The sequence below is a fragment of the Lactuca virosa genome, chromosome 1 (assembly GCF_052849685.1).
Source record: "Lactuca virosa cultivar CGN04683 chromosome 1, Lactuca_virosa_CGN04683_v6, whole genome shotgun sequence".
Classification (NCBI taxonomy): domain Eukaryota; kingdom Viridiplantae; phylum Streptophyta; class Magnoliopsida; order Asterales; family Asteraceae; genus Lactuca; species Lactuca virosa.
The window spans coordinates 48,393,923-48,466,011 of record NC_136426.1 but is presented as its reverse complement, the minus strand read 5'-3'; the positions used below and the strand labels follow the sequence as shown (position 1 = coordinate 48,466,011).

Genomic DNA, 72,089 nt, shown 5'->3' with positions numbered 1-72,089 from the left:
CTTCGGGTGGTTATGATACTATTTGGGTAATCGTCGACAGATTAACCAAATTCGCACACTTCTTGCCAATAAAAGAAACCGACAAGATGGAGAAACTAACCAGAACTTACCTCAGGGATATTGTTAGACTGCATGGTGTACCAATATCTATTATTTCGGACCGAGATAGTAGATTCACCTCTCGTTTCTGGCAGTCTTTACAAAACTCTTTGGGAACTAGGCTGGACATGAGTACAGCCTACCATCCACAAACCGACGGACAAAGTGAGAGGACGATTCAAACATTAGAAGACATGTTGCGAGCTTGCGTGATAGACTTTGGAAAGGCATGGGATATTCATTTACCCCTTGTTGAATTCTCTTATAACAATAGTTATCACACTAGCATAAAGGCTGCTCCATTCAAAGCCCTCTATGGCCGCAAGTGCAGATCCCCTCTGTGCTGGGCTGAAGTGGGTGACACGAAGCTAGCTAGGGGTCAAACTCCTAACAGTGCTCTCACTGGTTCGGAAATTATTCGAGACCCAACCGAGAAAATCATACAAATTCGGGAGCGGCTTAAAGCTTCCAGAGATAGACAGAAAAGCTACGCTGACAAAAGGAAAACCCTTGGAATTCTAGGTTGGTGACCGCGTCTTGTTAAAGGTCTCACCCTGGAAGGGCATGATACGCTTTGGAAAGCGTGACAAATTGAATCCAAGGTACATAGGACCCTTTGAAATTCGTGCTAGAATTGGTCCTGTAGCTTACAAACTTCGACTACCCCAAGAACTAAATAACATTCATCCTACCTTCCACGTTTCGAACTTGAAAAAGTGTCTATCCGACGAGACTCTTGTAATCCCACTCGAGGAAATCGAGTTAAACGAGAGCCTCAACTTTGTGGAAGAACCTGTAGAGATTCTAGACAGGGAAGTTAAGAAAACTAAACAAAGCCGTATCCTGATAGTGAAGGTTCGCTAGAATGCAAAACGGGGACCTGAATTCACTTGGGAACGGGAGGATCAAATGCAACATAAATATCCACATCTTTTTCCCTAGTCTATCTGAAATGCTAATTTCGGGACGAAATTCTCTCTAACGGAGGGATAATGTGACAAACCGTTATTTCAAACCTATGTAATAATGTAGGTCAATTAGTATTTCTTTTTAAAATAATAAAGAGAAATTTTAGCATACCATGTATATTTACATAATTGACCCTCAAAAATAAATTATTAAACAATCTCGATTGGGATGAACCAAGTGATAGAGATTGTAACAAGGTTTCCAAAAACATAAAGAACACTAAAATCCGAGTTATAACGAAGAAGTTATGACCAATCGAAGATCCGCGACAAAACCGGCAAAACACTGTTAAGTGTAAAAACTGAATTTTCAATAAAAAGATTTTTAGCCTTAACAATCTAAATGAAAGTTGTAGTTTATGTTAAACCGAGAACTTTCATAAAAAGAACGGCAAAATCTGACTTTGTATGAGGAAGTGACGATTTTTCTAAGTTTTAGTATAGAAGTGTACATCTAAAAACTCGAAATAAAGATCGAGTGGTTTTTAGCCGACACAACCTAAACGAGAATTGAAGGTCTCGTCAATAGTAGTACAACGGTAAAAAGACAGACAAAAACGGACGTCGGATGAAGAAGTTATGAATTTTTAACGGATTTTCCTAAGTTTATATGCTTTTTATGAGGAAGTTACGATTTTTCTAAGTTTATATGCTTTTTATGAGACATTCAATTCAGGTTGTTTACTTCATTTTAGACAACCAAGGTAAAGTCCTGACATTATAACCAGAATCTCCAGCCCGGGGATCGAAACAAGTTGTGTGTAGATCTATATCGGGATTGACAACCCCGCACTCGGACTGCTAGCTACAGTCAGGCATACACGCCAATGAGTGGCAATTGTTATCAACAATTTAAACGCCCACAAAGCGTTTGTTTCAGGCCATCCGTCATAGTATGATTATAATAACTCATTAAAAAGATATTAACAATACGTTAATGTATAAACAACTAAACGAAAGTACACCTTCAAAGTACCAGTTTACAGAATACAAACTACAATGGTTCAATACAGTTTCAATAACAGCTGGTGGATCCAGGCACACTCTCAGTTACAAGTTTTCATAAAGGAATACAAATACAAAACGTTGATACAAAGAGAACGGTTTTATGGGAATAAAACTACTTTTCATATACAACAGAAAATATAGGATTTTCTGGAACAGTTTACATATACAAGATACAGAGATACTCTTTCAAACATAAACACTTATGTACTCACTCAACTTTATGTTGATACTCTCTTTTCAAATTACTTGTATTCTCAGGGAAATAATACACAGGTACTCCCCGAGCTTTTTGAGAAGATGGAGCTATGTTGAGTCATATCTTCTTTTGTATAACTATTTTGGTTCAATATACAATCATTGAACACATGTAAATACTTATACTTTTTAAATACAATGGTTGTTTGTACTTTGATTACTATGATGCATGTGTTGTGATACTATAATTGAAGTCCTCCACCCCCGGACGTTTCCGCCGTCTGGTTTGGGGGTGTAACATGACACGTCAAGCAACTTCCTCACTACCATTTTCTTCCACCCACCACCATCTTATTTCACACCATTAATTGTGTACTTGCAATGAGAAGTAAAGAGAGGAAGCGAGGAAGAGAGAGGATCTAAGAAAAATGAGGAAATATAGAGGGAAAAAAATTGATTGCTTTCATGGTGTAGTGGCGAGTTGAAAAATGAGGAAACATAGAGGGAAAAAAAATTGATTGTTTTCATGGTACAGTGGCGAGTTTAGAACGTATAACCATATAATTCACTATTTAAATCAACCTGATATAAAATGATATATATATATATATATATATATATATATATATATATATATATATATATATATAATTAAAGAATAAATTAAAATGTATGTTTTATTTTATATTTTTTTGGAATTGAAGGTTCAAATATCGATTTGAACATAAATACAATTAAAGAATAAATTAAAATGTATGTTTTATATATTAAAAAATGTCATGAAAACTCATGAAACCCGAGTTTTTGACCAAAAATAGGGTTATTGAAGAAACATACTTATCAATATAGTATATTGAAAAATATTTACAAAGTAGTGTTTTTCTCATTTTTCTTAAACTTTTCAGTTTTATTATTTTTATTTTTTATTTTTAATTTGACAAAAAGACTCGCATCTCTTCTCTCTTCCTTTATCATCTCTCGTCACGCCATATTTCATTGCTTCTCATTTTTCCATGGAGGTATGAAACCATCATCGTCAATTTTTTTTTTCTTTTTTTGTGTTGTACACAAAAAGAACTCTTCACAACATCAACAATTTAAATTTTAAAACCCATCATCTTTTAACAGGTCTTTGAGTCATTATGGATGGTTGAAAATATCACATGAAATACAAATCCAAAAAAAACTGTAGTAACCTCTTTAGTACGCACATGAGGTCGTAACTGCAACAAATTTCTGAATAAAATTTATATTGGATTGTTGAAACACTTACATATTGTTAGGCATTGATGAGAATAAAACAATAACAGAAAAAGAAGACGATAGATCTAATTAACAAGGAAGGATGCAAGATCTTGGTGGTGGTTGTGGTTGTGGAAGTAAGATTATCGTTGATTTAATTCATAAGGTTTGGTGAGGAAGAAATTCTTACGGTACCCCCTATTATGTTTGGCGGTTTGATAATAACATGTGCCCTATTTACACTCATTCTAAGGCTGAAGGGTATGTATATCACGACAATGGTCGTGGTTTCCTTCCACAACCTCCATCTCCTTCCATGTAACATCCCAAAATTCAAGACCAAAAATTTCATTTTTATTAGGTTATTATAAAACCAACAGTATAAGAAAACATCCATAATAACATCTCATGTCAAAACCAAAGTGTCAGTAATCAAAACATGTTATCATAAAGTAATATCAGAGTGTAATCCCAAAGATCTCATGTGCGGAAAACATAGTGTGATGCGCTGCGATCGAGCCGACTCCTTTCCTTCGAAAATGAAGTACCTGAAACCAAAACTGAAAACCGTAAGCACGAAGCGTAGTGAGTTCCCCCATCATACCACATACCATACAATCATATAACATACATACTGCCAGGCATATCTGGGTGACCGACCTACCCCTTCGGTCCTCTCGACCGGTGATCTTGCCTAACATATCTGGGTGCTGGCCTACCCCTTCGGTCCTCTCGACCAGTGACTGCCTAGCATATCTGGGTGCTGGCCTACCCCTTCGGTATCTTTCAACCGGTAACCGGGAGCTGGCCTCCCCTTCGGTATCTTTCAACCGGTAACCGGGGACTATTTCACCCCTACCACTACCACATAAAACCCTAGCATATAAACATAAATCACATACTGCCTAGCATATCTAGGTGCTGCCTACCACATAATATCATATCACATATATCATAATCTGGCTAGCATGGCTGGGTAAACTACCCCTTCCGTCCTATCAACCGGTAACCGGGGACTATTTCACCCCTACTACCACTATCACATAACATCATAACATGCTAGAACATAAAAAATATCAGGTAGCAGCAAACCTAGATGAATATCACAAAGACAATCATCTAACATACAACTCCTACTAGTAGGCCGACATTACGGCCGTAGACCCACCGCTACTGGAAGGTAACTCACCTCACACTGCTGAAGTCCCGTAGACACAATCCTAGCTGCTGGTTGACAGATTCCCGAACTGTCAATATCAAAACATCACCCAATTAATAATTGGGTTCCAACACATAACCATAAATACATACTTTGGGGTAAATACTACTTTACCCCTAACTTAGCTTTATTCAAGCCCAAGGCCCAATCCAAAGGCCCAAAAGTCAACTATGAGTCAAAGCCCAACATATAGCCCAATTTTCCAAATTGGGCCCAAACCTTTATATTGTCTTATCCTGAGGCCCAACCAATTAGTCCAGTCCAAACACTTGACAATTCTACTGGCCCAATATCATATATTCATTAAGGCCCAAAACTATGACCCATCTATGGCCCAATTTTCCAAATTGGGCCCAACTCCTCATATGGGCCTTACCCTAAAGCCCAACAACATATTCTAGTCCATATGATTATTCTTGGATGGCCCTTTAATAATCCCATCACCAAAGCCCAATGGAAAGGCCCAACTCAAGGCCCAAGTGAAATTAGGGTTTCACATAAAATGATGATTAGGGTTAGGTTTTCCTACTTAACCCATTAAGGACTTAATCCATTAAGTCCCACATGGCCTTAGGTTAATTTGCAATGATTATTAATTAATATTTTAAGTTCATTATATAATTCCGATGCGGTCTTGATAAGTCCCAAATTAGGGTTTCAGGGTATTAGGGTTTTCCAACCCTAATTAGGGTTTCCAACCCATCTCAGCCCAATAGGCCCAATAGCTAGGTCCTTTGACCAATTAGTGTTCATTAGGCCCATTAGGGTTTCAAGCATCCCAAAACGAATCGAACACGACAAGGCAAAGCACACCGTCACCCGACATGGAGGCCGGTGGCGGCAGCCACCACCCTAAGGTGGATGGTTAGGGTTTCTTTCTCATTATTCCATTTCCAATTACATTTTACAAGGCTAAATCTCAAGTAAACACACACCCACTCACTAAAATACACACACACAGCCACCAAATGGTGGCCGACGGTGGCGCATGGCGGCAGCCACCATGGCTGGCGGCCATGGTGGTTCTCTTCTCCATTTTCCGGCCAACAAAACACCCAACACAAGAACTGCTAGTGAAGATACAATCACACACCTAATCTGTTACAAAACGACCCCAGCCACCCACCTGTGGTGACCGGAGCAGCAATGCATTGCATAGGCGGCGGCAGCAAACGAAATGAAAGGGGGTGGGGAGTCGTGACCCCGACTGGTGAAAGGCAATGGCAACAATCACGCCCCACGAACTGCCCACAGCCCCGACGACCAAGGGCAGCCTTCGACAGTCACGGAATGGATGCAGTGGCGGCGTTTCTGGTGGTGCTACGGTCCCAACACGAGGACATCTTCCCCCATCCGGTGCCCAATCGCCTGTCACAGTGGTTCTTTCCCAGCTACGTGCGACTGTCGGCGACAGGAACGATGGCGGCGAGAGGAAGAGATGGAGAAGAACGGAGGAGGTCCGGTGGTCCTTGGCGGCGTACCAGCAGCGAACGACAGCCGTGAAGTTCAGCTCCTCCGGCTTCAGTGGACCTCCCGGATGCTTGCTACTTCCCCGGCAGTGGTGTTGCTACGATGGCTAAATAACAGCGACGGATGCGGGCTTCCATGGTGGCGACGACCGGAGGTGATGGGAGGCATAAGGAGGGTGGCGGCTGGTGATATCTCATTTAGGGTTAGGGTTAGCATGGGTTGAGTAAGGTGACGGGTATAATACCTGATCACACAAATTTGTGATCAAATAACACCTTTGGTCCCTCCAATCTGATTTCCTTTCAAGATTAGGCCATATTTTACAAAGCAGCCCCCCCCCCCCAGCATCCAAGAGTCTTTCACAATAAGTCCATAAGTTACCATTAAGTCCCTGACTTCGAAATCCCTTTCATATTATGTCACAACTAGCAAATTGGCTAGGAAGTTCTATCTTTATGTAAGCATTATCAATAATTGTAACCATGACTTGAAAACATGATGTTTATTCATGAACAACAAAACTCCATCAAACACTCTATACAACACTTCAAATAGTCAACAAAAGATTGGAAACCCTAAAAATCCCGGTTTAAGTCCAATAAGGACTAGGATTTTCTTATTGGGCCTAATGGACCAATAAGTCTCCAATTTGACTAGTTTGGGCTTAGAACTCGTAATTGGGCTCTAATTCAACCCACTTTCATGAAACTTCACTTTTTAGGCCATAATGGGCCTAAAATGGATTGGTTTACCTTAATGGGCCTTATTGGGCCATAACAAATCCAATAAGCCCTAATGGGCCATAAAACTCATTCTTTTATGCAATTTGGGCCGTAAACTACCCTAAGGGTCCAATGAGCCGAAAACTATCAAAATGGGCTTCATATTATCGGACTCAAGCACTAAAGGCCCAAAATTCTTTCTCTTTTTTCTCCCTCTCGGCCCAACTACATATAAAAAAAAGAAATAGGAAGAGTTGACTTGGAGATGCCACCTCCATTTTATACACCATGTATCCATGCAAGATCCTTCATGTATCCATGTTAGTCATTTCACCACCTCTCTCTTCCCTCTCTTCTTCTACTCGGCCGAGAGCCCCAAACACACACACACACATTACACCAAACTCTCTCCAAACATCTCTAAATCATCCTCATTCTTCCTCCAAAAATTCTCAAGGTTTTTGCTTGTGCCTCAAGAGGATTTTTACAAGATATTCATCACTTTTGGTAAGTCTTTACACATCCAAGCTTCATAACTTCACTCTCTTGTCAGATCATTCTTTTAAACAAAGTTTTTGGTGTTTATACTCCTAGAAATCTTCCTAAACTCGAGATATACATCAAAGGTGTGCTAAGACCAAAAATCCTTCCACTTCTTCTTTAAAACTGAAACAACAAAGCAAAGGTGAGTTCATACCCCTTTGTTTTTGGTTTTTACATGATTTGTGGGGGAGAATACAAGTAAAATGTGTAGATCCATGTGTTTTTGGTATGATATGTGTGATTTCTTGAATTTATTTGATGATTATGTGTTAGAAACTTGATCTATTCGAGATTCTTAACCTTGTTAAGGAAATATGTGACCTAAGATATCTTATACATATTATTATCAAGGCAAAAGTATTATACAAGTTCAAACTAAGTAAAACAAAACACAAATTCTATTTATGAACCATTTTTGACAAATAAGCAAAAGATGGACGAAATGATGTCATTTACGGTTTTTATAAGGGTCAAATCACTTAAAATATGAGTTATTATGAAGGTCACGGTTTTTAAAGGACTAAAAGTGTAAATTTTAGCCTAATGGGCTAAAGTTTGGGCTTTTCGGCTTTTAGGCCCAATTTGCGAAAAATATGAAACTTAAGGGACTGAAATTGCAAGTTTATCAAAATATGAGTTAAAAACATAAATAAACAAATTTCAGGGGCTGAAAATGTCTTTCTTACCAAATAGGACTAAAAATGCAAAGTTTTTGGATTTTGGGCTAAAATTGTAAAAATTGCGAAAATTTGGACTACAAGTGTAAATCTTTTTAATTAAAGGGCTGAAACTGTCCAAAACCTTATTTTGGGCTGAAATCATGATTTAAATGAGTGTTTGGGCCGAAAATGTCAAGAAACATAATCTAAGGACCTAAAATGTCATTTTTCATAAAAAGGGGTAAAATTTTGTCATTTTTACTAGAAAAGGGGCTGAATTGGTCAAACAATTATTTCTGGGTCAATTATGTTAATATTAAAATAACTGGGTCAAAAATACATAATTTTTAACAACTTATGGATTTAAATAGAAATATATATATATATATATATATCATTATAAAACAATTTGGCGAATGTGGTAACTTTTCGATTAAACAATTCGTGTGAAACAAACCTTACGACATTAATATTATACAAAACAAGTAAACATTATATCGGTTGGGCTTTAATACTTCTAATCATGCTTATTGGGCCTTCGTGACCCATTAACATGACTATTGGGCCCAACATAAATAATACATGTTTATTGGGCCTCAGGTGACCCAATTACATGCCTCATGGACCCTCAATGCTTTTACATGCTATTGGGCTGTAGTGGCTCATTTGCATTGCTAGTAATGTCCAAATCAATCATATGTGTGATGGGCTAACGTGTCCGTCGCATACTCGACAGCCTATAATAACATGCGTGATTAGTGGGCCCCCGTAGTCCTCTTCTCTTCGTTTGTTAGGCTTACCTTTTATTCAAGTAAACATAAATCAAGTTGTTAAACAAGGTTATTCAATTTCATTGGATTTAGTGAGTAATAACGGGCGACACCAATAAGTGTCGGTCGTAGTCTGTAGTTATAATCAAAGTCTCCTGGAGGGAGAGCGAGAGTTTGTGTATAGATCTATACGGGGGTGACTCCTCCACACCTAAGTTGTTCGCTACAGCTAGACTCGGCCAGTCTAGGGTGACAAAATCTTAAATTCAATACCGGCTTTCACTAGAATGTCAAGACAGACGAAATAGTCATTATTATGCATGGTTATAACGACTCACATAGAGATCCAAATACCATCTAAGTAATCATAGGAAATCATATTTATTCGTTGTGACGATACAATAATACAAAACGATCATATTATTTATATCGGAAAACATCGGGTTTTCCGGGGGAACAACATTATTCACTTCCACTTTCGATAACTATAATGCAAGAATTCATACTACTTTTACACGTTTGAAATCATTCACGCATATACTTATGGATCATCACACCTATTTCGTAAACAATTGTCTTTTCATAAAATATCGAATTTTCTGGGTTTTACAAACTACACAAAACATTTTCATATCAAACCTGCTTATAAACTCACCAACATTATATATGTTGACCATTTTCAAAATAACTTGTATTCTCATGTAACAGATAAGCTGAAGAAAATTGTCAAGTGTGTTAGCATGTTATGTTTTGTGACTCTCAAACAATTTATGCTATGGATTATGTAATGTAAACAATGTACTGGATGTGAACAATGACGGTTGTAATGTATTAATGCATGGGGATGTTTATGTTATGTTTCATGTATATTCATTGTGATGATATTTCAATTTAAGTCACACGAGCCCTCAGACGTTTCCGCCGTCTGGTTCGGGGGTGTGACATATTACGTCCTAATAATTACCAAACGTACCCCCGCTTCTAATAACTTTCTCAAATCAACTCCGTAATTTACTAAACGGACCTCAACCTTCAAACTTCTATACAATTTAACCGAAAATTACATTTTAACCCCCAACTACTATAATTGTGACTTTTAACTCCTCGAAACCAACGCCTTGCTCAATTATTATTGATTTTAGGGCTTCTATATATTTATTTATATATTTAATAAACGGGGTCTTACATTCCACCTCACCACCATCTCTTTTCATAATGGTGTTGTTGTACCTGCAACGAGAAAATGAGAGAGAAAGACGAAGGAACAAAGAAGAAAGAGGAAGACCGATAAAAAAAATTATTGGCTGTGATCTCTCGCGGTATATACCTCATGAGGCCACGATCATGGCTTTAGGTCAACACTATCAGATTTTTAGGATGGTGTGCACTATGGTTCCTCTCCTTCTATTCATCACTACAAGATCTTCGTGTCATATATACCCAATGGCCTAAACGATTAAATAAAAATAATAATAAGTTGATATTATCGATTATGATTAAAATATTGGTTTGAGTTAATAACCCATGTCCCACTTATATTAAACCAAACAAATAAATGTGTTTATGAGTTGATATTATTGACTTTCATAAAAATATTGATTTAATCGAATTAAAACACTTCTTTCTAAATCAGAATGTTGATTTGTATTTAAGAGTTGATATTATTAATTATGACCGATGTAATTTAGTAATATTTTATATAGCGATAAATTATTAAAAAATTATATTTGTAAGTTGTGATTTTGGTCTAACAGATTTCATCTTTTAAAATTATAAAATTAAATTATTGATATTTTATAGGTTGAGATTTTGATGACCTGCTATATTTTATAGTTACATTTTTTTGTTTATATAATTTTTTTTTATGTTTTCACTTTTACTAATACTAGTTATTTAAATGTTATAAACTTTCAAGTTGTTTGAACCAAAACTTTAATTTGATACTTTTATGATCCACTTGATGTGTTATAGTTGTTACCATAATATATGTTTTTGGTCTCTTACTTAAACTAATATTTTAATCACATATCATGTCATCAATGTTGTTATAACACCAAGTGAGAAAATTGACACCATGTTATAACATTAATTATTTTCTATTTCATAATTTTTTTTTTATTTTTTTTTCGAGTTTATTTTTTTATTAGAATAAATATATTATAAATAAAACATAATGTTTGAAAAATGAACATAACATAGCATTTAAATTACACATAACATCCAGATTAATATATATATATATATATATATATATATATATATATATATATATATATATAGGGGATAGGGAATATATACATTACAACCTCACCTAAGCTTAGGTACTAAACCTCTAAAATATGTCGTTTTAACTTGCTAAATATACCCGGTTTGGTTTCACTTGATAAATATATCATCCTCCATAACATTTCTTTCTTTCATTATCGTTTTACCATCTCTGTTTTCTTTCCTCCATTATAGTTTATTACTTCACCCAAGTGAACATTACTAAACCCTAAACCCTAAACCTAAACCTAAACCCTAAACTCTAAAGCCTAAACCCTACATCCTAAACCTAAACCCTAAACCCTATTGTGTCGATCTTGAATTTACATCTTGAAGTATTAATCGTGAATCCATTAACCGTAATCTTTATATAATAAAACAATGTATTTTCAAGAGGTTAACTATTTCTATATATATATATATATATATATATATATATAGATTCATATATTAACCTTATTTATTAACCTTATTTATTGTGAGAATGTATGGCTAATTCTTGACCATTTTATAGGACGTTATAATAAAATAACGTAAATATCAATAAATCAGATTTTTCTATCCCGTAAATTAGCTATGATCACATTACCAATTTATGGTCTTCTCTTTCATCGTCATCTATTTTCTCCAATGTGTAAATCGATTTCGAGAAACATCATGATCGATCTTCTCTAATCTATATATCGTTTTCAAGAAACAGGTGCGATTTTTGTGTCATATGATATCATACCGGTTCAATTTTGGTTTCAGATAATCACACACCATGATTTCGTTCCAGGTAACATATGTTTCAACTCTTTCCTCATCTAAATCGATTTTGTGTTTTGGTGGACAAGGATTTTGTTTGTGATCTTCTCCAATTTGTAAATCGATTTCAAGGAAGCATCGACTTGTTTCTAATATTTGATTCAATTTTTCTGATTTGGGGACTAAGAGTTTTATATGTGATAATCTTCTATCCACAGATTCAGGGATTTTTTTTTCCATTAGGGTTAGTTGTTAAGAATCGTCTCATTGATTTAGTTCACTTTACTCATCTAAATCTTTTTCTATTTTGGTGAATAAGATTTTTGTTAGTACTCTAGCGAATTTATATATCGATTTTATGTTTCGGTGAATAAGATTTTTGGTTTTGATCTTCTCCAACTGGTAATGGGTTCACTGATTTATTATTCCTACATACATTCTTAAAGAATCTTTGAAATTTTATTCCAATTATGATATCAAGAAACATATTCTAAAATGGTTATAGAAATACTAAGAAGTTCTATAATCTTCGTTTATATCAAAAGAATTATAAGTTCATGGATTTTATTTCACCTTAAAGTTATTTCTTGATAATGGTTTCAATAATTTTGTATCCCTACAAACGTTCTTACATAATATTTTTAATGCACTTATTCGTTATCGTATTTGTATATTTTAAATATTAGTTTGGCGATCATCACGATTGAAGAGATTGTAGAATTCCAATTCAAATTTGAAATCAACTTGTTTTTATATAATCAAGAAATCAAAAAGTTTAAAAGCAAGGTATTTTTTTATATTTCCTGTTCGTTCTTTAGGAATTTTTGTGTGTCAACTATGCTTTTAAGAAACAACTTTCTAAAGAATGGATATGTATGTTTGCGTAACTGAGTTGTTGTATATTAATTTATGTGCTTTTATTATTAAACAATTTGTATATTGTATAAGTTAATGCATAACCATATTCATGATTGTTTTTTTTTATATATAGCAGGGTATTATACTATGCAGAAGTATGAAATTCAAAGGTGATGATGGTTGTTTAAAGTATTTTCATGGTCAAGACATATCAAACATATCTTGTGTGTGGTTTTGCCTTATATTACAATAAATGGAACAAAAAATCTTGGCATCTATTTTTTATGTGCAGTAGCATATTCATTATATACACAATACACCATCTTAATGTGACATTAAAATTAACGTAGTGGTTTTGCCTTGTTATTTTTAAACTTTTTTTTTTCGTATGACCTTGAAATTAACTTAGGTTTGTTTGTGTTCAAGTAGCCTAACATAGTTGAGGAGCGGCAATTAGCAAAGTATATGGACTCAATTAAGAAGGCAATCCCTTTTCCAAAGCATGTGTTCTTGAATTTTTTATACACACATGTGAAGGGAGAATTGTAGAGGAAAAGAAAGGAGGGTCATTTTTTTTTAAATCTTGAAGTGTTGTCTTCATTGACATGATTTTTTATAGATGTAGTAGTAATTTATATTTATTCTCTTTGTTTCTATAATATTCTTTCAGAATATACGTTAAAATAAACCTCATTCTTTCAGAATTTACATTCTTTCCACATGTATTTGTAATTTTGCAGAATGCATCAACCAATTATATTATCATTTGTATTAGTTTTTGTAAAAACTCCATTCTTTTAGAATGTATATTCTTTTAACATGTATTAGCAATTTTGCAGAATGCTTCAAGAAATTATATTAAGACTTGTATTAGTTTTTATACGATTCTTATTATTTAGAATACACACAATCTTATTCTTTAAGAATGTGTAATTCACATAGAGTATCTAAATAAACTCTTATTTTTTAAAAATATTTTTACTTATAAAAGAATGAATGCCCAATAATAAAAAAAACTAAACAAACGAATGAAAATATTCTTAAAGAATTTCTTGTCTTATTCTTTAAGAAAATGTTTTTTTAATGTTTGAAGAATATTGGTAATTTAATTGGAATTAATGTTTTATTCTTCTAGAATGTTAAACTATTTTTCAAGAATGTCAGTTATGATGTCTAATTAATGTCTTATTCTACAAGAATTCCTTACGAAAATGTCATTTATAACCTTATCGATTCTTAACGATTTTCATGATATATATAAAATGTTTTTTTTAAAGATGGATTCTTAATATTGTATCAACCCTGGAAATTGTAAAAATATTGTAATTTTTAAGCATAAGAATGATATAAAATAAGTCACAACAGTTAATTCTTAATTGCTCTTATGATCAAGAAAATAAATCAAATATTATAGGTGGTGAAAAAAGAAAACATAATTTTTAAACAATAAAGTATGTTTCAAGTTTTTTGAGTATCATGTCAAAAACGGTTACAATATCTAAATAAAAATTAATTTTAAATTTAAATTGATATCCCATCAAAATTCACCTTCCATATATAATTTTTAACCTTTATTACAATTAATTAATTGCAATTATATGCTAAATCCAACCACATGTTAATCGCATGTACCCTCATATCTCAACCTTTTATTTCTTTTAATCCAATGAATAAGAATGAGTCATACATTCATACAATATTTGAAGTTCGCATTTGATCCAAACTATATATATATATATATATATATATATATATATATATATATATATATATATATATATGGAAAATACCAAAAATGCCCTACGAATTTTTTAGGATTGATCATTTTAGTCCCTGAACAATTTTTGTGACCTTATGAGGGAACGAAGTCATTTTTGGCTGGTCAATTACATCCTTTTGGCCAAAGTGAGGGATCACCTGGTTACCTCTTTGCCACATTTATATTTGTTGACCAATTTTCCTATATTGACTTTGAATTTTCCCATACCCTTGGACCCACATCTCTCTCTCTCTCACACACGCACACACACACTCCTCCGGGCTCCAGCTATAAGTATATGAATATATCACTCTTCGGTACTATGCTCTATATATCTCTTTCTCTCTAAAGAAATTTCAACATGGAGCAATGCTCACAATACTTGATGTTGGTTAAGAGCAACAACAACAATATCCTTATGAATCCATTTTCCATCCATTCATGGGAAGAACAAGCATTTGTAGAAGATGGTCGAGACCCTTCTAGGGGTTCGTATGGCCTCTAAGGTCTTATTCTTGCAGCTTTTGTAAACAAGAGTTCATGTAAGCTCAAGCACTAGGTGGTCACATGAATGTCCATAGGAAAGAAAGAGCCAAGCTCATGCACACCGTAAATCTTACTAGTAGTGCTATTACCTGTACAACTAAAATGGCACCACAAAATCATAATAAGCAAAATCTTTGTAAAGAGTCTTTAGATCCTGGTTTCTTTCCGTTAGCCCTTTCACCGTCTAGGGCTTCTTCAATACCAGCATCGGGTGAAGAAAGTTTTTGAAACCAATTCAGACACAAAGAGTTATGTAACTAAATCCATTTCGATAGTGAAACCCGTTATCCCACTGATCCTCATGGGTCTCTTGTATTATTCCCGATCAATGATCCCATTGTTCTTAGGTCACCTCAATGAGCTTGCACTTACAGGTGGTTTGTTAGTTGTCGGAATCACTAACGTCACCCATCTCCACCCGATAAAAAGCTTTGCAACAAATTAAATTGATTTTGATATGATGCAAAATCGATCCATAGCTGAAACCAGTAAGAAAAATTGAACCCAGAAACCATATCTTTAAAACCCATAAAGCAAAATCGAGTCTAAGTGTATGTCTTTTAATTTTTTATTGTGTTTATTGAACCTAGATCAACTATGGGGAGCAGCAACAACTTCCGACTTTCCATTGCAATCCTCCTGCTCCGACACTCATTTTCTCGTTGAAACTCACCTCTGACGCCACTGTCTTTCCCGAAGAGATAACAATAAGCAACAAGTGGGTGGGATTTTCCGGAGAACAACCATGGGTCTTCGTTGTGTTACAGGTTTGTGGGAGGGACGAATAGAGAAGATGAAGAGTGTGATTGTGTTTTAGTGATGACATTCTCTACGAGAGAGAGATGGGTGAGCCCTAAATTTTGTGTATGTGCCACCTAAACCGGCTAAAACAAGTAAAAAAAACTAAAAAAACAGGTTTCCTACAACTTGGTTCCCTCATAAAGCCACGAAAAAACTTAAGTGACTAAACCCTAAAAAGTTCGTGGGCTATATGTGTCATTTTCCCATATATATATATATATATATATATATATATATATATATATATATATATATATATATATATATATATATATATATATATATATATATATATATTACAAGACAAAAAAAATACATACTTTATTTTTCCTAAACAACGTTATTCGACATCCTTACCGTCGAATATATAATTCGTCAAATCCACTCGAAGTTGTCTGTGTTTATTTGTGTCCTGAATGTCAACGACACTATGTAAATATTTTGTTGTTCCTAGTTGAAATTGAATGTGTCTGGGCTCCGTTGGAATATATTGCGCAATATTTTGTCATTTATCTTCTACTACCATGTTATGCATTATGATACACGCATACATGATATACCGTAGAGTTTTAAGTCCAATGGTTGTGTCACATGTTCAACTATGTGTCACTTCGACTTTAAAACTCCAAAAGCACGTTTCATATCCTTACGTCCTCCTTCCTGTCTTCTCTTAAATAATTTATCTCTTTCTTCAACCGGTGTCGGAATGCTTTCACAACTGTGGAATACTGAGGATATATTTCATTTATAAGGTAATACCCAAACTTGTATTCGTTTCAATTTACTGTGAAAGGAGCGTCCGGGGCCTTTCCATTCAAAATATCGTCGAATATTGGCAACTGATCAAGAATGTTGACGCCGTTGTTGGAACCCGCAACCCCGAAAAATGCATGTCAAATCCATAAATCTTAGGAAACAACAACCTCTAAAACCAACGAAGACGAACCATGATGACCACTTGCATACTGCATTTTCCATGCTACTGGACAATTTTTCCATTTTCAGTGCGTGTAATCAATGCTTCCAATAATTTCAGGAAACTCATGTCTTTCTTCATGTGCTGTATAAAGTTCTTGTGTATCATGCAACGAAGGTTTCCGCAGATATGTCTTTGAATGTTTCCACAACACCTTTTGACAATTTATACAAACTTTCACGTGCAGTTCTTTCGGACATTCTCATATAATCGTTCATGGTATCGGATGATTCCCCCATAGCCATCAAACGAATGGCCGCAACACATTTCTGTAACGTTGTGAATCCCCAGCTACCTCTAACATCATATCCTAACTGGAAAAATGTATACCTAAACATATATTAATTATGTTTTAAAAAATATAGTACATTAGTATTAAAAATGTAGTAAATTTGTATTTAGTTTGTATAAAAATATAGTAAATATGTATTAAAATTAAAGAAACGATACCGGCTTTCCAAGGGGTTGGCGGTCCGTAGGAACACATTCCTACTCAAACAAAATCTTCTTTTGAACTCTTTCGACCCGTATACATAATTATCCGCAAAGTAATCGCGATATAGACGTTCATGTCATTCCTCGTGATTTCTATTTAATATCGCATGTCTTGTTAGTAGAAGGATTATGTCTGTTTGTAGTAGCTCCTCGTGATTTCTATTTAATATCGCATGTCTTGTTAGTAGAAGGATTAGGTCTGTTTGTAGTAGCTCGTTGTTGTAATACTGATACATCATAGTGATGAATATATATCGTCACCGTCATCGTCGGACGAGTAGAAAGGATCCATAATTTTTTTTAAAGTTTTGAAATTGTAGAGAATATTGAGAAAGAGGGGAATTGTGTGAATTGAAAAACGTAGATGTTATGAATTTATAGGTAAAAAAAGTAATTAGTTTTTTTTATATTGCTTCAAACCCCAACGGGCAAAAAACGATTAGCCAATCAAATTCCTTGTATCAGCTCGTCGTCGTTATGACCGAATGCCCCATAACGAGAGCCGGGGCGGTGTTCTTCTCGTTAAGACGCCGTTGTTGCTCGTCCACATTGGCAGTAACGACGTTTTGAAGGCTCATACCTGATGCTCTAAAAGGTTTTCTAATTATCAAATATGTTTAAAATTGAAATAACACTGAAGAGTATAAAAGAATAATATGTTTCTTTTAAAAATTAAATATTACATTTAACTTGCTATTGAATATTTTTTTTTATTAAAACTCCTATCGTATATTGAAATCAAACTTATAATAAATATTTCATCTAACATGTTAGTTGATTAAGTTAATATTAGGGTGGACGGAATCCATGTTGTGCGTCCCTTCGATAGTTTAGTGATTTTCTGATTTATAAAAGTTTTTTTTTTTTTTTTTGGTAGGAAAACTAACAGAAATAGCAACCTATTTTTCTTTTTACTAATATCAATAGTTACTATATGTTTTACCTCTTAATGTATCATATTCTTAATCATCTATATTGGTAATGAGTAACCCAAAACTTGTAAAATGTGAATGTGGCATAGTTTTCATTTAATTTTTGTCATGTCATCCTCCTCGTTTATGTATTCAAAAGATTCATACAAATGGAAGTCATAAACATCCATCCGTTAATATCTATTGATCAACAAACATAGTCAAGATCAAACCACAAAAGTTCTAGAGTTGAACAATTTTATAGTTGAAGAGAAATGTAACAGGCAAACAAAGCCATTTTCAAGTCCTAAAACAAAGCTAGATATGTAGATTCAACTCACTTTTTGTCAGCATTGTTTTCAAGCTCTTTCTTGAGCTGGAGAGAGAAGTCATCGTTGACATCATCATCATCCCAATCATCTTCCCATTGTTGAGCAAGTTCTTTTCCTTCTTCCTTTCCATCCCACACTGCCCATCAACAACACCGTATGATTTAAAATTACATGTAACATCTAACAACTAACAACAATTGGTGTAAAATTAGATGATGAACAACAATTTGTATTGCCAAAAACAACCTCCTCGGAAGTGGAAAAGATGGTTTGATGAGTTTATGAATAAATTTAGTTTTCATGAAAGCAAGTATAATGAATGTGTTTATTCAAGATTCAACGATAATGACTTTGTTGTGTTATTGCTACTAATAACCAAACACTATGCAATAGCTAACAATTAGGCAAAAGCAAGAAACAATCAATCAGCAGCTACGCAAGATATATGAGCTTTTCATCATGAGATTTGATGTTGTTCCAGTTACGGATTACTTATATAGCAAAAGGAACAGAGAAATTGTACGGAGAATAGGAAAATTGTTGTCCAAGTTAGGGAAGATAAATTACCTCGATTGATATCAAACTCCTCAAATTCATCGTCATCTTCGAACAGATCAATCTTAGCTTCTTCAGTCACTACCTTAGGTTGTTCCGTCGTTGCCATTCTTACCTCACTTACAAACACCTGCTTGTAATTGAAAGAAGACGATCAGATTTCAACAAAAAAAACCCCAATCTTCCCAACCCTAAGTCATGTTTTGCAAAATAAAGCGTGCATTCCACAAAATTATCTAAAAATTAGATAAATTCGTAAGAAAGATCACTTACGAGTATTCACAAGAGATAAATCGGTTGAATCGGTGAAGACTCAATAAGAATGAGACTGTAAAGGTGAAGCCTCCATTTATATATACGATAACCACATTTAGGCCGGGTCAGGTTAGATAAAACGGGCTTAGGTCAACCCAACACCAAATCTCAAATTCTTAAATATTAATAGACCAAATTTGGATTCAAGTCGAAAACGATGTTATTATCTACTTTAATAAATTGAAGGTAGTATTGTCACATGTCAATTTCTAATGAGTTTTGACATTTATTATTTTGTGATATTTTTTAAATAAATAATATCTACATGTTAATTTATGGTTTTTTTTTCAATTTTTAAAATTAAAAAGCCACATAATACTTATATATGTAAACTATCAAATGTAATAAATATTATACTAAATTGCAATTAATCTGTTTCTTATTTCAAAATTTTATTTTAAAAAATACTTATTATTTACATTTTAATATTTTTTTGAATCAACTCATGTAATACACGGGTTAGTATATTATATATATTAAATAAAAATGGTTTAGATATAGTCAAGTAAAGTTTTTACGATTTTTACCATAAAACTTTTTAATATTGGCATATTAAGTTACTATTTTTTTTAATTTACAAAAAGGTCCTTTGGTGTTTTTTACAAAAAGAGTTTCCATGTTTAACATTTTTGTATGTTGGCAGATCTAACTGTTGTGTAGAAAAAAAAATTACAAAAAATATCCTTGTAAGTTACAGAAAACCTCCTTATGCAATTTTTTTGCAGAAACGGTCCATATGTATAAAAAATACAAAAATAGTTCGTACCTAATACAAAATTTGCAGTAGTTACGCAATTTCGGCCTCGGTTGTGTCCGCCGCGAAGCATGGACGGGACAAATTCTAGTTATTATTATTATAATTATTATTATTATTATTATTATTATTATTATTAGGAATTTATCACTAAATAAACAATAATTTTTTTAAGTGTTTATCATTTTTGTACGCAATATTTAAACAATAAGTTTCTGGCCTAGCATTATTGACGATTTTTTTTCAACAACAGAGTTAGAGTCCAACCCAAATGTTACTGCTCATATCCTTTACATAAGACATTGTTTAGCAAACTAACTTATAAACTAATTTTTAGCTTATCAATAAGTTATATCAAACTAGTTTATCAATAACCTAGTTTATAAACTATTTTATAAATTACAATAAATTAATTTTTTATGGCCTAAGTTAATCCATCTTAGATCATGATTCCCATCACACCCATATAATTTTCCTTTTAACAATTTTTATCCAAATCTATTTACTTTTATGAATTTTATCAAAAACTTTTTAACATTTTGTTAACTTGTTTATATATGTTTTCTAAAAAAAATAATAAATTGCTATGTAACTTTTTTTATAAAATTTCCCCACCACTACTCAATAAAGACAGAAGCATCGTCACTTTCATATTTTTCTTATGTTGAAGTTTTATTTGTAAAAAGCAGACACTATAATATATGTAGATATAATTGTCACAATCTACTTTCTCTTTACCAATTGTCATGCCATGTTTTTCATTTAATTAAATAGTTGTTTTAATAATATGATAACTAATTCAAAATTAATTATACAAAATAATATATTTGGTATAGAAAAAATTAAAGGGGGATTAAGTAATCTAACCATTACAAATTAGGTCTTCAAAGAAAATAATCATTTTTTCAGTTTTTGAAAAATAACCATTTTCTCCGGAATGCCCTCATTCCGGAGTATTGTTCATATCCCAGTTCTTTTTTTTTAATTTTCAAAGAAATCGTTTTATTTTTTTGGGATTCCGAATGCTACATTTTGAAATGTTTAATGTCACCGTTTTCCAATAAAATGTCTAATTTTATACATTGATATCATATATAGTTCACATTACTATGTTTGTTTAATTTTTTGTTAAATTTAAGAAAAACAATTTTTTTGTCGAAATTCTGGAATTGTTTTTATCGGATTCTGGACTTGTTCTTGAAATTTCGGAGTTTTTTATTTCTGAAATCCAGAATGTTGGTCTGGAATCATGAATGTTGTTCCGGAATCGATCAAAAAAATGTTTTTTCTTGTACCGGAATGCCTTTTCCGGACTAGGTGGTTGTTTAGCTAAAAAAATAGTTATTTTCTTCGAATAAATGTTATAAAATGGTTAGATTACTTAATTCTCCAAATTGCAGAGAAGTTATAAGTTGTTATGAATATCACTAATTTTCTCTTAATCTCTTCTATTGATTTTAATATTTGTCTTGATCTAATGAATAGGAGAATAAGTAAGAAGAAAATATAAGAGGATATTTTCTCATTTGGTATAAGGGCATCCACAATGCATTGAACTTCATAGAGTTCAATGGATTGTCACATCATCTTTCTACAATCCATATAACTCTATTATTATTTTTCTCTACAATGCACTGAACTCTACAAAATTCAATAGAATGTTACAAAATGTAATTTATAATAAATATTTAAGAATTAAAAACTTTCATTTATTGAATGTCAAAATGACATCTCACAATGGTAGAGTTTCATCTATTAAATGTCAAAATGACCATTGAACTCCAAATTTATTGAATGTCAAAGTGGCATCTCACAATGGTAGAGTTTCATCTATTCAATGACACACAGACTCGTCACCTCATTCAACTCTCTCATTAAACTCACCATTGTAGATGCTTTATTTCAAAGGGTTAATGTGAACTTGTAAGTTGTTAAGAATTTATGTAACGGTGTGGATTTTTTTTAGTGACATATATTATGTAATAGTTTGTTATCATTTTTGTCGGTTTATATAACAAAAATCCACGTCCACGTCACTGGAAATTCTTTCTAATAAATAAAGAACTTTTTGCCACATGTCATTCTTATATTGATTTCGCAACATGTAATTTTCTAGTTATTTTCACATAAATATTTTCCACATGGCATTTTCAGGTTTTTTTCCATTTTATTAGTTGGAACGACGTGGCTGCCACGTCAGCTTATTATATTGATAATAATAAAATGTAATGTAAGAAAGAAAATGCTTCATATCGGAATAGAAGTAGGACCTCATTAGAAACACCCCAACACTATAACCACTAAGCCAAGAATACTTCGATACACTATTTTGCTAAACGCGGTATACATAGAAATGGTCTGTTCGATATAATGAACAAATTGATTTTGTGAAGCTTGTGAACAGTACCCATCACCCACACGTTTATGTAATAAAACAATTTCAAGATACACCCTTATATAATAAAATAATTTCAAAACACACTTTTAGCCTTTTATATTTTTAATTTAACCAATTAATTTATTATTTATTTAAAATTTATAAATAAAAAATTATGTTTATAGTATTAAGGTGTCGAATGTTTTAATTTTCATCTTATATTTAAGAATATTATGTTTTATCCACACATTATAAAAGATGTCTACTATAAACATAACAAATTCACTATAAAATAAATATTTTTTTACGTAAAATCTAAATTTTATTTTCTATAAGTAGCCTCAACATTTTATTTTTCATAGATGGCGTCAAATGTTAATATATATATATATATATATATATATATATATATATATATATATATATATATATATATATATATATATATATATATATATATATAAAAGAAAGAATTTTACGTATATGCTACTCTTAACTTTTCTTCGTATAGTTCACAAACTATTTTAAATATTTCACATTAGAATTTGTATCAAGTAAATGAAAATTTGACCAATGTACTTTTGGCCTAACCATATGATGAAATGTCAATCCTCTTTAAGGTTAACATTTAAGTCTCATATGCGACATATGTAGAATTAGTGAGTAATTTTAAATAAATGAAAATGTGATGTTTTATGTTTCAACCTTAGACAATATTTTATTTATAATGTCCGAAAACAATTAACTAATTTTGTATTATTTTATAGTTGCTACAAATGTCAAAAAATTTAGATATATATGTTTTGTTTAAAAAGCATGAAATTAAAAGTAACAATAACATCTAATGAATGAACACAGAACAAAACATTATTAAGAATCTTATATTGATAATAAAGGGAGCATATCTGATGCCTACCATTTTTACTCTTCAACGTTATCAACATGGTCTGCTGGATGAGAAACCATTTATGTTGCTTGACTGAATTCCTATATTTCTCCATTTGCATAACACGATAGTTGTAATAATTATACACTTGTAATATCTGATGATTAATAAAATAAATTTTATACCTTATTATTTAGAAAAATGTCACCTAATTAATATTTTTATATAATCAGTTAAACATTCCTTAATTTTGGCTGATATTGACCGTATTTTTTAATGCCTTTCAATTTGACACCTAATTCTTTGAATTCGAATAAATGTCATAGTATAATATATGGAATGTTGACTGTTATAGCGATTTAATTTTAGCATCTCATTAAACTTTGAATTGTGTTTTTCTTCTACTCATGGAATTTTGTATCTCTTTCAATTATATGAATTTGTAATTTCATACGGTGTTAATATCAAACTCTCAAAAATCGACACTAAGATACCAAGATCCACAACATGTTAGTAATTCCATTCATTATTATATATTTTCAATCGATTTTTTTAATTTACAGTTCGATTTATATGGATGAAAGTTTAGAAATGAAAGTACGATGCCATTATGTGATACAAATGAAAGTATGATGTTATTAAGGGATAAAAATGCAAATATGATGTCATGTCCATCTTCTATCCTAATAAATAATAATCGTTTACTGCCACTTGTGTTGTAATAAAATTCAAAATTACCAACAAAGTATTACATTAAAATTTGCTTAATGTTTACAACTTGATATTATTATCTTTTTAAAACCCGTGTAATACACGGGTCTTACACCTAGTATGTAGAAAAAAAACATATAATATTGTTGCATAAATAAACAGAAACACTAGTTTAAACTTATTAGAAACAGATAAAAGATGCCAAGTTGAATCTAGCGCATTCTTGCATGAAAGCTCATCGTTCAATCTTTGTCATGACATTCTTTTTAGAAAATTTAAACGGACAAAAAGCGGAATTTATTCGGTTGATATGGAGATTGGAGACAGCGCTTTTTATGGTTCCATTTGCCTTTCCTTATTCGAGGTTTTTTTTATATGTCCAGTGAATAGAAGTTGTTAGCATTTTTAATATTATTCTAATCTTTTAATTGATAAATTATTGTATAATTCATAAATAAACTTATGAAAACCTCTTATGATATTGATTTTTTGTTCAACAAAAAACTCAGTGAAAAAGCCGATACTCTAAAACACAATAGAATCAGTAAAAGCAAGTCGCATTGGCTTGAATGGCATCGACAACTGTCAAACTTTTGACTCTTGTAAGGCTGAACGGAGTGGAGGTGTTAAGGCCGGTCGTTAAGCTCGTTAAGACAAGAAGAACACCGCCCCTAGCGCTCGCTAGGGGGCTCGCTATGCTCCAGTCGTTAAAGCATTGGCGAGATGAGAGAGAAAGGAAATGGAGAAGGTGATTGGTCCAAACGGTTTCTTCTTCAATAGCTTGAACTCTTTCTTTAACCTCCAGTTTTTTCTTCTCTATTTCTTCCTCTTTCGCCTTAAAAGTTGAGAGAGCAGATTTAGACATCTCTTCATCTTCTTTCGACATTAGCCCACTGAAACTCAACCCCCCCCCCCTTTTTTAATCTTTCGATTTCATGTTTTGACATTAACCCACTAAAACTCGCTCTTCTTCTTCAACCAGAAAAAGAAAAAACCCTCCTTCTTCCTCTGATTCCTCTCTTAATTTCACTATTGTCGCTACCTGAAACCCAACTACACACATTAATGTGTGTGAGAGAGACAACGATAATTAACACAGGAACTTGGACAGAGAAAGGGGATTGGAGTTTGGATTAATGATGTAGCGGTGGAGACGGAGGAGATCGAAGAGGTAATTAGAACTTTATGCTTCTTATTTTGCTAAGATCATTCAGTTGCTGAGTCATGGCGATGAGTGTTCAGATTTGCTTTTTCATAGGTTCAAAGAGGTAATTAGAACTTTATGCTTCTTATTCTGAACCACAAGTAATCATGAGTTGTTGTTCTTTTCTTTAGATTTTCTCCTATCATCAAATAAATTTTATCAGTTTTAAAGCATCGGGATTTTCTAATGAGATTCAAAACCATTTGCTTCATGAGATCAATTGTAATCACTCTTCCATTCAGAGGTTTCATGTAGGATTCTTACTGGAGAAAGGCATACAACTATATTAAGTGATGTATTGCTTGTCCAATATTAACTGGCCCCTTTACTGTCATAGATTTGTTTTATGAAGATAATGTGGTTTTGTGAGTAATTGGATTGTTTCAGGTTCCTTTGTTATAGTTGGACAATTTTACCCTTGTGTTATAATTGGACAATTTTAACGTTTTTGTTATGGTTCATTTGATTAGTATGGAATGGAATCAAGAATAGAATGTAATTTAATAGATTGTAACATCAAGATTAGAACAGGAGTGAAATGGAATGAAATCAATAATAGAACAGGAACAGTAGTTGCACAGGGACAGAAAAGAAAAATGCTGGACAGGAATAGGAATGAAATCAAGTGGAGATTGGAATGGAATCAATATTAGAACAGAAAACTGAGGATAATTACATGTTTTTTGTCTCAAAACATATGACATTTTTGCCCAATACATGACACTTTTGCCCAAATCAAACAAATGGAACCAAATTAAACAAACACAAAAAAGATAACCAAAAGGTAATTACTTTATGTGATATTAAATAAATCAAAAAAAATGTTTTTGTAGTATTAAAAAAATGTTTGTTTATTAAAATAAAATAATTAAATTAAATTAAAAAAAAAAAGAAGAAAAAATGGAGTGCTAACAGTGTTACCACTCCCTACCAAATGTTAAGATTAGGTGCTAAATAGAAAAAAATGAGGTGTCACTCAAAAAGCTGACATGGCAAGGTGTTAAGAGTGTTACCACTCCCCTTAGCCTAAGAGCAATCGGTATGGGCCAAACGAGATGTAACGCCACTTACGTGGCGCTTGGCGACGGCGGCTTAACGGGGGGAACACCGCCCCCCCTGCTCGTTGTAACTCGTCGAGGGTGGATCTCGTTGGCGTCACGACGGGATGAAACGAATGAATTGTTACCGTTTGAAACCTTTTAATTGCAACGGTTTGAAAAAAAATTAATTATTAAAAAAAAACAATTTACCCTATAAATACCTACCATTTTATAAAAAATTTCACACACTTTCACTTCTCCTCTCTACATACTTTCAATTATCTTCAAAAAAAATATGGATTCTTTTCGACTCGTCCGATGATTCAGATGACGATATTTTCTTTAGGATGATGTATCATTATTACACTACCGACCTGCTACAACCAGACCCAGCCCCGCTACTAACAAGACGTGCAATGTTAAACAGAAATCGCGAGGAAGGACACAAACATCTATATCGCGATTACTTTGCGGATAATTGTGTATACGGGGCGAAAGACTTCAAAAGAAGATTTCGTTTGAGTAGGGATGTGTTCTTACGAATCGCCAACGCCTTGGAAAGCCGGTATCGTTTGTTTACTATATTTTTATACAAAATAAATAAAAATGTACTACATGTTTCTTTAATTTTACAACATATGCAATATATTTTTAAACTGTAGTTAATTTATGTTTAGGTACGAATTTTTTCAATTAAGATATGATGCTAGAGGTAGACGAGGGTTTACAACGTTGCAGAAATGTGCTGCGGCCATTCGTTTGATGGCTATGGGGGAGTCACCCGACACCATGGACGACTATATGAGAATGTCCGAAAGAACCGCAAGAGAGAGTTTGTATACATTGTCAAGGGGTGTTGTTGAAACTTTTGGAGACGTGTATTTGCGGAAACCTTCGTTGCATGATTTGCAAGAATTGTATGCGGCGCATGAAGAACGCCATGGGTTTCCCGGAATGATCGGAAGCATTGATTGCATACACTGGAAATGGAAAAATTGTCCGGTAGCATGGAAAGAGCAATACGCAAGTGGTCTTCACGGATCACCTTCGTTGGTCTTAGAGGCTGTCGCTTCTCAAGATTTATGGATTTGGCATGCATTTTTTGGGGTTGTGGGTTCCAACAACGACGTCAACGTCCTTGATCAGTCGCCAATATTCGACGATCTTTTGAATGGAAAAGCCCCGGATGCTCCTTTCACGGTGAATGGAAACGAATACAAATATGGGTATTACCTTACAGATGGAATATATCCTCAGTATTCCACATTCGTGAAGGCATTCCGCCACCCGGTTGAAGAACGAGACAAATTTTTTAAGAGAAGACAAGAAGGAGCACGTAAGGATGTGGAACGTGCTTTTGGAGTGCTGAAGGCGAAGTGGCATATAGTTGAACATGCAGCACGACCATTGGGTTTAGAAACTCTACGATATATCATGTATGCATGTATCATAATGCATAACATGGTAGTAGAAGATAAATGACGAAATATTGCACACTATATCCCAACGGAGCCCAGACACGTTCAGTTTCAACCAGGAACAGCAGATTATTTGCATCGCGTTGTTGACATTCAGGACGCAAATAAACACAGACAACTTCGAGAGGACTTGGCGGATTATATATTCTATGGTAACAATAACGATAATGAATAGCGTTGTATTTTTTTTTTTTAATTTGGATGTTATTTCTTTTTTTGTTTTTGGATATTATGTGTAATTTAGTCTTTATTTTAATTTTAATCTTTAAAAAATTTTAATTGTTATTTATAATTTTTAAACATATTTATTTATTATTTATATTTAAAAAATATTTGTCTAAATTTAAAAAAAAAATCGAAATAAATAAAAAATAAATTATAAAATGGAAAAAAAATTGGTGTCATAACAAGATACAACATGTTGCCCATTTCCCCACTTGATGTTATAACACCATTGATGATTTGATATTATAACACAGTTATAATATGGCACCAAAATGGTGTTACATCTGGTATCTATCTAGTTGCCAACAAAAGTTACTCGTCAAATAATGGGTGATCGGATCCCCAAAAAGGTCAAAGTGACAAACTGCAAATCCCGACTTCATCAACTCAAGAGAAATCAGGCTCATCCGGCTTGAATAACTTCGGCATCTCTAAGCTCGAGGAACCAGAACCCACAACCGTTTCTGTGTGACTAATCCCTCTTTTCGTATTCGCCGCAAATCTTGACGCCAATATCGTCGCTCCCAAATGCTGCACATTCTGATCATTACCATCATCACCATAATAGTACTGAAACAACCCTTCTTGCCTCGCCAATTCATCCGCTAGTTTCTTCCTCTTATGCCGTCTCCACGCCGCCTGTATATAACACGCTCCCCATGTCCGCCATTGATGCGAGTAATACCTAAAAGCGTGTTGCAGCTTCTTGCTATGAAGTCGTTTAAACTGTTTCGCTACAAATCTCAAATCTTCTGCTCGAAGTGCAAACGCTTCCACTTCATTTAGGGCTTTTACTGTTCGAGTCGACGACGGGAGGTTAACGTTTGAATCGGGGGTTAAAACCCAGGTCAGTAATTCTTCGCCACAAAAATCACCCGCTTTCAGAGTGATGGAGTTGTAGAATCCCGATCGCCCTCCATTGGTAGTCGAGCTCTCGAGCTGACCTCTTATCACGAATGTCATCTCGTTTACCGGATCCCCTTCTCGAACCAAATACTGGCCTTTCGTGCTTAACGATTGAACTAGGTGTTCACATATCACGTGTAGAAGCTGATCATCATCCATTTGCGAGAAGAAAGGTACCTGCAGTTTTTGTTCCATTTTCATTCATTACAATCTCTTCCCTTCTGTTTTCTACTTTTGTTTAACTGAACAAAAACTTACACGACGAACAAGAGCCAAACAAAGATGCCTCTGAATTTGACGTCGTAAATCCAAGGGTAAAGCACGTAGGATGTCTTCTTCATCTACTCCTCTGGTTGCAAGCCATTTGTATTGAACGAATCTACGGATTTTATCCTGTAAATCTGGTGGCAACTGTCTGTGTCTCATCCATTCTTCAGTGTCCCTTCTTTTGACCCTCCATTCCTCTAGTCTTGCAGTTGTCGATTGTAGGTACGTCTTCACGACACAAATATTCAAAATCATATCAAACCCTAAAATCAGCTGAAAGTATAAAGAGAAGCAAAATTTTATACCTGCATATTGCCAATAAGCAAACAGAATATAACTAAGCCTCCAAGACATACACCACACCCAAAAAGCGTTTCCCCCGTGCTTGTACTCGTCTCCAAATTTTGCCCATATGAACTGCACACCATCAATTGGTTTAAACTTTAAAATGATTTTAGCACACAAATTAAAGCCGATGCAAAATAAAAATATTATTATTATTATTATTGGCCCACATACACAACAGATAGGTGGACCCAAAATGAGCAAAATCCATATTGGGTGGCTGACATTGCAAATAGCAAAATGTACATGGGAATAGACATTGGTTAACATAATTAGATATATGAGATGAGATGAGATGAGGTATACCTTAGACTTTTTAAGCCGAACCAAAAGCAGAAGAAGTATTTTTCGAAGAATGGTGCGGATGTGACTCCTTCAGCGAAAGCAGGGCCATACATGCCAAATGTAAAATTAATAGGGCTATTTTCGGAAATACAATTAGCCAAAACCTGAGTTTGTTTTAACCAAGCATCACGTCCAGGCTCATCCACATGGTCACAATCAAAATAAACACGGTTACAGGGATTACTCAAGTTCTTCTCTTTCGCACATTCTTCTTTCCAACATGAATATTGCCTCTCAATAGCCAATAAATACCATGTAGCTCCAATAACCTGCACTGATAGATATCATAAAAATCAAATTAAATAATACATGATATATTTATATATGTATACCAACACATATGGATTCTCATCTTTTTTTTTATTGGAGTTTGGTTGCTTACGTGGCTAGCGAGCATATACAGCATGATGTAGTAAGCGGCCCCCGCCCATGCGGTTTTGGCAATTACACCCGTAGTTTTTGTAATGCGTTGATTTAAAGGAAATATGACAAATAATCGGGGGATATATTGAAGGATGATAACCAGAGAAATCGAATGGTTGGCGTGAGCTGCTGTAGGACTTCTCACAGCTGGAATCACAAACCAAATGAAAAGCTGCAAAAATCAAAAATCATGGTGATTAACGAATTGTTACAATATAAAAATTAAAGAAAATGGAGAATATGATATATATGAAATTATGAATGAACCTGAGGCAATGGGAGAGCAGCAGCAAAATCAACAGAAAAACCAGTTCTTAAGTAGCGTAAAGCAATTTTGCGTGGATCCATAACAAGATCACCTCTCCCAAAAACCCTTGAATTTGGGGCAATATAAGCTGTTCGGAACTTGATAAAAATATGGATAAAGGAGATTACGTCAATCAGAGAACGCCAAACAGTGATGATTGCTGCAAAACCATAATCAGATCGCATACAGTATTTCTCCTTTGAGATCTCTGGTACAAGAAAGTAAAGTGGATCAACGAAAAGGGCCATGAGGCAGGTGATTAGAAACATGTGGTTCCATCTGGAAATGAACTGGCCACCTGGATCGAAGATCTGGGTCCACCATGACGCTTTTTGGTTATTGGCTGTGATTAAATTGCTTGTTGTGGTTTTCGGGATGCTACTGGTGGATGAAAGACGAATGTATTTCATTTTGTTCATGATTCCTTCAGAATGTTTCAAAATCTGTGTTGAATTCCATGGAGAAATAAGAAACTGTGATTGGAGAAGAAGGGGGAGAAATTAACGGCAACACATTGCAAAGCGCGAATTAATAAGACAAGTTTGAAACCAGTGGATGAAAAAAGACGAATTGGGTAATTGGCCACAAGGATGGTGTTCATTGGTTGAGTTTTCGCTTTTCTTGGTTTGATTTTTTTTTAAGTTATAATCCATGCCATCAAACCAGTTTGAATTCGATATTGATGAAACTTAAATCACAGTTGAATTCTAACTGTAAAAAAAAAAAATATCATTTTCAAAGTATAGAGTAAATTACAAGAATGGTCCAATGGTTTAGGGTAATTTGCACGTTTGATCTCTAACTTATTTTTTGAACTTGAAAGGTCCCTACAAATTGTTTTTGTTGCACACTTGGTCCCTGTTTTATCTAAAAAGACTATTTTGCCCTTTATTTTTTAATTTATTTAAATAAGGTAGGGTAGATAAGATAAGATAAGATAAGATGAGGTGGAAGTGAAAGTGAGGTTGGAGTGTGTTTATTTAAGTAAATTAAAAAATCAATGGCAAAATAGTCTTTTTAGATTAGACAGGGACCAAGCGGGTAACAAAAACAAACAGTAAAGACCTTCTGAGTTAAAAAAATAAGTTAGGGACCAAACGTGCAAACTACCCCAAACCATAGGGACCATTCGTGTAATTTACTCCAAAATATATTACTTGTCTTTTTTTACTTGAAAAATATAATTATTATAAAAAAGTTTATAATTAATTAAAGGGATATCTATATTGAACGGTCTAGTTTTTTCCTTTGGATCACTAAAAAAAATTGTTTGGATCAAACTAAATCAAGCAAAAACACTCAAAATTAAATTCAAATTTCACAAATCAGGAAAACCAAAATTAGATTCAAATTTTGCAAAGTGGGCTTTTTTATTTTGGAAAAATCACTCTAAAACCCTATGTATTTTACCTCAATGCCTAAATAAACCATTATATTTATTTTATGTCCATTTTAACCATTATTAATATCAAAACCGTCTAACCTCTCTGATTTATTTGGTAAACCCTATACACGTTTCTTATCACTGTAAGGGAAAACCCTTCGTCATATGTAGGCTGCCATCGGACATACCGAAAAGAAGAAAGGAAGCAGGCTCGAGCATAAATCTTTGTCGATCAGGGAAGCTTCACAAAAACAAGGTAATCGATCAAACTTTGTTGTTTAATGTGTTTGTCGAAGGCATGAGTTCCCGTTGGAAAGGAGTCCTACATCCAATTACTTGATGGTTCTGTTGTGGAACTTGACAACAAGTCAAAGAAAGCTATCTTAGATAGCCTTAACGAGTTTTCCTCTTCTGCATTACGTGTTTTGGGTTTTGCATACAAAGAAGATCCTCCACACTTCACTATATATAATGGTGATGAAGATCATCCTGCTCATAACCTTTTACTTGATCCAGCAAATTACTCTTCAACCGAAAGTAACTTGATCTTTGTTGGCTTAGCTGGACTAAGGGTAAACAGCTATATGCTTAGTCTTCATTTCTATACTTAGATTTACAAAGTACAATGTCTTAAAGTAAATTGTGGTATTGATTTATCTGTGAAGGATCCTCCACGTAAGGAAGTTGGACAAGCCATTGAAGACTGCAGAGTAGCTGGGATTCAAGTGATTGTGATAACATGAGATAACAAGAACACAATTGAAGCAATATGTCGTGAAATTGGTGTATTTGCTCAACATGAAGACATCAGTTCAAAAAGCTTAACTGTCATGTATTGGGCAAAATTGTCTTGTTTTGAGACAAAAATGCAACTTGTAATGTGTTTGTTTCATTCGATTCTGTTTCTTTTATTTGGTCAATTTAAGTTTCTTTCTATTTAGTTTTGTTTGGTTTGGACAAAAACATGTAAGTATACTTAATTTTCGGTTAATGGTGGTCGTTTGGTGTGTTAAAAACTTAATTCCTCACCAAGGGCAAAATCGTCAACATCATAAAAACAGAAAAATGTACTCATGAAAACATGTAATTATAATCATTTTTCTGTTAATGGTGGTTGTTTGGTGTGCTAAAAACCCAAATGATCATCAAGGGCAAAATCGTCAACATCGAAAAAAAATTGCAACATAAAAATGTTCTGGTTTCTTTTTGTTTGACTCAAAAATTTGAAGTTATTTTTCAGGGGGAGCAGCTCTTGTTCACATCCACATTGTTACTAATGCAAGTTTTAATTACAGTCATGTTCTTAGAAGTTAACAAATTGGTGATTGGTCATGTTCTCTTTTTTGTCCCTGTTCCAGAATCAACATGTTCCTGTACGGAATCAATCTCCCTGTGCAGCTGCTGTTACTGTTCATTTTTTTGATTCCATTCTAATCTTCATTCCATTCCATTCACAGTGTTTTAGAGAGATTAAGGTTCAGTTTCTCTAAACAAACAATAAACATCATAAGGAAAAGAACCTCACCACAAGCAACGGAAGCAGTCTTAAGAATGTTAATCGACGTGTGCCCTTGGGGAAGAAACATAATGAAAACCGTGGAAGCTGATGCAGTCTTCGAGCTGGTGGAACTAGAGATAAGGCTGTGGGGAGTGGTCATCACCAACCCACCGAAAAAGTGGTGCCACCTCTACGCCACGTCGGCTTCACATCCAACCCACTACACATAGGAAATGGTCACCACTCCAAAATATTTATCTTTTTTTTAACATTAAATTAAATAAAAAACATAATTAATAAAAACATAGAAAATAATAATAATAATAATAATAATAATAATAATAATAATAATAATAATAATAATAATTGTTAGGTGCAATTTGTGCACCTTTTTGCACACCTTTTAGTCTCATTTCATGCATCTATTTAGCATAATTGTTCTTCATTTTTCTTGAATTTCATCATATTCATGTTAGTCTCTAGAACAACCTTATTTGCACACTTTCATGTATTTTTCAGGTAAACCGGAGCTTGGAATGCGCTTTGGGAGGTGCCGGGAAGCATTGGTGAAGATTTCGGGATGATCGGGCGAAGAACGAAAAAGTTGGAAAAATCAAGTTTGGAATCGGAGTCAGAGGGGTACACGGGCCATGTTGGATTTACACTGCAAAATCAACACGGGTCGTGTTGACCAAAATGGGAGCTGTTGACCATGCTGAACACGGGCCGTGTCAGTTTAGTGCAAATCAACATGGGCCGTGTTGGCTGCTGAACACGGGCCGTGTCAGTTTAGCCTATTTTAACACGGGCCGTGTTCGACCTAAAAACCAACTTTTGGCAGTTTTTCCTATCTTTCATATTACGGGTTGAGGGCCATTTGGAGATACACAGAGCATACCAGAGCACTTTTGGAGAGGAGAATTCAAGGGTTTTAGCAAAGGTTTATCCGTTAATCATTGGGAAACATTTTAATTTCTTCTTTGTAAGCACTTTAGCACTTAATTTCATCTTTTAAACTTGTTAATCTTGTTCTAGCCATGTGTGGCTAGAACCTTAACTTCTCCAATTTCATGTTTTGACTTTTTGGTTGTGAATCAAATCATATGACCTGATGTTGTGTTTAATTTCTATATAGTGAAACTGATTTTATTTCAATCGAATGTTTGATTCTAATAATGATTCTTATTGGCCATTTGAATTAGGGTTAGGTCATTCAAGTTATTCATTTTGCAAAATCCGTAATTGTTTTGTGAATTGAACTAAGTAACAAGCATTAAATTGATTTCTTATGAATGAATTTAATGCAAGTCTTTTCACACATTCTTACGCTCCCGAGCTTGTGAGGAGTATTGGGTGTTGTTGGGAACATTCACAATAAGCTTAATGCAATCTTTTAATCTAATTCTAAGAGCTTGATTAGATTAGGTTAGCAAGGTTAGGATTAATCAAAGAGCTTGTTTTGATTGATTAATGTGGTGAATGGAAAGTGTTAGAGCTTGTTAACACTTTCAAGTACCAACTTAGATAGAATGAAACAAATGTCTTGTCATCTTTGATTCACATTGCTGGATTGTCATACATGAAGTTGGAGTCCTTACAAAAATCTGAACTTAATTCATTCGTTTAGTTGTTTACTCGTGTTTTAAATTCGTTTGATTAATCATTGCATTCAAAACCCCCCTCTTAATCTTTTGTGAACGAATACCTTACGCAAAACAGGTATAGACTGATTGTCTCGTGTCTCTGTGGATCGACCCTACTTGCCTTGTACTACCTTTTTAGTGCAATATAGTGGGATTATTTTGGAGTATATCGTACCCCTATTATTTGTTGGGTCTGACACACCTAACAATAATATAAAAGTCTAGGGTGGAATTTGTACATTTTATAAACCAGTTTTGAGGAAGAAATTAAAGAAGAGGTTTGTTCTGCTTTTGACCCAAACTCAAGGGACTATAATTGACAATTATTGAAAGATGTGTCTCCTTCTTCCTGATTAAACGACCTCTCCATCGTGTTCCTCCATTTAAATACCTACAACAATGAATTTTTTTTAATGTGCAACGGCTACAGCAACAAAATGGTCAAAATGACTGTTGGCAATTTACTCGTCTCCCATTCGTCGTCTCCTTCCGTCTTCTGAGTCACGTCACACCCAAAACACCGGCCCTTGGGGCGGTGTTCACGCGTCTTCCGTCGTGCCACCTCAACATCACGTGTCTTCAAAGACGCCCACTCTGTATAACACCCTGTTTATTAAACAATTAAATAGATAAAAATTAATGAACGAATAGTAGCCCTAAAATAAATAATTATATATCAAAGGTTGGACTCGAAGAGCTAGTCACACTTTAAGAGATTGGGGGTTAAAAGTGTAAAATCCGGACTTAATTTGTAAGTATTATTGAAGGCATGGACTAAATGGTAACTTCTGGGACTTCATTTGAAGAGATTTTGGAGGCTTAGGGGATGTATGGTAAATTAGGGATCGGATTTGAAATGAATATATGGAAGCAAGGGCCAAAGGGTAAAATTTGGACTTAAATTGAAAACAAAATCTGTGAGGAGGGGCCGATCTTGGAAAAGTGTATCAAAGTTGTATGAGGACACGGGATATACCCGGTGACCCCTTCCCCATCGTTGATGGACACAAACCCTAAACTGAAGGGAGCATCTACAGCCGCCACCCCTCAAGGAACTCCCCAGCCGCCACTGCAAGACCGAGCCTGCTGCCGTCGCTACTCGCCATCGGAACGTCACCCGCTGCCGGCAACGTCGTGAACAACCGAGAGGTGCGCTAAAGACCGGAGATTGGAGCTAAGGACGACGTCGTGCGAGCCATGAGCGACCAGAAGACCCTCGGTATGCCGACAACATCTTATTCTTCATTCCTCCTTGTGGGTTTGACGTCAGGACCGTCGTTGCCGCCGGCGATGGATTTTGGTCGCCACCTCAGCTCGTTCCAGCGTCACTAGCCGCCTAATCGGTGGATGGGAGCGGTGGTCTCATGTCAGGCGTGGGTGGGTGTTGTTGTTGAACCCAAGATGTTTGGTACGAGGGTTGATGGCCGGGAGTCGAGGAAAAGGACCACCATGGCCACCAGCCATGGTGGCCGCCGCTACTGCTGCCTTCCCGTGGTGTTGCCGCCGCCACACGCCACCATGTGGGTGGTTGGCTTCTCTTTCCGAGCAAAATATGTGAAGGTGTGCGTGTTTCAGTTTGTGGGCGTGTGTGTTTGGCCGGAAACTGCAAGAACAGCCACCACCACCACCGTAAGGTGGTGGCTGCCACCATCTGCCACCACTTGTGTGTGTTTATGTTAGTTAGTGTGTGTGTTTATTTTTGGATTTTGTGTTGTAAACTGTAATCATGTCGGAATAATGAAAGGAAATCCCAAACCACCACCGTAGGGTGGTAGCTGCCGCCACCAGCCGCCGCGTTGGGTAGCGGTGTGCTTATTTGTGTTTGGATGTCGTTTGGGATGCTTCGACTCGATTGGACTAGAAAACCGAACCACCACCGTGAGGTGGTGGCCGCCGCCGTGAGCCACCATTGACCACCACTACCCGAGGTGGTAGTGGGTGGTGCCCGATTAGTGAAACCCTAATGGGCCTAGCAAAACCCTAATTGACCTAAGGAAACCCTAATGGGCTTAAGGACTTGATTTTGGGCCATTGGGCTAAGATGGGTTGGAGACCCTAATTAGGGTTTGGAAAACCCTAATGCAATGAAACCCTAATTTGGGATTTATCGGGACCACATTGGGACTATTTAATGAATTTAATATATTAATTAATAATCATTTGCAATCAGCCTAAGTCAATATTGGAGTTAATGGATTAAGTCCTTAATGGGTTAAGTAGGAAAACTTAACCCTAATCATCATTTTATGTGAAACCCTAATTTCACTTGGGCCTTGAGTTGGGCCTTTCCATTGGGCTTTGCTGATGGGATTATTAATGGGTCATCTAAGAATAATCATATGGACTAGAATATGTTGTTGGGCTTTAGGGTAAGGCCCATATGAGGAGTTGGGCCCAATTTGGAAAATTAGGCCATAAATGGGCCATAGTTTTGGGCCTTAATGATTATATGATATTGGGCCAATTGAATGTCAAAGGTTGGACTGGAATAAATGGTTGGGCCTTAGCGTGAGACCATGTAGAGGTTTGGGCCCAATTTGGAAAATTGGGCCATATGTTGGGCCTTGATTCACAAATTGACCTTTGGGCCTTTTGATTGGGCCTTGAGCTTGAATCAAGCTAAGATGGGGGTAAAGTAGTCTTTTACCCCAAGCATGGACTTATGATTTTTGTGTTGGGACCCAATTATTAATTGGGAGATGTTTGATATTGACAGTTCGAGAATCTGTCAACCAGCAGCTGGGATTGTGTCTACGGGACTTCAGCAGTGTGAAGTGAGTTACCTTCCAGTAGCGGTGGGTCTACGGCCACAATGCCGGCCCACCACTAGGATTTGTATGTTAGATGATTGTCTTTGTGATATTCATCTAGGTTTGCTACTACCTGATATGTTTATGTGCTAGCATGATATGTTATATGTGGTAGTGGCAGTAGGGGAAGAATAGTCCCCAAGTTCGGTCGTTAGGACCGAAGGGTAGGTCGGGCACCCCAAAATTGTCTGACAGTCTGTTTATGCTATGATATTATGTGGTAGTAGTAGGAGGTGAAAGAGTCCTCGTATGTCGGGTGAAATAGACCGACGGGTAAGTCAAGCACCCCATAATGGCTTGACATGGGTAGGTCAGGCGCCCCAGAATTGTCTGGCAGTATATGTGTGTTATATTATTGCGTGGTAGTGGTAGGGGTGAAATAGTCCCTAGTAGTCGGGTGAAATAGACCGACGGGTAAGTCAAGCACCCCAGAATGGCTTGACCTGGGTAAGTCAAGCACCTCAGAATGGCTTGACCTGGGTAAGTCAGGCACACCAGAATTGTCTGACAGTATGTTATTGTATGGTGTGTGGTATGATGGGGGAACTCACTAAGCTTCGTGCTTACAGTTTTCAGTTTTGGTTTCAGGTACTTCGTTTTCAAAGGAAGGAGTCAGCTCGATCGCAGCGCATCACACTATATTTCCGCACATGAGATCTTGGGGATTACACTCTGATATTGTTTTATGATAACATTTTTTGATTATTTCTACTTTGGTTTTTGACATGAGATGTTATTCTGGATGTTTTATTACTTATGGTTTTATAATAACTTATTTAAAAATGAAATTTTCAGCCTTGAATTTTGGGATGTTTCACTCTGGGTAGCCTAAACGGGGTTGAAAAGAATGTTTCGGAGTTACTTTTTTGTCTCTTGGATCACTTGTGTTTATGTGCTTGATGCGACATCGGCTCCGACCACCTGCTCTGAGGATGTGCTTCTACGCCGGAGACAAATATGTGAGGTCACAACAAACAAGGTCGTTAGAGCCGCCCCAGGGATTGTGCCCCGGGAGCGGGATCCGACGGTCAAGTTAGATCATCTGGTAGATCTGATATGGTCCTCTCTAGCTAAAGAGAACCATCTTGGTGCTGGTGGTGGAGTATGGTGGCTGATGGCGGCGGGTGGCGGCTGAGCCACCCGGCCGGAGAATAGTGTGGCGGTTGAGCCCAGGGGAAGATCCCTCTCTATGAAGGAGATATTGTTCACTTTATAGGGGACAATTAGGTCAAGGGTAATTAGTTCAGGCCTTGGGCCAGCCCAATTCAGGCCCAGCTAGCAAGGAGCTGGGCGAGGCCGCCCGCAGGCGCCGGGCGAGACTGGCGGGCGCGCACCAGTCCGGGCCAGCAGGACGCGACAGTCCGGGCCAGCAGGAAAGTCCCCAGCAAAGCTCGCAAGGGAGTCCCCAGGTCGGGCCAGCAGGAGAGTCCCCAGCAAGGCTGGCAAGGGAGTCCCCAGCAAAGCTGGCAAGGGAGCATCAGGTGAAGCTAGCACGCCAGAGCTATCCAGGCTATGCTAATGGACCATATATCATCAAGTCCGCCGGTCTGATGTTATTGGTACGCGGACAGTGACATCGGACTGGACTCAGTCATACAAACCATGTGTCATCAGGCTGGAAAGGGAGCGCCAAGTCGGGCCTGCAGGAGAGTCCCCAGCAAGGTTGGCGAGGGAGCGTCCGGCCAGGCAGCAGGAGAGTCCCCAGCAAGGCTGGCAAGGGAGCGTCAGGCGAGGCTGGCGCGCCAGAGCTGTCCAAGCCATTCTAATGGACCATATATCATTAGTGCTGATGGGAGAGCTCAATTATTTAAGGTTGAAAACGAACGTAAAAGAAGAAGAGGAAGGAGATTGTAATATATGAAGCAGGAGAATTAGATGCAAAACATTTTTGCTACCGGTTCTGTAAGGATGACCGGGTAGGTTTATTAAAACAATAAAGGTGAGAAAAAATAATGGTTAAAATGGACATAAAATAAATATAATGGTTTATTTAGGCATTCAGTAAAATACATAGAGTTTTAGAGTGATTTTCCCTTTTATTTTGGTTCCAACCAAAATACTGAAAAGTCCTCATAAAGTTATAATTGGTAACCCATCTTTTTATAGAAGAATTTTGTATTTGTCTTCGCTAAATCGCAAAATATTATATTTGTTGCAAAATATTATATTTTCAAAATATTTTGCACAAAATCCTATTTTTTTAATACTGTTAAACATCTTATAATCTGTTTTCCAACTTAAAATCATTATCATTATTAAAAAGAAGTAAATGGACAATACTACCCATGCTTCTTTTACTCCCGGGAAGCTTTAAATCGGATCAATCGCACACACAAGCTTAACGCCACCTATATTTAGCCTAGAGGAGGTCGTTGTTGGCTAATTTACTTGCGTTCGACGCCTCTCTGTGTCCGAATCATTGATCAACTAAACTCCACAATTTAGATGACCTTTTGGCAATTGTCTATTGCATGATACATTGAAGGCTTAATTGTGCATCCGGAGCAACAATCTACAATCTCTCAGTTACTCCTAAAGCCACTAAAAAGTCAAACACAAAGTAGCAATTTAAAACAATGAACTTTGCAATGATTTAGAACAATGAGTTTTGATTTAGTATCACATGTATGTAACGTCCCAAATTTTAAGACCCAAAAATTTCATTTTTCAATTAAATTTTAAGACCCAAAAATTTCATTTTTCAATTAATAAAAACATTATCCCAAAACATCATCATAAATCCCAAGTGGAACAAATGTATCAAAACATCATAAAATATCAGAGTCATCATGAAATGCAGAACAATATCGTATGTGCACTGCAATCGCCCCGAGCTCTTCCCTTTTGCACCAGAAGTACCTAAAACATAAACTGAAAACCGTAAGCACGGAGCTTAGTGAGTTTCTCCCAAATACCACATACCACACATTTCAAACATATAATGGGCCCCGAGTGATGAATGTAACGGGCCCCACCCACTGAGTATAACGGGCCTCGCCCTAACTCGCATAATGGGCCCCGCCCACTGAGTATAACGGGCCTCGCCCTAACTCTCACAACGGGCCCCGCCCAACATACAAACATACAAGGATAACAACCAATAGCATACATATTACCCATTGGGCCCCGCCCACTAAGCATACAAACACATACACATGCAAGAGTCACGCAGACATCTAGCACCCTAACATAATAAACCATGGGTCGGCATTGGTGCCTTCGACCCGCTAACCATGGTGAGAAAGGCTTACCTCATACTGTTGAATCTTACAGATCAATCTCTACCTGCCGGTGAGAAAGTCTCACCTCAGACATCTAGCACCCTAACATAATAAACCTTGGGTCGGCATTGGTGCCCAACGTACTCCCAAGTTGGCCACCCAACATCAATAAGCACTTAATCCATTCAGCCCCTACTTCATACACTTAGATCTTGTCCTAAAAGATGATTTATCACGTAAAGTTGCCAAGTTTACGTGCATGCATGTCTTATTGGGGCTCTAGACCTCAAAAGAGCATAACAAAGGGGTCTTAACACATGCATGAGTTCATATACACCATGAAGTTTGCATTTTTATGCTTAAGGGACCCCTAAAATGTCCATATCTAAAAGGTTAAGCTTCTAAAACGGCCTTAGCTCAGAAGGACCGACCAAAAGGGACCAAAATAGTCGTAAACAAGCCCAAGATAAGATCTATACAAGGAGTTGACAAGTTATGGACTTTATACCTCAAAAGTCACAAAATGAAGAAGCTAAATCTGGATCTCTAAGCTCTTTTCCAAAGAATGAGTCTTTAATCTTCTTCTACCACTTCAAGATACACAAAAACACACCAAAATGCTTCACAAGATCTCAAGAACACCAAAACAAAGGCTAAGGGCGAGCTTATGGTTTTCAAGATATGGAGGCTGGTCTAAAATGGTCAGGGCCCATCGTAGACATGCCTAGTCTAAGGGCGAGGGTATTCCATCCCAAGGATGACTGGGCCCATCCTGTACATGCCTGGTATTCCAGCCCAAGGCTGATTGGGCCAGGCATGAGTATTTGTGCATGTGATTTGTTTGTTATGTGTATGCGGAGGTACTTTGGGAGAACTCACTAAGCTTTGTGTTTATAGTTTCAGTTTATTGTTTCAGGTGCTTCAGATGGTTGTGGCAAGGCAAAGGCATGACCGTACACATGCTTGGTTTTACAACTAATTGGATCTTGGGAGACTCATTTTAAATTATGTTTTGGAAACAATGGTTTTGAAAACACTATTATTAGTAAATGAGTTGTTTTGAAAGGTTTAAATTTGTTGAAATTTTTGGGATGTAACACATAATTTTTCCAACTTTATGACTTTGTATGTCCATTAAGTGCTTAATACCAACAATCCTCACTTCTTAATCCCTAAGACAATCTAGAGCATGCATGAAGAAGAACTAAGCATCAAGATCTCATTTTTATGACTGAAGACCCCTCAATGAGTCTGAAAGGACGACTTATTTGGTTAAGAGCATGTCATGCTCAAGAATCACCAAGGTTGGAACCAAAAAATGCCCTAAATGAAGGAATAACTAAATCTATAAGGGAAGATGATAGAGTACGAGCTTTTTACCTCCTGAAGGTTGCTAGCAAGGTGAGAATCCCATATCCAAACTTTTTCCAAGCTCCAAAGTCCTTCTTCCACCTTCTTCTTCTTCAAGAACACTAAAACACAAAAATGAGCTCAAGGTGCACTCTCCACGATTAAGGTTAGCTAGAGGGACGATTTTTAGGTGGAGGCTGATGAGGTTGAAGGTCTTGGGGCCATGAAGAGGATTATATAGGGTGCAAACCCTCAAAATTAGGGTTTTGGTCAGAACAATGTACGCACCACGTACATGATGAGTACACCCAACGTACGCGTGCAAACCCGTGTTCCTCATTCATGAGTACGCCATGCGTACACCCCAAGTACGCATAGCGTACGGACCAGGAATGCAAACCTAAAGAGTTAAGGGTTAGAAATGAACCTTCTCGGAACGGGTGTTACAGATCTACTCCTTACTCAAGTTTCTGGTGAAGACTAAGCAAAATTTCATGGATTTCATCTTCCTTAATTATTTTTATTCAGATTTTATGAAATATCAAAAGTCTTTTTATAGTCATAGACAAAATAAAGTCAATTTTATTTTGTTTTATTAATCATTTCTTGATTTGTTTCATTATTGTTAATGTATTTATCATTATCAATATTTTTTTGTTGATTCGATAAAAAGTTGTAGATGGATTTTACGCATATTAATGATACATAGAAAGATCTTTATGTCTATTTTTTTAATGAAAAATTTAACTAATAAGGGCCTTCGTGACACAATTAATAATTCGTTTCATTTTCAATTAGGCCTTGTTCTAGCTTCTTTAGCATATGAATTTGTACATCAACCTCAATATGGAACACCCCCACTGATTCTACAACTAGTTGAATCATATCAGAAAAACAATCAAAGAGTGTATAAGGAAGATTTAAAGAAAGTTGCAATTTTAATTTTGGCTAAGTTTGGTTGTGAATTTGGAAATTGTCAAACTTCAAAAATACTATTTTGCCTTTTAAATAATTCTATTGCATCTTGAAATATTTATTAATTTTGTATTTAATAAAAAATTTGAAGAGCCCACATCCACCCCCACCCCGACTTTCCTTTTCCAGACTTTGCCCTTTCCCTTCCCCTCTCTCCCCTTCTCCTCCATCCCTTTGTTTCTTCGGCAACCAACTCTTTTTGTATAAAATTAATCAAACTCAACCTTACTTAACTTTAAATTTCAAGTAATCAAAATATTACTTCAATCTCTCTAGTCCAGGCTTCTTGCTTCTTGATTATCTGAGTTTTCAATTCAACAAGATTTGATCCATAAATGTTGTGGTTGTTGCAGTTCTCAACACAAAAAAACTAAAGTCCCTAATTTGACAAACTAAATTAGGGTATTGCTCCATCTACAAAATCCCATCTTCTAGAAGAGGTTCAATCCATTCAAACCGTAGTCCCCAAATATTTAAAATTCCAACATAGGGTTGTTCACTATTCGGATAAAACCGAATTGACCAATTAGACAATTTGAATTGGACTATTTGGTTCGGATATTTGGATTTTTGGATGAGTTTCCAGTAAAACCGAATTATTATTTTGGATTTCGGATTGGTTACGGTTTATAAAATTAAAACCGAATAGTCCAAAAAAAACCGAATAAGATATTATTATTTATTTATTTATATATATTTGTTTCAAATATACATCTTTTAGTTATTTATTAATTTGCTAAATTGTATTTTTAAATAGATTAGAAAGTATTATCCAATAAAATACTTCAATAAATATTTGTCAATAGCTTTTATCTATAAAATATTGAATTATAATAATTTTTTTAATAGTTAATTTTAATTCTCACCAAACAATTTATTTTAAAGTTGATTAATATTATGTTATATATATTTTTAAATGTCATGTTTCTTGAAAATCGAATTGTAAAAACCGATCCAACCGAATTGTAATTTGATTGGTTTGGATCGGATTTGAATTTTATTTGAACTATTCGGATTCATGTTTTGAAAACCGAAATTAATTTGTATTCACCTGATTGGATTGGATCAAACCGATCCATCCAAACGAACACCCTTATTCCAACCCACCAATATACAAACCCTAACCTCAATCTTGATCACACGAAATCCTTTAATTTTTAAAACGAGAAACCTCCTCACATATGGGCATATTAACAAGCGCCTAATTGCAATTACCTTTCGGTATTTTCATTCACAATTGGGAAGTAAAACGCCATCGGAGATATTTTTGCTACTAATCAAGTCTAACAAAAAAACAGAAATTGCATCTCTTCCAAAACTGAAATTCAGAAAACCAAAAGCGTTGGCTTTCACAATCTTCCAACTCCTTTGATCATTGGAACCCAATCTAATAACAATAGCATTTCTACCAAAATTGAGATTCAGAAAACCAAAAATGTGGGACCTTTTTGTTTAAAATAATAAATAAAGATAATCGAAAATCAATTATATTAAGGGTGATAAAGTCCTCTTAAATTTGATGTGGATCAAATCCAACAAGTAGGTTTAAAATGACCAAACCTACAACTTCAAAACTTTTTGGACAGTACCCAAAAAAATCAGTAAACCAAAAGGACCACTTTTGCAATTTTGTCTAAAATTTATCATGCAAACAAACTAAATAAACGGAGCAAACCTTGAAATACGAAATCAAGAAACTATAAACAAAAAACCTAGGTATTAAATTTGTTCATTCAAGGCAAAACACTCGTTCATGTTAAAACTATTGGTCCTCTTGATAGAGTATATAAGGTGTGTATTTCTTCCATATTTTCAAACGACATGCTTGAAAAAATTTGTCAATCACAAGTTCACACTTTCTCAATCATATCAACTTATCCATACAGAAAATGAATATAATATATATTGCTTGGGTGTTCTAAGAGGCAAAATCATCAATATGCAGAAAGGGGGGCAAGTGTAAATTGCAACTAAGAACATCCATGAAAAGAAGTCAACAGGAGCAAAGTGAGAATCATGTTTGAGTAAAAAATTCAGAACTAAAAGGTATACAAAAATGACAATTCAATTAAAATATGAAACAATCGAAATGATTATTGTTACTGATTCACAAAATGAAAAGAAAAAAAAAAGTAACTTTGAAATGAGGCAAAAATTGTACAGATGATGCAAGCTACAACAAGTCAACAACCTGAAAGAAGTCAGACACAACAAAAGAGCATCCAGGAAGTAATCATAGCTCGGCTGGTGTTTTTATTCAAAATATACTTTTTGATTTCATTATCCAAAAACAAAAGTTGCACAAAAACCTCCTATTCCTTTTCCTTTTAGATTTCATTCTAGGCTCAACCTTCACCATAAATGCCTGAGAAAAGGTAAATGCATATAATTTAGGTATCATTTCTTTTTTACTAAATGGAATTAAAAGAGACATGACTTAATCTGGTAAGCTATATATAGGTGTTTTTCTTTTTTTCCCTCATTTATTTTTCCTTTCCACTTTCAGAAAGCTTAAACAAGGAGAAAAGATGCTAACCTTTTGCATAATTCATTGAGGTTCCGATATCCGTTGTAGAATATGAACCACATCAAGACAATTACCAAAGCATCTATCACAAGTTAAGTAGTCAAAAGACTCGGAAATATCCCTAAAAGCTTGAAAAAGACGTGAATGCCCTATGCATCTTTATCATCGAAAATATCCCTAAAAGCTTGTCCAATCACATCCACTCGTGTCTTAAGAAACAAACACAAAATAACAAATTGAATCATGGATGAAAAAGGATACTGAACAAATAGCGCTCCCATGGATCCAACATGTATAGTCCAAAAGTGACATTGTAAAGGAAGATTTTGCGTTGAGCCCAGTTCATAGACATAATATCAAACCTAAGAGTACAAAAAAAGCACATAGTTAGAACTTAGAATCTATGAAAATTGTAAAAGAACATTATAACTATTTACATGTGATGTTATCAAGATTAAAAACACAAGCACACAGAAATATTCTGCCAGTCAATGCTGATTTCAAACATATATTCCTTAGTACTATGATAAAGCTAGATGATAGAAGAAAGGGAACCCCATGCTGTTTAATATATTATTAAGTATTAGCAATCCTTATGGCAAAATGAAACAGACATGTTAACATTAGTTCATTACCAAGAAGAGCTATAGATGTTACAGCTCAAGTGAAGGTAGAAGAGAGTGAACCTTTATATCACCTCACACAAACAGCAGAAGTCCAGCTTTACATTTATTGGAAATCAAATTCATTAAAAGTTTTATTGCAAGTTTTACAATTGTTTGTTATTTCATTACAATTTCCACGATCATGTATGGTAAACAGTAATTCGAAAGGATGAGCAGCCACCAAAGAGGGAATCCCCCTCCTTGATAGAATTAAAGCACCACCATGAGATCGAGTTTCCTTGGTGCAAAATCACAAACAAAAGGTTAATCTAATTCCAAAAATCAAGTTAAACAATGTTCATAATCATGAAATTGAAGATCCAAATACTCGAATCAAGAGAAACAAGTTATAAGCCTCCAGATCCACATCCAAATTCCTAGATCCATTTACAATAGCCTCAGGAGGTGATATAATCAAACAACAGATTATAGCAGTGGTCTACGAATTTCAAAATGACTGAAATCCCGTCAGCACATATGTGTGGGAAACCCCAGGATTTAGCACAAAACCCATGAGAGATAGAAGCGAACCTGTAATGGAAACCCTTTCGCTTCTGTTGAGAAATCGGGCAGCGAAAGGTTAGGGACTGAGGATTTGGGATGCTCCAATTTCATATATGAGAGACAGCATAAAAAGCACAAGAAATGGCAATCGAGAGATTTGAGCACATGAGTCCATGTACATTGTTCCTTAATAATTAAATTCCTTTAGTTGTCACAACTCACCCTTTAAGTTTCTTAAACTTCACATTTGCAAAATGAAAATTGCATTCAAAGTACTTTCAAGTTTCAACTGATTTTTATTTTAAGTAACTTATTCTAAAAATCCTACATTTAAATGTCTTATTCAACACAACTAAATAAAATACATGATTACCTAGGATTAATGCCTACTGTTTTTCCATATTTTTTTGTTGAAAGACAATTGATATATAACCTGGGTTGTATTTTATGGGTCTTATAAATCAACTCGATTTTATTGATTTTAAATAAAAATGTTTAACCAAACTCATTTACATATATTATGGATCAGTCATTAGTTAATACTAGGTATTTTTTCAAAGTAGGGGTTTTGAGTAAAAAGATACCTAAATGAGACAAGAGACAATGTTATTTTTGAGTAAAACCGGATGATTTGGACAACTGTTGCCAACATTACACCAGGTAGGATGCCAGCTCAGCCGGTTTGCAAGTTGAATGGGATAAAATTGGATAAAAAATGACTAAACTAAAACAAAATTGAAACTTTAATTTTCTTTTTTTCTGTTCCAATTGACTGACCCTAAGAGCTGTAACAGTTCAATTCACTAGACACATAATCATCATTTTGTAAACAGAAAACTGGTGGATGGCTACTTAACTACACAAACCTGTCTGATACTTCAGAGTTCAGAGATTCAACTCTCCCGTTCTTTTAAAAAGAGTTGCAGACAATTAGAATGATGGCTTTCTTCTTATAATAATAAGAGTTCCTTTTCACCAAACATACCATAGAACTGATGAGATACAATAAGAATTTTAACAGAAGTAAATGGTAAACCCCATTATCTGGTGCTTAGTTCTTTGTATTCAACAATTATTATGGTTTGTGTGATTATCAAACTTTACAAAGACTTACAAGCGACTCTTATTCACAAATCGAGCAAGATTAATTGCTAAACCACGTAAACACTGTGTTTAAGTCTTCGTTTTCTAGTATTTACAGAATGTGTAATTCTCAATCGTAAATTATTCACAAATTAGCAACACCAAATGCTAGATCCATTGCATCATAAGGACTAAATCTAATTTATATATTTGACGCGCCACAAATTAACATATATCAACACAGAAGACACAAAATTTTACCAAAATTAGGGCAAATATTCAAACCTTTCACGACGTTGTTCAGGAGTCAACCCATCGTCTTTGTTCTTCCCTTTGGCGCCACCACGAGCATTAGCTCTTTCGCGATCCTTCTCCCTCTGGTTACCTCGTTCGATCTTCCATTAAGAAAAACATATACACAAACGAAATCCATGTGTAGATATTTGATGAAAAATATATAGAAAGTAGTAGATAGATAGCTTCAGATCTAGTACGAAAAGCAACAAACTATGTAAAACTGCAAAAGGATATGAGTCATCGTCGGAGAAGAAATCTAAGATCTGGTTTGCGTGAAGATGAAGTTGAGCAGGTGAATAATGAGCTCTGAACTGAAGTAAATACTCCATCCCAAAGGAAAATATCGAAATTAGAATGACTTTTTCCCAAGACCAAAAAAAATTATTAAATAAAAGGAAATTGACTTATTAATGTAATTATCTTTTTATTTTGTTCAGACTAATTTTTTTTTTTAAATATTTAGGTAATGAATTTTTTGGAAACGTTCGCATTTGGCTATTATATCGGTTGTGGCAAGTCATATCTGATCATAATAGTCATATGTGAACACTTTAATTAAGTTTGTTATCCAGATGCATATAAAAAAAAGTTATCAAAATATGAACAAAACGAAAAGGTTATTACCTTGACAGAGAAAAAACACATCGTCATTTTATAAAGTTTTATTGTTTAAGATATTGAATATAAAAATTAAAATTTATTAGATACTAAAAGTATCAGAGATAGAGACCAATAAAATGAAGAAGAACGTCATTCTCAATGGAGTTTGCTCCTTGAATTATAGGAATTTAAAATACAAAAAATAGAAGTAGTTTTATCTCTCTCTCTCTCTCTCTCTCTCTCTCTCTCTCTCTCTCTCTCTATATATATATATATATATATATATATATATATATATATATATATATGATGTGTGCTCGCGCAAAGCAGCGGCGATAAATAGTTTTTTTGACGAATAGTTTTCTTATGGAAAAATAATTATTAGATTTTGTTATTAGTTATTATGTAAAAAGAAAAATTACAACTTTTAATTAAAATATTTATGTTTAGAAATTAAATTTATATTGTATGTTTATACATTTAATGCAGATTAATTATTATATGTATCTAGTTTAAGAAATGTAAGTTAACTTATATTGATGAATTTAATATTTTAAAATTGTTATTTTATTCTAATTTAATTTTTTTAATAACCTTCATTAATCCAAGTCTTCAAAATTTTGGTATGTATAAATGGTTTTGTTATACATAATTGATTTGTACAAAAAACTTTGTATCTTGTACCTCTTAAAATTCAAGATATGACCAATATGTTTTATATATAATATAAGATATAAGACTAAGATAATTATAGTGGTTTCTTAAAGCTAAAGCAGATTAGTATGGGTTGGATTCGGTTTTATACCAACCAATATTCATCCTTACCAAAATGTATTTCTAAGCGGTCACAAAACTTTCATTCTTTTTTCATAATGTCCCATTTGATTTTAAGTTGTTTTTTATCAAAGACTTTGTCTGTTTTTCCCGGCATGTTCTTCTCTAAATTCGTCGATCCAACCTTATTAAAATATGACTACAAGGTCTATATTCCCTTTTTTTAGTTTACACGCATCGATAAAGGCCATTAAGGTATCATTATCTAATAAGATTTTTGGTTTATTCTTTTTCTTATATTTTTCATAATCAACAACATTACGGGGATTTGTGTCTCTTGTCTGAAAATTTACGTTTAGAAAATAAAGATTGCAAACAAAAAAAATCAAATTGCTCGTTGATTATAGGAAAATATCTCAAAACCTATCGATTACAATCTGTGTTTCTTAACCCTTAACTCGATTAAGACATTGTATTTATAGAATCTAATAATCGAATTGCATTAGATTACAATTAGGAAAGATTTGACCGACTTGCCATAATCCAATTGCTTGTTCTCCAAGTGTTTGGTATCCACGACTTAGGATTCCAACAATCACTCCCGAATCTCTAAGTCCTTCTAGAGACTTCTTCGATCCCGATCAAGCTCCGCATTTCCTTGAACTTGGTTCGAGCTAGTGGTTTTGTAAGAATATCCGCCTTTTATTCTTCACCGGGAATGTATTCCACCTCCACTTGTTCGTTTTCAACACAATTACAAATGAAGTGAAACCTTGTGTTGATGTGTTTACTCCTTCCATGAAAAATGAGATTCTTCGTTAGTTTGATAGCCGACTTGTGTTGATGTGTTAGAACCACCTTCTCTCGCGGTTTGTTCATGATTTCTCCTAGCAAATCTTGAAGTCGTATTGCTTGACATGCAGCCGCGGTGGCCGCCATAAACTCTGTATCGCAAGATGATAAAGCAACGGTATCTTGTTTTTACGAACACCATGTTATCGGGTATGACCCATAGTAGAAAATATGACCGGTTGTACTTTTTCCGTCATTCGGGTCAACATTGTGACTAATATCACTATATCCAATGAGTTGATTTTGTCCCATCCTCTCGTACTTGATTCTGTATCACGTTGTTCCTCGTAAGTACCTTAGTAGGGCTGGCAATCCCAACCCAAACCCGCCAACCCAACCTGAAACCAACCCAATTAAAAGCAGGTTGGGTTAAGATTTTTAACCCGTTTAAATAAACGGGTCAACCTGTTTAACCTGTTTAATTAAATGGGTTGAATTAGGGTTGGAATTCTTAACCCGTTTACAACCCGCCAACCCGTTTAAATTTTTTAATATATATTAATTTACTATTATTATTTTAATTGATTATTAAATGTCTAACGGTTTATTTGTTAATTATTTTATTTATCCAAGATTTTTTTGGCTATTTAGTATTACCAGGTGACTTTTCATCTTCGCACGTATCATATTCCTCTGTAAACCGATATGTAAGCACAATACACGTAGACAACAACTTTTCTAGTTTCCTTCATTTTCGTTTCCTTCTCAATTCTCAAATCTCATGATAAACACTCGATTTTTCTAACCCTAATTTTTTACCCTCCTTTACTTGAAATCGCACCTGATAACAACTTAGCTACAAACCTTTGTCGAACCCTAGCAACGGAATCGCCAATCAGGTATTATTGTATTAAGCATTAAACTTTTCGGTTCAATCTAAATTTCTAATATTTGATTTTTTTCCTTTTTAGGATGAATGCAGTGGAAATATCAAAAGATGATGATATTCAACCTCCTACACCTCCACCAAAGCCAAACGAGACAATGAAAAATAAACATGTAAAGCCAAATAACTCAAGTATTGATGCCAAACGTCCTATGAAACTAACATCAAATGTCTGGCCCCACTATGAATTTCTCAAGCGTGATGAAAAAGGTGAATTGTAAGTGTAAAAAGTGTGATAAGGTTTATAATGCTGAAAGTATAATGGGTACTAGAAATTTGAAACGCCATATAGAAAACTGCAAAAAAAATCGATTTAAGGATGTTAGCCAAATGATATTATATGGTGGTGGTAGTAGTGGTTCTTTGAATAATAGGGTTCCTGATTTTAACCTTTCTACATTTCGTGAATTATTAGCTATAGTTATTGTGATGCATGATTTGCCATTTCAATTTGTCGAATATGAGGGCATCAGACGATGTTTCACTTATTTAAATCATGAAGTGAATCTTGTTAAAAGGTATAGAATCAAATCTGATATCAAAAATATGTTTGGGACTGAAAAGTTAAAAATAAAATATTTGTTGAGTTATACCCCATGTAGAATATGTTTAACATCTGATTGCTGGACATCTATAACCACTGATGGTTATCTATCTTTAACAGCTCATTCCATTGATAGTTCTTAGTGCTTGCAAAAACTAATCCTTAATTTCAGTTGTTTGCCTCCACCACACACCGGTCTTGCTATATGTAACCATGTTTTTAGTCTTTTGAAGGATTGGGGAATTAAAAAAAAAGTGTTTTCAATTACTTTGGAGTTTGGATAATGCTTCTTCCAACGATGTTGTCACACCCCGATCCTTGTCGGAATCGATCAAGGCGTGATATATTGTTCAAAGTCTCATGACAACTATGTTATAATATGATTAGATTCAATTAAGTACTAAGTATGCAAACAATATCCACAACATACAAATACAAATCCAAATACGAACAACATTTATTACATCAAATTTAAATAGTCTTGTGGATTTTTAAGGCACAACCTATTTTTCATCAACTTCATTCTTCAAATCTGCATCACGGGTAAAAACAGGTCAACTACGAGAGTTGGTGAGTAATCTAATTTTAGTAGAGAAAATTGTGAAGTTGAAACATTTATAATTTGAAATTTGTTTTCTTTTGAAGTCGGCAAACAATTGTATTTGAGATAACGGTTTATAAATCAAAAATTGATTAACAAATGATAACAACAACAATAAGTCCTCACCCTATATATATACATATATATACATATGTATATATATATATATATATATATATATATATATATATATATATGTATATATATATATATATAGGATGGAGCATCTAATCATCAAACACACTCAACCACGTGCGATCAATCACTTTAGCGTCCCAAGGCGGGGTGGTCAACCCAATAGCGCTATTATTGTCCATAACGTACCTCAAGAATACGGGCATAGTCATGGAGATTAGACTAAAAATGGTAATGCACTACAAGTACATGTAGCGTAAACAAACTATAGTTATACAATTAATGACTCACGTATAAATGTCCCAACAATGTCTCAATTGTGATAAAACAATAAAATGAAGTTGGAACATATTAGAACCACATGATACACCCCAAAAGTATTGAAAATTATAAAATATGGGGTAGATTACTCGCATTAGTCCCAAAACGACATGCGTGTGTCGTACGATAGACGGTTCGGGTCAAAATGGCGTAGAACCTAATATAATTAATAGTTTTGGTTTAGGAACTGTTAAACGATAATAGAGTACTAATACAATATAATTAGACACATATTCTTATATTAGATGAATTAACAATAATTCATTTTGATTAGAATATTAAGGTATTCATTTGTTAAATGAATTTTAAATTGAATTAATTACTTTGCATAATTAATTTATATTTTCAATTTAGGCCAGATTTTAATAATTTCTTATTAAAATAATAACTTGCCCAATTACAATTATTTACAGATTTTAACAATTATTTATATGAAATAATCATTAAAATGCATTTTTACATGCTTAAATACTTAGGAAAATGGTTTTAAATAGTAAACAGTATTGAAAAATTATGAAATTAGTAGGAAATAATTATTTCATACAATATTAATTACTGTAAAATGTTTATATTTTTCTGAACTGTTTTAGTATTTATTTAATACTTTAATGATTAAACAACAACAAAATTCAGGAAAAATAATAAATGATTCGCAAAAATTCTGTAAAATTAACCATAGTTTTATAACATGATATAGAGCCCAGTGTATAAGTTTCGGATATTTGTGACTATGGGAAGTATTTTTTATATATTTTATTATTAATTAATAAATAAAACCATAAATAATAGTAAACAGTAATATAAATGCATGAAACTTCATAAATTATGTTTAATCAATATATGGGTCATCCCAGAATTTTCTCAGAATTTATTGAATGCAAAAAGTATTTTATGTGAATTATTGCCCTACTTTATTGCAATAATTATAGTAATTCAATAAAAATAAGTTATTTTCTGAAAATTTCCAGAACTTCTTATTTTATTGATGGGATTCTGAAAAAAATCAGGTTTATGCATAAAATGAGTTTTAGATAGTTTGGTGGATTTAATTTGTTTCTTGTATGAATTTGAAACTTTTAACAACATACCTTGTTGAATGCTTCAAGAGGGATGAAGATTGGAGTATAATAGATTGTTCTTGGCTGGAATATGAGTATTTCTTGGATGAATTTCGAGATTGAGAGTGAGAGAAAGAATAGAGAAGGTTTAAGTGGTGAAGAGAATAATGTGTTGGGAGAAAAAGGAAAGGAAAATGGATGGGAGGTGTGAGTGGGAGACCATGGGAATAATCTTTTTGCTTTTGGTGGTCTTCATAATTTCCCACTAACACAAGCATCTTTTACATAATTAATATAAGAGTTTTATAAAATTTAATGTAAAGTTTATAAAAATAGAGTTTTATAAAAGATAGGTTATTATTTGATTATAACAATCTACTTTGATTTGAAGTTTAATTATAGCATTCAAGTTTGATTCTTTTAATTTAATTAGAGCATTATACTTTGATTTGATTTTAATATGGTATCATAATTTAATTGGATTATAGTTATAACGTTGTACTATACTATGTTGCTATTAACGTCAATTTATATCGTAGTGTATGGGTTTTGATCCTATTAGCGTCAAGTAATCTTGAGTAGGGTTTATTAAATTTCCAATGTTGTTTAGCACTGTAAAGGCTAAGGAAAATCAAACACACGAATTTTCCAAATGATGTTTTCTCATTAAAGTAGCGAATTGTACAGTTATTACATAACGTAAACCCTAACATACAAGGGTTAAGGGAGTTGACCGGTTTGACTTGTTGACTTAGTTTGACTTTGCCTTGACCGAAATTTGACGGTTGTCACATCATCCCCCCGTTAGAAGGAATTTCGTCCCGAAATTTTCATTTTGACTGGGATTTCGAGAGTTTGGGAAGAGATGTGGATACTTTTGTTTCATCTGATCCTCGCGTTCCCAGGTGAATTCGGGTCCTCGTTTAGCGTTCCAGCGGACCTTCACAATGGGAATACGACTTTGCTTTGTTCTTTTGATCTCTCGATCCATGATTTCTACCGGTTCTTCCACGAAGTGGAGACTCTCGTTGATTTCAATTTCGTCACGAGGTATCACGAGGGTCTCGTCGGATAGATTTTGTCAATCATATCTTCGGGGTTAAAATATAGTTTTATTAGTTACCTATAGCGACGACTCGTTGTCACCACAGGTTTAATCTATTACGATGACTTGTTGTCGCTATAGGTTTTTAACAAGGGCCAACGACATACCTATAGCGACACACAAGTCATAATTTGCATGTGTGAAGACTTGGAGTACTTTCTAATGAAAAGTGTGCTACTGGGGAAATTGGAAACTGGTACGTAGCTTCAAAGTCAAGAATATGCAGTAGGCATGTGATGCATTAAATGCATGAGGCATACAAGTCATAATTTTCAGCAACATATACGTATATGTGTGTGAATTGAAGAAGAAGGTTACGGCTCAAAGAATATATATATATATATATATATATATATATATATATATATATTCATTTTCTTCTTCATTTGTTAGATACACAATAACCATAACATCATAGACTATATATATTCAATTTCGTTTGTAATTTTCACTAGTTTATATTCCGCGAGTGTTACCGAAATCATTTATCAATTTTTCAGAAGTGCTTAACTTGTTTTGTTGCATTCCCACAACTTGCTATTAATTACTTCTCCCACTTCACTTATATAAATCATCACATTCTTATCGCGACTTTTAACTTCTCCCTCACAAATGGATCCACCTGCAGATCACCAAAACCCCATAGATGACCTCGATTGGTTTCAATACTTTGATCATCAAGATCTTTTCAGGTATATATAAACGTCACTCATTACACCATCTTTCGCACAGAAAAGTGATTTTGTCGACATTGATCAAAACATGGTTTGGATTTGTAGTGATCAAAAAGAGTCTTTCATCGTGTTGGATTTGATTATCTTGAGTTTTTTTTTTTTTTTGGATTTTTTGCAGTGGTGATCGTGATTACGAGTTGTCGGAAAAATTGCATGAAGTGCTCGATCAGAACGTTTCCACAGTACTTAACAAAGATCAAAACATCATTTCTAGAAATGAGTTTCACGATTTTGATCCCCTTAAAGACATAAGCTTATGGGATTGTTGGGAGGATGGTAATTTACCATTGGTTAGTTTCAGTGAAGACTGTAAATCCGGTGGTGAGGCTACATGTAGTTCTAGTGCTGCCACCACTGATCACGGTGGCCGGAAGGTGGCAAAGAGATTGAGACCATTAGAGTTTGAAGAGATAGAGAAGTACTTTGAGATGCCGATAATCATGGCAGCAAAGGAACTAGGGATAGGGTTAACATTGTTGAAGAAAAGATGCAGAGAGCTAAACATAAACAGATGGCCTCATAGAAAACTTACGAGCCTACAATCCCTCATTCAAAATGCTAAGGTAAATTACGATAATAACCTTCTATACATTACTCATGCATGCATGCCTGCACTTGGTAACCAAAGTAGTTTTGGTATTTTCTAAAATTTTAATTATTAGTTTCTTTATAACATAAACAATGGCCCTAGGCATATTCCACATCAAATCAATTGATTTACTACGATTTCCTGATTTATATTTATATAAACTTAACTCATTGTAAATTTTGTGAACTCACACGAAAAATATATTGCATCTACCTTTTTTAAAAAAAAACTAGGAGTTGGGATTAAAGGAGGAGATAGAGACGTTAGAAGGGCACAAGAAGATGATGGAGAAATTGCCAGGTATGGAATTGACAGAAAGAACAAAGAAGCTTAGGCAAGCTTGCTTCAAAGCTATTTATAAGAAGAGAGGACTTAACAATCCTTAGTCCTTACCTTTTCTTTTAGCCATTTTGTTATAATTAGTGGATTTTAATCTACATTGTATGTGTTTTTCTCTTGATAGTTTGATACCCTTTTTAGTTTCATTGTGTTTGTCTATTGATTTTTAATGCAGAAAATTTTGTATAATTTGGGTATTATAGTTTGTATTATGTATTTAGCTATGTTCTAGATTGCCGACACGACTATGCTGACGACTCTATACCAGAGGTCTATATAAATAGACTTATGAATTTAGTAGGAATAACTTGATTATAATCTTGTGATTTGTTCCATGTCTGATCCACTCCTAAGATTCACTCGACATGCCCCCAGTTATGTGTAATTAAAATTTTATTAGACTGTTGATCCTAATGAGTCTACCCTGAATATCTTCGATCTTCTTTTCTTTGACCTTTGTTTCCACCACATGGGCTAAGAAAGCCATATATTCTTTTTGTAGATATGATCGAGCTTGAGTACATGACATAAGACTATGCTTTTTCGAATGAGTCTCGCCATAAATACGAAGACTTTGACCGTCGGCGAGAGGAATACGAATGAACTTATCGTAACATACTATTTCAGCATGGTTTTGGGATAGCCCATACATTCCTACGATGATGTCGAAGCTACCAAATCTTAATGGCTAATGCAAATGATGATTTTTTTAATGTCTAAAATCTCAATTAAATAATGTCGAATGTAAAAAAAAGGTTTACAGGTTGTTTTTTTAATGTCTGATGCTAACTACCACTCTACTTTTAGGTCTAATGCATTATGGTGTCGAATAAATTTTTTTATTTTAATGTCTGATGTTTAATGGCAGTTTAATGACAATGTAATTACATGATACTTATGTAGTTATGTATTATTTTGATTATTTCAGGACTTTGATAAATTTTCAACCAAGGTTACCTCTCAAGCTGTGAAATCTGAACTCGAGTGTTATTTAGAGGAGAAACTCATGCCACGAGTTAACAATTTCAACATCTTGGATTATTAGAGAACTCATGAGATCTGATATCCAACTGTTGCTCGAATGGCTAGGGACATCTTAGTTGTTCCTATCTCAACTGTGGCATCAGAATCTGCATTCAGCACATGTGGCATGGTACTTGATGCTTATAGAAGTTCTTTGGCTCCTTCTATAGTTGAGGCTATTATTTGTCTAAGAGATTGGGTATTTGGAGAAGGTTAGATTTCACTTCTCACTTCTTATTTATACATTTTAATTGTTATCATTTACAACCATATGTTCTTTATAGTTAATTATTAACATTAAGTTTATATATTGTATAGAAAAAATGGAATACCAACTTGAGGAGCTTTGTGATGCTATCATGATGGAGAAGATGGACGATGAACAGGAAAACCATACCAAAAGTGGAAGTCGAGTTGGTGAAAGTGAGAGTCAAGTTGCTTAGAATTAGAAATTAAACATTTGATTTGAGTTTATATTATGGAGTTATGGTTGTGTTGTTTTGAATTTCTTTTGAGCCTTTAAGTTTTATGTGATTGTTTTTGATGGATTTAATGATTTACTGATGTTTAAGGTTTATTTTGGAAATATAAATGGGTCAACCCATGTTCAACCCGTTTATTAAACAGGTTGGGTTGGGAAGACATTAATCGGGTCAACCCGATTGGTGGGATGTCAAGTCCACCAAGCAAATTACACCCTTTGTTTGCAAATAAAACGTAATATAATGGTAAAAAGGGGTATCGATCCTCAGGGAAATGGTTGTATTCAATCACCAATGTAATCTAAAAGAACTATTGTAAATAAACTAACTAACTACAATTAAACAAAAAGGGGGGGTTTTATGATTGCTTGAAAACTAAAAGACTTAAATAACTAAAAACTTGCAATTAAGCAAGATAGTGAGATGCTCAAATGTTGGGAACAATTGGTTAACCAAGGCAATTCAACACAATGAACATTTGTGTGCTTATCATTAGGATTCAACATGAAGCTTATCATTCATCCCAAATTGGTTATAGCAATCATGAAGCATGATATGTCAAGATTCCTCTTAGCTAGTATGGAGGTTGGGGAAGCCCACAACACACCTTCTTAATCAAGATCAAGGGTTTAATTGAAGCAATTGGACCCAAGAAGTTAATTAGCCTTAAGAAAGAAGGAATCCCTAATTCCTAGAGGATGTCAATGCTTACACATCCATAAAGGAGCTATGATTCATAAACTATAGATGATTTTTACCATCATAAAGCCCTTGTTCTAAGTTAATTCAATGATTCAATGCAAAGCCAAAGAAATAAACTAACAATAGCTCATTCAAGTGTCAAGCTCATGATCAAAGCATTAAACAAGCATAAGAAATATGATCTAGAACCATAAACATAAGATAATTGATAATCTAGCATGAATCCTTCAAAAACCCACAAACATTCAAAGGTTTTAACCAAAGTTAACCAATATAGAGAGTTTAGCCACTCATGGCAATAGAACAACAATCACAAAAGTCTAATTGCATAAAGAAACTACCTAAGACTTGGAAAGATGAAAGGAAATGGGTTTCTAGCTCCAAAATCGCCTCTTGCAGGTCTCCAATGGTGAAAAATCGAGATTATGGCTGCTAGATCTGATCCCCCAAGGTAATGGCAAGCCAAATGACCAAAATGCCCAAACTGGGCAGTTGTGCGGGTACCCGCGCGACGAAAATTCCACCCGCGCAAATGTTGTTGTAATGCTATTGGTCCTGTTGGATTAGGTGTCTAAGCCCATAACTATAATTGGTATGTACTTGAATTGATAGCAGCACAGTCCTTTTGGGTTGCCCTCAACCTAGCAACTGGACAAGGAAATTATGAAAGGAGAGATATTAATTTATAAGATTAATAAATTAATATATATATAAATGATTTATTAATATGTTAATGGATTAATATATTAATTAGAAATCATTATGTTTAATTAATTGTTAGCCAGAAATTAATCAAAATTGATTTTGGGGTTAAAAGAATTAATTATAAGGTGCAGGGACTAGTTTGCAATTATCTAATAGTTGAGTGGAAGGCTCTAGAACCCCCTTGAAAGAGGGTGGACGAAATCTTTAGGGGAAACCCTAATAATTTCGTCCATAGGGGCTTGGATAAGGCCCTTGGGTTTGCTTAGGCCCTAAGCAAAGGATAACTAGGGTTTCCCTTTAACCCTAGATCCCTCAGCTATATAAGGAGCCTCCTGGTTCATGTTTTTGGTCACTCTTTCTTTGGAAGAAACCCTAAGGCCGAGATTTTGCATACTCCCTCCTCTCTCTCTTCTTCTACTTTCCTTCTTGCTAGTTTGGGTGTGATTCCATTAGAGGCATTACACTTGTGGTGCTAAAGCTTCCAAGAAGATCAAGATCAAGATCAAGGGAATATCAATTGTTTGCTATAACAATTGAAAGGTATGTAAACCCTAAACCCTAGTTTGTTAATTTCGAAATTAGCCTCTCTCCTCTAGGGTTCTTGTTTTGCAATTCAAAGTTGTATGTTCAATAGTTAAAACATAGATCCAAAGTAGGTTGCATGTGAACTTAGGAATTGTTTTCTAGTTTATTTGTTGTACCTAAAACCCATCAGTGGTATCAGAGCCATTGTTGTTTTAAATTGAATTGCTACAATTGTTGAATTGCAAATTAGGGTTTATAGCTATTAAACCCTAAAGGCCAAATTTTCGATTTCTAGGGTTTTGGATCAAAGGGTTTTTTCGAAAACCCTAGCCTCCAAAGAACCCTAATCGAAATTAGGGTTAGGGTTTTGAAAACCCTAGCCTCCTCCCTTGTAAATTTCGAAATATGCTAGAGGATAACTAGGGTTTCTTGTTTTTGGATAATTGTTACTTAATTAGATTAATTGGATAATTATCCTTACCCTATTTTTCGAAATTAGAGGGATAAGGATTAGGATTAAATTAATTGATTAATTTAATTAGATAATCCTTACAAGATTTAATAATTTGATTAATAGTTAATTAATAGATAAATATTAAATCTAGTTAATTGGTTTATTTAAATTTGAAATTAATAGCTTAAATTTCGAAATTTATATAAACCCTTGAAGTTTTAAAAAGTTTTAAAACACACCTTATATATATTATAATTAAAGGTTTAATATTATATGTATAAGAATATGGTCAGTCAAATCGCTAGTATGCCTCATTCACGAAGCTAATCTATAAGGGGGGTATAAGGAAACTGCCTATAAAATGGTAGTTGAATGGGTGTCCACTCTCACCCACCGCTTCCTTGATTAGTGGAGGGTCGTTAGCAGAATGGATTTGATAGGACAACTACTTCTCATTAAAAGTATAATGATATTAAAAGTACTAGAACATTGTTTTCAAAATCCCAACTCTAGTTACTTTAGGAAAAATGTGAAAAGTATGCTAATCCATGAAATTGCACATTATGCTTTATTGGTCGTTAGTGGAGCGTGTGTGGTTAACCAGCACACTAAAAGGCACCAATAAAGAGTAGTAATGGGTATCTCATAATTTTCATTTTGATGGAGCGTGTGTGGTTTACCAGCACATCAATAGTTAAAGACAATGAGGTTACCAAGCACATTTGCATGGTTATTCACATCTTGTTTGTGATCCTCGGCATCCCAGTCACAAATAGAAGAGCATAATCTGAGATTAAAACATGCCATTGAATAGTTTCAATGTATCTCAAAAGAATTAGGAATTTCACTTCGTTTGTTTCGTCTAATGGTGGAATTGGTGAATCGTCATTCGCCTACCTTTATGAAATTTGCACTTGGATCTCGGCATCCCATTTCTGAGTTGTGAATCTTCATAGTTGGATCCTAACCTTGATATTATATCTTTGGGTTATTCTATTAAGGTATCTTGAAATCTAACTAAAACTTTCTTTCTTTTCAGATGTCTACTCCTGGAAACACTTCTACTTCATCCTCCTCCAACCAGAACTTCTCCTTGCTCAATATATGCTCCAAAGTCGTTATGGATGGCTCAAACTATAACGATTGGATGCGCAACATCAAGATGGCTCTTCGTTTCGAGAACAAAGAATATGTTCTTGAAAAGGAGCTCAAAGAGCTTGATGAGAATGAAGCTACTCCTGAAGATCTTGCTGCCTACAAGAAACATTACGATGATGCTACCAAAGTGGCATGCATCATGGTGGCAACTATGTCCCCATAACTGCAGAGGTACTATGAGGACTACTGGCCTTTCGAGATGAACAAGGACCTTATGGAAAAGTACCATAAGCGAGCTCGTCAAGAAAAGTTCGAAGTAGTCAAGTCACTCATGGCTTGCAAGATGAAAGATGGGGAGTCGGTTGTGTCACATGTGCAAAGAATGCAACGCTACATAGAGCGTTTGGTCAAGCTCAATATTCACTTTGATGAGGAATTGGCCATTGACATGGTCTTGAACTCACTTCCTGAATGTTATGGTCAGTTTATTCTAACTTACCATTTGAACAATACTGAGCAGACCTTGGCCCAATTGCACAACTTGTTGCAGACAGCTGAGGCAGGGATGAAGGGTAAAAGTATACCCTCCACACCTGCTAGTGCCCCTGTTTTGGCTATTGGACAGGGAAAGGGGAAAAAGAGGAAAGGTCCTCCCAAGCAAAACTGGAATAGCAAGGCTCAAGCTGGGTCATCTAGTAATGGCCCAAAGGCTAAGCCCAATGGTTCCACTCCCCATGTTTCTGATCCAAAAGAGGCAGTTTGCTTTTACTGCAACCAAAAAGGGCATTGGAAGAGATCTTGCCCACAATATCTGCAAGATATCAAGGATGGCAAAGTGAAGCCATCTTCGGCAGGTATTTACACTATTTCTGCTAATAACTCATTATCTTCTCGTTCATGGGTCCTTGACACAGGATGTGGTTTTCATATCTGTTCTGATTTGCAGGGTCTAAAGGAAAGTGAGGAGATAGAGCGAGGAAGGATAAACCTGATCATGGGAAACAGAAAGTCTTCACCAGTAACCAAGATCGGAGTTTATCAGCTTCTGCTTAGTAATGATGTTAGATTAGATTTAATAAATTGTTGCTATTCGTCTGAGATGACGAGAAACATTATTTCATTTCATGCATTGTTCAGACAAGGTTTTACATATTCTTTTAATGTTTTGAATGGTTCAATTTCTGTTTATAAGAATGGTGTTTTTATGTTTGAAGCTTTGCCTTGTAATGGTGTGTATGAAACAGTGACTTGTGTTGATAGCTTAGGAAATAGTGTACTTAATATTGACTTGTCTAATAGTGTAGACAAGGCATGCTTGTGGCATTGTCGTCTTGGACACATTAACAAGAAACGCATAGCCCAACTCCAAAAGGATGGAGTGTTGGAATCATTTGACCTAAAGTCAGATGATATGTGTGAATCTTGTCTTTTGGGAAAGATGACAAAATCACCATTCACAGGGTCTTGTGAAAGAGGTGAAGGTCTGTTGGATCTCATACACATAGATGTGTGTAGGCCCTTCAGATCAACTACAAGAGATGCTAATCGATTCTATGTGACTTTCATTGACGATTATAGCAGATATGGATATATCTACTTGATCAAGCATAAGTCAGAAACTTTTGAAAAGTTCAAAGAGTTTAAACATGAAGTCGAAAATCAATTGGGCAGAAAGATAAAGATACTTAGATCCGATAGAGGCGGGGAGTATCTTAGTATCGAGTTTAACGACTATCTGAAAGAATGTGGGATAGTCTCACAATTGACTCCTCCTAGGACACCACAGTTAAATGGTGTAGCTGAGAGGCGCAATCGAACCTTGTTAGACATGGTTCGTTCTATGATGAGTCGGGCTTCGCTTCCTATTCACTTCTGGGGGTATGCCTTAGAGACAGCCGCCCACATCCTCAATCTTGTCCCTACAAAGAAGGTTGCCAAAACACCTCACGAAATGTGGACAGGGAAAGTTCCCTCGTTAGTACATATTAAAGTCTGGGGTTGTGAAGCTTTCGTAAGACGAGAGACTCACGACAAGCTAGCAGCTAGAAGTGAGAAATGTGTTTTCATTGGATACCCAAAGCAGTCTTTTGGATATTTGTTCTATAGGCCTAGTGAAAACGTGGTCTTTGTAGCACGAAGAGGAGTCTTTCTTGAAAGAGAGCTCATATTCAAAGAGGACAGTGGGAGCACTATTGATCTTGAAGAAATTCAAGAGTCAGCCAATGAAGGAACCTTAGATGACACTAGCACTCAACCAGAGGAAACAGTTCCTGTTGAACCAATCGATAACTCATTACCTCTTAGAAGATCCACTAGGGTGAGTGTGCCACCTGAGTTGTATGGTTTTCATATTACTTCAGATGGTGACACATTCATAAGTGACAGAACACTGGTAAACTTAGATGAACCAGTCACTTATAAGGAAGCAATGGCAGGCCCAGAGGCTTCCAAGTGGAAAGAGGCAATGGACAACGAGATTAAGTCCATGTATAACAACCAAGTTTGGAATTTGGTTGATAGTGCACCAGGTCGTAAGACAGTTGGGTGCAAATGGATCTTCAAGAAGAAGACAGACATGGATGGAAATGTGCACACATTCAAGGCTCGACTGGTTGCAAAAGGTTTCACTCAAACCCCAGGGGTTGACTATGATGAAACCTTCTCGCCAGTGGCTAAGATTAAATCTATTAGGATATTGCTCGCCATAGCTGCCTTTCATGATTATGAAATCTAGCAGATGGATGTCAAAACTGCTTTCCTTAATGGGAAGTTGGCTGAAGATGTTTACATGAGTCAGCCAGAGGGTTTTGTTGATGCAAAGTTCCCTAATAGAGTGTGCAAGCTTGAGAAATCCATTTATGGATTGAAACAAGCATATCGCAGTTGGAATCTTTGCTTCCATGAGAAAGTCAAAGAATTTGGTTTCTCTAGAAGTGAAGATGAGTTCTGTGTGTATATCAAAGCTAGTGGGAGTATAGTAACTTTTCTGGTGTTGTATGTCGATGACATATTACTCATTGGTAACGACGTTCCAACCTTGAAAGAAGTTAAGTCTTGGCTTGGAAAGTGTTTTGCCATGAAAGACCTTGGAGAAGCTGCCTATATTCTTGGGATTAGAATATTGAGAGATAGAAAGAAGAGACTAATTGGACTTAGTCAGAGCACATACTTGGATAAGGTACTAAAGAGGTTTAGTATGGAAAATTCCAAGAAGGGAGAGCTACCTATCCAAAGCAATACCAAATTGAGTAAGACTCAATGCCCGAGTACAGATGTTGAAATAGATGACATGAGTCGTGTACCTTATGCTTCCGCTGTCGGATCGATCATGTACGCTATGACATGTACTCGCCCTGATGTGGCATTTGCGTTGAGCATGGTTAGTCGCTATCAGGGAAACCCAGGTAGAGCTCATTGGATAGCAGTTAAGAATATACTCAAGTATTTGCGAAGGACAAAGGACTGGGTTCTTGTGCTTGGTGGAAGTGATACTTTGAGAGTAGATGGTTACAGTGATGCCAGCTTTCAGACGGATAGAGATAACTTCCGTTCTCAGTCAGTCTGGGTATTTTTACTGAATGGAGGAGCAGTTACTTGGAAGAGTTCCAAGCAAAATACGGTGGCTGATTCTACTTGTGAATCAGAGTACATTGCAGCAAGTGAAGCGTCGAAAGAAGCAGCTTGGTTGAGGAACTTCATCGGGGATCTCGGAGTTGTTCCAACCATCCAGGAGCCTATGGAACTGTTCTGCGATAATGAAGGAGCGGTTGCCTTGACAAAGGAACCGAGAGATCATGGTAAGACCAGACATATCGACAGAAAGTACCATTTCATCAGACATAGAATTGAAGAAGGCCATCTTATAGTAAAGAGGGTGTCATCTGAAGATAACCCAGCAGATCCCCTCACAAAGGGTCTGAGTAGGGCTAAGCATATTCAGCATGCTCGGAGCATAGGACTGAAAGATGATATTAGTTTTTGAAACTTGTAACAAAGTAAATGTAATTGACTTTTGGTGATTAAATAATAAAGTATTATTTATAAGTTTGGCTACTACCTTTTGTCAATTGTTTATTATTGTGTTTCATTTTTGCATGTTTTACTTCCTGAATAATGAGATTATTCAAACTCCACAGTCGCTCGTACTCTTGGAAGTAAGTAGTGAATTAAGACTGTCATGAATTGGATTGCAGATTGTCTAAGGATAGACATGGCAATAGAATTGCTGCAATGTTCATGAGTACTCAGAAATTGAGATTTGAGTATTGGATAAACCCACGCTCAGAGTATTACTTCATGGAATTCATCACGAGTAATACTGAGACGATAATATCTTATAATCTTGAAACGAAGATATATGAGTTGTAATTTACAAGTCGGTTGTGCATTGGTGATACGAAAACGCATCAGTAACTTGGTGTTATAAAACGTATTGTCATGCATAATTTGATGAGTAAAAGATACAAGCATATGAGTCAACGTTTATTCGTTCCTTTTGCCCTAACAGGAAAAGCGATATCTGTGGGCCGCTCGATGATTTGGTGTTGACTTATGTGCTGGGCCCAGCCAGGACTAAATTGATGTGTTCAATTAGAAGTCCTACATCATCACAAATCAGGAATCGGGAAACATAGATTCTGGACAAAGAGATTGATTATATTCCATGTCTTTTGTCTGGGGATATCAAGCAGAACGAAGGGTTATATGATCACTTATCTTAGGACACGTAACTGACTGGGTCAGAGTTCGGCAGCAGCTTTTTGGAAGCTACAATTTGTTGGTCAAATTTTGAAGGCATACTAGCAATTATAGTTACAGACTTATCCAAGTGGAAGACTGTTGGATTAGGTGTCTAAGCCCATAACTATAATTGGTATGTACTTGAATTGATAGCAGCACAGTCCTTTTGGGTTGCCCTCAACCTAGCAACTGGACAAGGAAATTATGAAAGGAGAGATATTAATTTATAAGATTAATAAATTAATATATATATAAATGATTTATTAATATGTTAATGGATTAATATATTAATTAGAAATCATTATGTTTAATTAATTGTTAGCCAGAAATTAATCAGAATTGATTTTGGGGTTAAAAGAATTAATTATAAGGTGCAGGGACTAGTTTGCAATTATCTAATAGTTGAGTGGAAGGCTCTAGAACCCCCTTGAAAGAGGGTGGACGAAATCTTTAGGGGAAACCCTAATAATTTCGTCCATAGGGGCTTGGATAAGGCCCTTGGGTTTGCTTAGGCCCTAAGCAAAGGATAACTAGGGTTTCCCTTTAACCCTAGATCCCTCAGCTATATAAGGAGCCTCCTGGTTCATGTTTTTGGTCACTCTTTCTTTGGAAGAAACCCTAAGGCCGAGATTTTGCATACTCCCTCCTCTCTCTCTTCTTCTACTTTCCTTCTTGCTAGTTTGGGTGTGATTCCATTAGAGGCATTACACTTGTGGTGCTAAAGCTTCCAAGAAGATCAAGATCAAGATCAAGGGAATATCAATTGTTTGCTATAACAATTGAAAGGTATGTAAACCCTAAACCCTAGTTTGTTAATTTCGAAATTAGCCTCTCTCCTCTAGGGTTCTTGTTTTGCAATTCAAAGTTGTATGTTCAATAGTTAAAACATAGATCCAAAGTAGGTTGCATGTGAACTTAGGAATTGTTTTCTAGTTTATTTGTTGTACCTAAAACCCATCAGGTCCTTCATTCCACCACTCTACCCTTCCACTACCAAAGATTCCGTTGGTCCCCTCCATATCCATGTGATTCAAATCAGCCAATCATCTTTTATCTTCAAATGTGGATGCTCCAAACCCAAAATTAATTATCCATGATCCATCTTCACAAGCCCACTTCATCCAAGCCTTTATCTTTTTAGGCCCAAATCTCCTTTGGTGGATCCGCCAAGCCCAATAGCGCCTCGAGAGCCCACAAGTCCGTCTTCACTCTAATCCACAATCGCGATAAGCTCCAAAACCCTGCAAAATTCCTCATGCAACATAAAAAGCACCCGGTACGATCCATACTAAAGAAAAATAAATAAAATACAATGCAATAATGATAAAAAGATCTAAAAATCTAAAATAAACTAATAAAATAAGGAAATAAAATAAGCTATCAAATCACCCCAAGCTTAAACCTAACTTGTCCTCAAGTTAGAACAAGACTAATATGAGATCGGGATGAGCTAAACTAAAAAGGAAAAAGAAAGGTACCATAGAACTTGGTCAACATCAGTCAACATGGTCAGAATTAGTCCTTCATGGACCCTACGCATCCTCAAAATGTTCCCCGCTTTAGAGCCATAAACCACATTCTCAACCACTTGATGGGCGAATAGATCACGACTGGATGTAGTCGCGGTGTGCAAGACAAAGGAAACAGAGATGCGCCCAGTGGGGGCACTTTAAATCACCAATGTAGACCATAGTGCACAAAGGAAATGCGCCTCTTCACACACTATGATTCCTACATTTGTCAGGCTAAAGTGTATAGTACGAAATAGGGTTTTGCAGCACGGCCTCCGGGCAAACATCCGGTTTCAGAGGCTTCTCTCTTGTACTGTCCTTTACAGTTTACCGTCTCATCGTCAAGACCTTTTCTCACCAAAAATCAAAAATAAAATAAAATAAAATAAAAATTCTACTTAACCTAAATCTAAACCTAACAGCTTAAATCTTCAATCTTGAACTTCTGTTATTTGGTCTTCAGCCTCTTTGTTGTTTGATATTCAGTCTTCTTAAATCTTCAATTTTTTTTTTTGAAAGAAAGTCTTGAACTTGGATTCTTGTTCTTCTTTTTGTGTTGCTCATTTTCTTCATTTTTCTTCTTTGTTTTTGTTGCTTTTCTTTAATCCTCTTCATTGTTTCTTTTTGTCTTCACTTTTCCAATTTCTTCATTTTTTTGTGTTTTCTTCTTGGAATGTCTAAGGAATTTCACCATGTAACATAGGATGGAGGCTAACATGAACACCTAAAGATCATTGACAATGTGTCAAGATCAACTAAAAAGGGGTGGGGAATGACTCAAAAATGGGTGTTACCGAAAAGGCTTGGTCCCAAAAGATGTGAATTGGGGAACCCACTTCAAAGTTCATCAAGCACCTTAATGCAAGGTGTGATAAACAAAATCTATCTAACTATCTACTCTAGACTCCTAAAAAAAATAACCTATCTTAAAAAGGTGGTGAGAATCTAACTAAGCAGGGCTCGGACGAGACTCGGGAGTACTAAAGGGTACTCCCCCAAAACCAAGATGCGAGTCTTCAATATCTTCAATGTCTTCAAAATACCTTACCGGGCTAATCTTTGCTCGCACACATTGGCATGACCAACCACATCCCTCCGCACCTAGACCCAATCAAGCTACCTGCATCTGACCCCCACACAAGCGGTCTCAAAGTGGTCTGTGAGGCTTAAAACGTGTCCCACTTATCAAACACAAGGAATTCCATATCAAGACCCGGGACCAATCTATGATTCAATACTTATGACTCAGTGCTCTGGTACCTGTAGGGATGAGAAGACAAGAGAGAACAAAAATGCATGAACTTAAACTAGAATGCATCTAAAAAGCATAAAAATTAGAAAAGAAAGAAATAAAATATGCAATATTTTTGAACTTTTCATGCAATTTTTATGAATGTCCTAAATGACTTACTCTAAATGCAACTATATACAACCTAAATGCAATAAAAATAAAATATAAGAATACCTCACCCCAAGCTTAAAATTTAGCATTGTCCTCAATGCTTAGGATGAGAGTAAGGAAGGATCATACCAGGATCAAGGTGGAGGAGGCCCGCGAGGACGGTATGGAAGCAACACATGGGTTGTATAATGATGTGTGGATGGAGCTCTTGGCCACCTAAATACACATGGATGAAAGCTTGGTTGCGCAAAGGAAGCATATGCAATGACTCAAAATTTTCTTATGAAGTGACACATTTGCGCGGGCACCCTCGCAAACTTTGCGCGGGTGGTGGTTGGGTCGCGCAAATAAAGAATTAGCATCATTGGTCTCGCAAAGAAAGGGAAGGATTTGGTCTTGGCCGCGCAACAATCTATGAGGGTGGAAGGCAGCCGCGCAATCGGTTGCGAGAGTGACAGTCGGCCGCGCAGAACTTGCGCGGGTGAGAGAGTCGGCCGCGCGAACTAATCAGATGCAACCCCATGTTGGGGTAATTTGGAACTCGGAACCTGCGCGGCTAGGGGTCGGTCGCGCAACGTTTGCGCGGGCACCCGCGCAAGTTGCAGATTTTTGACACTTTTTGCATACTTTACCAAGATCATTGCTAAACCTCAAGATGCTTATTTTTAACCAACTTCAAGCTTAGAAACACCAAAACTTCAAGCAAGATTATTTATTTACAATGCATTTATTTAACGTCTTTGCCAAGACATAGCCCCGCTTCCGTCAATCTTCATAAATCGGGATTTCCAATGTTACGTTGTCGAATTCTCCCGTGTCAAAGCCTTCATAAAATGGTTTCAAACATTTTCCATTCACTTTGAAGATTTGATTCGTTTCCAAACTCTTGATTTCAACCGCACCATGATCAAACACTTTTAAAACAATGAAAGGTCCGTGCCATCGAGATCGCAATTTTCCCGGGAATAACTTTAAACGCGAATGATAAAGAACTTTTTGACCCGAAACAAAGTGCTTTTGGGTTATGTGCTTGTCATGAAACGCTTTTGTCTTCTCTTTGCACCTTTTAAACCTTTTAATTATATTCTTCTTGACCATTTCCATCATTGGAGGATTCAATATTCTTTGAGCCTCTCTCCTAGGCTTGCAATAATCTTGCATAAGAATCTTGTGTGTGCATACATTAGGGCTTATCCCGTTTATTGGCTCAATTACATCAACCCGATACAATGGAGAAATGTTGCTATGGTACCTCATTGACTCAAAGATGTTGAAGTGAATGATCTCTCCATCAAACTCCATAGTAATTTTCCCTTTATGGACATCAATGATCGTGTGAGCGGTATTCATGAAAGGTCTTCCAAGGGGGATCATAGATGATGTGGAAGGAGTCTTCTCTTCAATATCAATGACATAAAAATCCGCAGGAAAAACAAGTTGATTAACTTGTACTAAGACATCCTCCAACACTCCTCTTGGAGACACACTTGACTTGTCCGCTAATTGAATGATTACTCCGGTTTCTTCCAAAGGTCCAACATTGAGAGATTGAAAAACCGAATATGGCATCACATTGATTGAAGCTCCAAGATCTAACATGGCACTTTCGACATGCAAATCACCAATGGTACAAGGGATAGCAAATATTCTCGGATCCTTGCATTTGGGAGGTAACTTCTTTTGGATAACCGCATACACGTTTGCATTGACTTGAATCTTTTCATTCGCCTTGAATTTCCTCTTCTTGGTGCACAAATCCTTGAGGAGTTTTGCATAACTTGGAATTTGCTTAATAGCATTCAATAGTGGAATGTTGATTTGGACCTTGCGGAAAGTTTCAAAGAATTCATTTTCTTCCCTTATCTTTTTGGAAAAGGCTAACCGGGAAGGGAAAGGTGGTGGTATGACCAATGGCTTGATGTTCTTGTTGGAAGAGTCGGGTTGATCAATGTTGGGAACAACCGGTTCCTTTGGAGTAGCTTCAACCTTCGGAGGATCAACAATAATAACCTCATATTCTTCTTCTCTTGAAACTCTTTTGGGGTTGCTTTCTCCAAGGGTTTTCCCACTTCTTAAAGTTATTGCACTCACATTGGGATTTTTCTCGGTTTGAGATGGAAGTTTGCCCCTTTTTTCCATCTTGTTGAGAGCGGTGGCCAAGTCTCCAATTTGTGCTTGAATGTTGAAGAAAATGTTCTTGGTCTCTTGTTGAAATTGGGTTTGGCTTTG

At 35.3% G+C, this 72,089-nt stretch overlaps 3 protein-coding genes and 3 long non-coding RNA genes across 7 annotated transcripts; 3 read left to right on the top strand and 3 right to left on the bottom strand.

The window, feature by feature from the left end:
- The first annotated feature begins 11,713 nt into the window (after positions 1 to 11,713).
- Positions 11,714 to 13,473, top strand: LOC145123417 (uncharacterized). 2 transcript variants are annotated; one of them, XR_013715143.1, is made up of 3 exons: positions 11,714 to 11,938; positions 12,902 to 12,935; positions 13,195 to 13,473. It is a non-coding gene; the product is annotated as an uncharacterized LOC145123417 (long non-coding RNA). The 2 variants fall into 2 exon arrangements; XR_013715155.1 differs by having other exon boundaries at positions 12,899 to 13,473.
- A 4,941-nt stretch (positions 13,474 to 18,414) lies between these two features.
- On the bottom strand, positions 18,415 to 19,524 carry LOC145123325 (protein DELETION OF SUV3 SUPPRESSOR 1(I)-like). Its single transcript, XM_079058565.1, has 3 exons — positions 19,414 to 19,524; positions 19,153 to 19,270; positions 18,415 to 18,721 (listed from the first exon to the last, which is right to left on the bottom strand). The coding sequence occupies exons 2-3, from the start codon at positions 19,247 to 19,249 to the stop codon at positions 18,591 to 18,593; spliced, it is 228 nt and encodes a 75-aa protein (XP_078914691.1). The 5' UTR covers positions 19,250 to 19,270; positions 19,414 to 19,524; the 3' UTR covers positions 18,415 to 18,590.
- Positions 19,525 to 27,381: 7,857 nt separating this feature from the next.
- LOC145113645 (uncharacterized) lies at positions 27,382 to 27,909 on the top strand. The gene has a single exon (XM_079049715.1). It carries the CDS (start codon positions 27,382 to 27,384, stop codon positions 27,907 to 27,909), a length of 528 nt encoding a protein of 175 aa, XP_078905841.1.
- A 357-nt stretch (positions 27,910 to 28,266) lies between these two features.
- Positions 28,267 to 31,142, bottom strand: LOC145123139 (putative cyclic nucleotide-gated ion channel 16). Its single transcript, XM_079058440.1, has 6 exons — positions 30,684 to 31,142; positions 30,376 to 30,588; positions 29,955 to 30,262; positions 29,609 to 29,720; positions 29,295 to 29,531; positions 28,267 to 29,213 (listed from the first exon to the last, which is right to left on the bottom strand). Exons 1-6 carry the CDS (start codon positions 31,140 to 31,142, stop codon positions 28,518 to 28,520), a joined length of 2,025 nt encoding a protein of 674 aa, XP_078914566.1. The 3' UTR covers positions 28,267 to 28,517.
- Positions 31,143 to 31,186: 44 nt separating this feature from the next.
- LOC145123264 (uncharacterized) lies at positions 31,187 to 33,100 on the top strand. The gene is made up of 3 exons (XR_013715091.1): positions 31,187 to 31,297; positions 32,279 to 32,679; positions 32,773 to 33,100. It is a non-coding gene; the product is annotated as an uncharacterized LOC145123264 (long non-coding RNA).
- A 12,553-nt stretch (positions 33,101 to 45,653) lies between these two features.
- LOC145122984 (uncharacterized) lies at positions 45,654 to 49,029 on the bottom strand. Its single transcript, XR_013714915.1, has 5 exons — positions 48,916 to 49,029; positions 48,669 to 48,772; positions 46,393 to 46,493; positions 46,141 to 46,213; positions 45,654 to 45,969 (listed from the first exon to the last, which is right to left on the bottom strand). It is a non-coding gene; the product is annotated as an uncharacterized LOC145122984 (long non-coding RNA).
- Between the last annotated feature and the right edge of the window lie 23,060 nt (positions 49,030 to 72,089).

What these genes read in the sequence shown, in the direction of transcription:
- LOC145123139 (XM_079058440.1), bottom strand. Translation starts at nt 31,142, where the DNA reads ATGAACAAAATGAAATACATTCGTCTTTCATCCACCAGTAGCATCCCG. An exon ending in CTGCTCTCCCATTGCCTCAG is followed by an intron (nt 30,589 to 30,683) that starts GTTCATTCATAA and finishes TGATTTTTGCAG; the next exon opens with CTTTTCATTTGGTTTGTGAT. An exon ending in GTTTGGCTCTTGTTCGTCGT is followed by an intron (nt 29,214 to 29,294) that starts GTAAGTTTTTGT and finishes CAAAAACTGCAG; the next exon opens with GTACCTTTCTTCTCGCAAAT.
- LOC145113645 (XM_079049715.1), top strand. Translation starts at nt 27,382, where the DNA reads ATGATCGGAAGCATTGATTGCATACACTGGAAATGGAAAAATTGTCCG.
- LOC145123325 (XM_079058565.1), bottom strand. Translation starts at nt 19,249, where the DNA reads ATGGCAACGACGGAACAACCTAAGGTAGTGACTGAAGAAGCTAAGATT. An exon ending in GGAGTTTGATATCAATCGAG is followed by an intron (nt 18,722 to 19,152) that starts GTAATTTATCTT and finishes GTTGATGGGCAG; the next exon opens with TGTGGGATGGAAAGGAAGAA.